General features: G+C 43.3%; 1 protein-coding gene across 2 annotated transcripts; it reads right to left on the bottom strand.

The window, feature by feature from the left end:
* Positions 1-17,245: 17,245 nt before the first annotated feature.
* Positions 17,246-50,502, bottom strand: MEAF6 (MYST/Esa1 associated factor 6). Of its 2 annotated transcripts, XM_088461798.1 has the most exons (8): positions 50,362-50,502; positions 37,811-37,926; positions 28,950-29,037; positions 28,372-28,417; positions 27,935-28,127; positions 22,057-22,086; positions 19,885-19,918; positions 17,246-18,818 (listed from the first exon to the last, which is right to left on the bottom strand). In XM_088461798.1, exons 1-8 carry the CDS (start codon positions 50,449-50,451, stop codon positions 18,810-18,812), a joined length of 606 nt encoding a protein of 201 aa, XP_088317924.1. In that variant the 5' UTR covers positions 50,452-50,502; the 3' UTR covers positions 17,246-18,809. The 2 variants fall into 2 exon arrangements, with proteins under 2 accessions (XP_088317924.1, XP_088317990.1); XM_088461864.1 differs by lacking the exon at positions 22,057-22,086 and having other exon boundaries at positions 50,362-50,501.
* Positions 50,503-52,903: the final 2,401 nt, after the last annotated feature.

The raw sequence follows: 52,903 nt of genomic DNA, 5'->3' as shown, positions 1-52,903 counted from the left end.
CAGGTGACGAATGGAAAACTGCATTCAACACAAGGGACTATAATTTTGAATACTTGGTTATGCAGTTCGGACTGTGTAACGGACCTGCTGGTTTTTCAAGGATTTGTCAACAAGATTATTAGGGATCTCTTGTATGTCTCAGTTGTCGTCTATTTAGATGACATTTTGATTTTTTTCATCTTCTCCTGAGGAACACCATAATCATGTCAAAGAAGTCTTGTCTCATCTGAGGAAGAACCAACTGTTTTGTAAATTGGAGAAATGTGTGTTTGGTGTACTAAGTATTCCATTTCTTGGATATATCATTTCAGGATCGGGTTTAGAAATGGACCCCAAAAAAGTCCAAGCAATACTGGATTGGTCCCGTCCCATATCTTTTGAAAGCCATCCAGAGACTTCTTGGCTTCTCCAATTACTATCAGCATTTTATCAAGAGATTCTCCTCTTTGATGGCTCCCATCACAGCCCTAACTCGTAAAGGTGCCAACCCTGCCCTGTGGCCTCCTGAAGCAGAGACCACTCTTCAACTTCACAAACAAGCCTTTATAACAGCTCCAGTTTTGAGACAATCGGATACCAATAGGCCCTTTTTACTGGAATTGGATGATTCATCTGAGCCAGTAGGATCGGTCTTGCCCCAGTGTTTTGAGGATAACCGGATTCACCCGTGTGGATTCTACTCAAAGAAATTCTCCCCTGCCGAGAGAAATTATGCCATAGGCGAACAGGAGCTATTAGCTGTCAAACTGGCCTTAGAGGAATGGCAGTACCTCCTAGAGGGCGCTAAGTTTCCTTTTACCGTTTTTACAGACCACAGGAATCTTCTTCTTTTTCTGAAAAAAATTAAATGTGTAAGTCCTCGTCTGGCCCGATAGGCAATATTTTTGCCCGTTTTCATTTTACCCTGTCGTAGCGCTCTGGGGCTCTCAATCAGAAGGCCAACGCCTTGTCACGGTCACTGTCCACTGATAGTGGTCCAGAAAAACTGTGGAATACACCCATGCTGGAGTCAAAGGTGTTTGCCACTATACAACTGCAACCACCTGTTGGGAAGACCTTTGTGGCCCCGGAGTTGAAGAAACAGTTGCTGACGTGGGCCCACTCATCTTGTTTTGCTGGTCATTCAGGCATTCGTAAGACCTTGGAGTTCCTGAAGAGATCCTACTGGTGGCCATCGATGAAAACCGAGGTAAGAGTTTCTCATCTTGTACCCAGTGTGCCCAGCATAAGTTTCCTCGACAGTCTCGAGCCGGTGAATTGGTGCCTCTTCCCATGCCATCTCGTCCATGGACACATCTGTCCATTGATTTTGTGACAGACCTGCCAAATTCTAATGGATATACCACCATCTGGGTTGTAGTGGATTGTTTCTCCAAGATGGTCCATTACATTCCGTTAGAGAAGTTACCCTCGGCACCTGATTTTGCTCTATTGTTTGTCCACCATATATTTCGCCTTCATGGACTCCCTTCAGAAATAGTCTCAGACCGATGTGTCCAATTCGTGGCAAAATTCTGGAGCGCTCTCTATGTCCTGCAACTGAAACTTAACTTTTCCACGGTCTATCACCCTCAAAGTAATGGGTCCACCGAGAAGGTGAACCTGGACCTCGAGACTTTCATGAGAATCTTTATGTCCTCATCCCAGGACAACTGGTCTGAGTCCCTTCCCTGGGCCGAATTTGCACACAATGCATCATACCATTCTTCTACGAACCAAACTTCTTTCTTCATTGTGTATGGTCTTTATCCTAGGGTCCCTGAGTTCCGAAGTTTACCCGCCTTTGATATACCAGCTGTGGATGCCACTGTACGGAACTTTGCTTAAGTTTGGGCTCAGGTGCAAGCTGCTCTTGTGAAAACCTCTACAAGGACCAGGCTGATAGGAAACAAAGAAAAGTTCCTCAGATGCGGGTTGGGGATCAAGTATGGCTTTCTACCTGCAATCATCGCCCCAGGGTACTATCTATGAAGTTGGCCCCCCGGTTAATTGGTCCATACTCCATGATAGAGACTATCAATCCAGTCTCCTATTGTCTTCAGCTCTCATCTTATTTGAAATTACCTAACTCATTTCATATATCGCTCCTCAAGCCATTAGTTTTTAATACATTTCCCAGCATTCTCCCTGTTCCCCCCCCCCCTCCCCCCCAGGAAACAAACTGAAAAAAGGGTGGAATTTGAGATTTGTCAGATTCTGTATTCTCGTATCTGTCATGGTCATTTGCAATACCTGCTTGATTGGAGGGGATATGGTCCAGAAGAGTGTTGTTGTTGGACCAGAGCTGACGACGTCCACGCTCCCAAACTCATCAGCAAATTCCCCTCTGCTCATCCTGAAAAGTGTCCTGAGGCCACGCGTGAGGAGGGGGGGGTACTGTCACGACCAGGATTTTACGGCGTGGAGGTTTGCGGTCCTTACCAGTGAGGGCGCTGTGGTGTGGTCCTTCTGTCAGGGGAGCTGGCGTGTGGAGACTGGCATTGGATGTACGCAGAGGTCTGCCAGCATTGGGCCATCCTGGCAAGGGTAAGTCTAATGGCATCTCTGCGTCACAGGTGTCTGGGCGCCACCATCTTGTCTTTGGTCATGTGACATAGCAGACCAATCGTCTGTAGGTCACCTGCTCTCTGGCCTATCACATTCCGCTACTGGGTACTTAAGGGTGTTTGAAGCTCCCTGTAGTTGCCAGTGCAACGTGTTCACAGCGTAGCTGTGACAGAGTTCTCTACACTCCTGAAACCTAGATTTGTGCTTTGGTGCTTGCCCCAGTACCTTGTCGGCCTCTGGCTCCCTGCATAGCCTGCACCGCTCTGCCTTGCCTTGCTCTCCGCTGAGATCAGCCCTGCACCTTCCACCAGACCCACTCCTACCTGAACCTGTCTCCTCATTTAACCCATTCCTGTGCAACCATCATCACTGGATATCCCCTTCATCCACTATTCAGTAAACCAGCATATCCACTTCACTCTCAGCCTATCTGGATTAATCTCTGTCACTGATCTGGACATTCGTTTACTCCCATTCACTACAGCTACCTTCAGCCACATATATCAGTTTGTTTATTACTGGACTTTAGTTTATCCTAATATTTATGTCTACGAACAGTCACATTAAAACACCCACCTTTCAGTTTAAACCTGTTCCGGTGTCTGCTCCTGTTTCCACCCAGGGTCCACAACAAACAGACTGACACCTTCTGACTGACAAGATACACCTCTTTGTCTAAATTATTCTGAGTTGCTTATATTTCCTAAAGGCCATCTTTTTTTACTTTCACACTGTGATACTTCTTTTGCAAACCATAGGCTTAGTTTCCTTGTGCTAACCCTTATGATACAAAAGTATGTTGCTTTTAATATTGCACTTTTTAATTTTTACTCCTTCCATGTTCTTCCACTCTGTCAAAGAATAACTTTCAGATCTCCCCATCTCTGCAAAGTCATCCTTCTTAAAGTCGAACACCTTTGTTATTGTGTGGCATGAGTCGGTCTCTGTCTTTATACTAATTCAATACAGCTTGATGGTCACTGGATCCTAGGTTCTCGCCCACATTTACATCAGATATTCTGTCACCATTTGCAAGTATTAAATCTAATATTGTGTTTTTTTGAGATGGCTCCCTCACCAATTGCTTGAAGGAAGCTCCCTGCAGCGTATTTAGTCCCCACTTCTAGGGGAACTTGCAAAAGACTTTTCCCAATTTACATCAGGTAGATTAGTTTCCCATGATTATTTCTTCTCCTTTTAATGCCATTTTAGTAATGTCCTGCAATAGGTTCAATGAGTGACTAATATCTGTACTGACATTATTCAATCCTTCAAACGGGCTCTCAAGACCTGCTAATTCATCAATGCCTTCCAGCTCTCATCCTAACTTGCTGCTACATATTCCTTCCTCCCTGCCTACCCCATCTGTGTCACACAGGTTTGTCTGTCCCTCCCCCTTAGAATGTAAACTCCTATGAGTAGGGCCTTTACCCTCTTGTGCTTCTCCTTACTCTACCTTCATCTACTTCTTACTCTCTACCAGGGCACCTAACACTTGGTTGCTTTACATTGTTGCTTATCTGGGTGTTATGGTCGCAAATGTAGCAATGTATATTATCCATGTCCTGTATTGTACTGTTCTGTAAGTCACTGTAAATCAACCTGTTTGTTTATGTACTGTGTAAGGTGCTGCGGAACACTTGTGGCGCCATATATATATATATATATATATATATATATATATATATATAATAATTTTCTTATAAAGAATACATAAATAAAAAGGGATTTATCTAGTGCCTCCAAGTCATCTGGACATTAACATAGCAGGTAGTTCCATTTTCTGAATAATCCCTCTGTCAGACAGCTACTACTCCCCATCTCATGTCCTACCCATCTTCTGTTATTCAGCCCCCTTTTCTTCTTCAGGGTCCACAGGGCAACATTGGGGTGTAAGTGGGACCTGGAGGAACGGACACCAACAGCAAAGCTTTTCAATCCCAGGATGCTCCAATCCTTACTCCTATACCACGCCCACAGCCTGAGGGCACTCCAGTTTCATTGGTGTCTGGCAAGGAGCTGGACAGGGGACTGCCTTTTGCAGGAAATGGGAGGGGCTGGGCTGCACATCCTAATATTAAACATGATAATTGGTGCTACCATGCTGAGACCAGTAGTTCTACAGCAAAATCATGTTTAATATTAGGATGTGCAGCCCAGCCCCTCCCATTTCCTGTGTGTGTGTATTTAAGGTACATTCTGAAGGTGAGACCCCTTCTTTGGGCTAGCACTCTTCCTGCCTGCCCCAGGTGATTTTAACTGGTACGGGTCCTTGCATTGCAGTACACACATCTAATGGGCTCTATGATAGGTAAGACCTAGGTTCACCGTGACGTGGTAGGTGGGCAAACATCTTTGGCCAAACATGTACTGAGAAACCTTACATTTAAAACCATGTTAATTATTGCAATCTATTATAGATATTTTGATCATTTGTATTCTTAGTGCATATAGTGTGCACCTGCTCCTAGGCCCCCGCCCCCACCCCCCATTCCTTTTTGCTGTAGGACTGCCTTATGCAGCCCAAGATTTTATATTCATTTATTACATTTTTATTTCTACCAGACGGGAGAGCAGCACCAGACTGTGCTCCAGACGTCTGTGCTGCAACCCCATCACCCCTGCGTGGTGCCGTGACTCCAAACCTGTGCTAGGTACTCCCGGCGGGGCTCCGAGGGGGACTAGCTAGCAAGCTCCCCGGACCTCCAGACTGCAGCCCGGAATCCAGGGGACAGGTAAGGCGGAACCCCGTTCGCAGGGACCCGCATAATAGTGCAGTCTTGCCTCAGGTCTCCGGAGACAGACCAGAGGCGCTGATGTGGACCATTCCACTAGACCACCGGAGCATTCACATACTGGCCCAGAGGCATAATAAAGGCCAGGGTAAAAAGGTGCTCTCCCTGCAGCCCCGCTCCCAGCTCAGAGGGCAAGGTCCACAGCGGTCCTGGTGTTTCCTTCCTCCTTTGCCCTCTCAGAGACACACAGCAGCCATTTTAGGCAAGCAGGTCTCTGGGTCCAGTCTCCCTGTATACCTGTCCCAAGTGCCAGGTCATACAGCGCTATTTCCTACCAGCCACTGTTCTCTGTGTAGTTTATATTAGTGCCCATTGCAGAAAATTTGTACAGTCATACTAAGGTATAGAGGGTCATTGTACCATTTGTGAGGGCTATCACATACTTGAAACCGCGTTGCACACTACATGGTGCCAGATCTAATGGGGTTGCACGTTCCCTAGTATCAGATGTAGCACTTTTGAAACTAATTTGTGCCTTATAAAGCGCTGTCACTCCAGGGGGGCTACCAACAGTGCAATTGCACACTACCTTGTGCCATATATAGCGTTGTTGCATACTACATGCTGTAATTTTTAACGCTGTTGCATACTACATCGGGCCATATATAGCGGTTTCATATGATATTGGGCCATATATAGCGCATTTGCACACTACATTGTGCCATATTTCACATACTTCACTGTGTTTACTGCATTGTTTCATTACTATGGCGGGCAGAGGAAAGAATAATAAACAGCCTCAGGATCCTGCCCCTATTCAGTTGTCCTGTAAAGCCTGCTCAGTGGCTTTGGCCTCAGGGGACATTATTCAGGATGGGCTTTGCACTAATTGCTACACAGCCCCTGGTCGCTTAGCCCCGGTGTCTCTCCCTCAGGACCCTCCCTGGGCTGCCTTTTCACAAATGCTGGCAAAAATTGCGGAATAGAGAGCGGTCCCCGTAGTGGCTCCTCCTGTGGGATGGCCACAGCAGGTCCTCCCTGCAAATCCTTGCCTCCCCCATGGTTAGACCTACCAAACCCTCTAAACAGGCTCTGTTTTCCTCCCAGTCCAGTTATCTGATGCTAACATATCATCTGGGGAGGCGGAAGATGCACACCTCTCACCCTGACTCCGTCTCCGGAGAAGAGGAGCCACCCTCTAAGCTAGACCAGCTATCTGATCACTTGAGTGAAACATGGATCATGCCTGGTAAAAGGTTTCAAATCCCAAAACGATTCAGTTCCTTTTACCCTCTACCAGCTATTGATTGCACTAAATGGGAAGTTCCCCCAGCGGTGGATTCTCATGTAACTCGTCTGGTTAAAAATGCCATGTTACCCATTCACACTGCTACCTTCTTGAAGGAAACTACAGATAGACCTATAGAAGCTTGTCATAAATCTATTTACTCTCAAAGTGCGTACACATGGGTCAATTTTTTTTTGAATGACTGAACGATAACGTTATCATTCAGTCGTCCAAAAAATTGTCCAGTTTCAGCCCCGCAACGATGAACGATAACTACCAATGTGCCCTCCCCTTTGGAGTTGGTAGTTGCCGTTCATCGCCCGAACCTCCTGTCCAACCTGACGATATTGTCAGGTTGAACATGTTCGGGGATGAGGGAGGGAGCCCAACACTGAACAAAATCTTTCTTGATTTCGTTCAGTGTTTGTGCTCAGTGTCGTTAACAACACTGAGCGCACCCCTGCCGGGGACACACAGGACGATTTCCTTCGGGGAGAAAATCGTCCAGTGTGTGTGTGCACCTTTACAGGAGCTATTACTCGTCCTGCTAGGGCTATGGCCTGGGTAGCAAAAGCCATTGAGAGTTGGGAAGAAGCCGTAGAAGAACACTTCCCTCTGATGCTTCACGGGAACAAGTCTCCTATGTATCTCACATTAGGGATGCAGCTATGGATATGGCTCTTTTGACCTCCAGGATATCTGCCCGTCGTATCGTTTGGCTTCGTTCCTGGATTCAGATTCAAAACGGGATCTTGAGTCTCTTCTCTATTCGGGGGACATCCTATTTGGTCCAGAGCTAGATAAACCTTTCTACACATGCGCAGTTGGCTGATCAACTGGAAGTTCTCGCCCACTGCTTTGGGACATCCCCAATGTCTCCCTGTGGAGCCCTATGGACCCTGAAGAAAATGAGTTATGGTAAAACTTAAATTTGTTAACGTTCTTCGAAGTCCATAGGGTCCACAGGGCACCCGCCCTGACGCACCTGGCTTCTGTGGGTTTCTTCTATTGGTCACTTGTGTCACGTTCGGGCTATGGTGGACCCAGGTTGAGAAAGGAATGAGGAGAGGGGCCTGGATATATCCACAAGTACTGGATGTTGGCTAGACCTGACCAAATGCGCGGAGTCTAACTTACTGAGAGGTGTTCACCAGTGACCCCTACAAGCGGGATTTGGACTTAAGCTGCACCCAGCAAGCAGGTTGCAGCCCTTTGGTCAGATATCCGGTGCAAGTGGGAAATGGAAGAACACTATCATAGGGAAAGCACAGGAGAATGATACTGGAAGTTTTGCACTTGGGTGAGTTACTGGGTACACACCCTGTTGATCCAGACGTAGGGCTTTTACAGGAGAATGGCACTAGGAGTTTGTACTTGGATGATGTACGAAGTAAACACGCTGTAGTTCCAGACGCAGAACTGGCACAGGATGATGACACTTCGTAGATAGTACTCGGATGATGTACTGAGTACACACACGGTAACACTAGGAAAGAATCACTGGAAGAAAGGAGCTTGGAACCTGGAACGCAACAGCAAGTATACACTGGAAGTAACGATGTTGTACAGGCAACTTCCTGTTGCCTGGAGCCCAGCTAAATACCTTAAGGTAGTAGTCCATTGGAGGATAGTGTCAGCTGACAGCAATCAATACTACCTTTGGGTAAAGGGCTAATCAGGTGATTTAGACTGACATGGCTGCATCCATGATGGTAACCACAGGAACCAAATCACGAAGCAAGCACATGGATGTCCTAGCAGACCCCAGGTATAATCCTCAGTGAATCGCTCACCACCGCACCTGGTGTCTGACCGCTCGAGAGATCAGGGGAAGTCGGTGCTGAGGTGAGTAATGGCTGATCCTAGGCCGCAATCTCACAACTTGTTTCCTTCTCTGTGCGAGTGTGAGATTCTTCAGTGTACCAGTCTTCCTTCTCTGCTGTCCTGCTCCTGCCTTGGGCTTGTTAACAAAACTGAAGGGCCCTCAGGCTGTGGGCAGGTTATAGAGGGAAGGACTGGAGCAAAGAAGAGTTAACAAAGGTAAGTTTTACCATAACTCTCATTTTCACTTATACCCCTTTCACACTGCCAGCAATAACTCAGTGTGAAAGGGCAGCGTTGAAATAAGCAGTTGTTGAGCAGCACGGTATTTCAACCCTGGCAACGAGCAGGGTTGAATACGGGTTCAAACTGGGTCATGATGCAGTGTGAACCGGGGGACCCAGGTCCTGTTCACAGCATAGGAAGAACCAGCTCAGCACGTGATGGCAGTGATATCATTGACCCGCCAATAAGCCTTGTCAGGCAGCCAGTCTGAAAATGGTCTCAGCCGGGTCGCACCGGTGCTACCTGGCATTGCAATGTGAAAGGGGTATTTCAGTAAACAAACAGAGGGAGCTGTGGTTAGAATTCTTTGGTGGGTCTAGAGTGGACTATGAAGGAAAGGAGGGGGGGGGGGGGGGGTTTACTCAGCAGAGCCTGGCTTTCCTCTATGCAGTTGCTTTTGCAGCCACGCTCTTTATATTCTTGTCTGGGAAGCAAGGAGATGATGCTGTCCGGCTGCTCTGATACGTTTATAACAATCAGAGTGGAATGTTAGGTACCTCCCTGTGATTAGACACATCCATGAAGTGTGCGGACTAATGCAGGCCCTCTTCCCATGATTTTGCACTCCTAGAAGAACTGCAGGCCCTCACACTGCCTTCTCCTCTTGTCACCGCTGCTCTTGCACAGAAAGTAAAAGAGCTGTAGTCCTTGTACAGTACATGACCATTTGATGCAGCGGCTCCAAGTCACTGATGGGCTGCAAACAAGTATGGGTCAGTATGCACTGTACACTCTGCATCCAATATGGATATGCTACTTGTGCACTCTATTCCAGAAAAGATCAAAGATTTAAAAAGGGATTCTTACAAACACAGGGTAATACAATTTTTTTTCAAGTTAACTAGACCAGTGGTTCTCAAACTCAGACCTCAAAGCACCCTAAAAGTTGCCTACACACTAGACGATGTGCTTACAATGCGATATCGTGAGCAATTTCCCTTGAAATGCCCCCGGCTCTCCAGGACACGATATGGTGCTAAAAAGTATCCAATCTGATTAAAATCTATCTTGCACAAAATAGTGTATGCAATTGGCAAGTCTTACCTGCAGCACGCGCGATGTACGCGTATCAGCATAGTGAGTGGACACTCATGTTTTGGACATATTTTACACGATTTGTCTTTCCGATGCATTGAAATCGGGCGAATTGTGTCAAATATCATCTAGTGTGTAGACACCTTAAGAGTCCAGGTTTTAAGGATATCCATGGATTGGAAAAGCCTAGACAAATCTTCCCAAAACATTGTCCTATGCTTCAAAATGGCAGTATACAGTAGCACATGAAGAACTAGAAATCACTTGATTTACAGGTTTCCCCAGAGGCCACTTCAAGTTTGAATGAAATACTATAACAAAAAAAATCCCACTTTCAATAGTATCAGGCACATTATAAAATATTTCAATATCCACTCCAAGCACAACTATGACTAATGTGTAGGAGACTGACAAATCAGTGATCAAAGGATGAATTATTAGTTTTGCATAACAACAAATCTAGGGACTCCTTGAATCGCTTCAGGAAGGGCTATGGAGTCAGTATATGACATCCACTCCTTCATAAATTGCAAATGTATATTTTTACATACATTCTATTTAGACTGAAATTTGAACTATAATGTAATCAAATCTTGCAATACATAATTTCAATAAGGTTAAAATAGTAGTTTAGGTCACGAGATCGTAGAATACATGAAAACTGATAGAATGATGGGTTAATTTTATATGTAATTATAGCAGGGTACTGGCAGCTTGGGGTACTTATTGCAGTCTAGATGTGGGTGACGGCATCAGCATGGGGTGATTATAATGGCATGTTATTTTGCCATACTCCTCCTTTGGATAGAAATAGTCCTTAAACTGTTAGGAGAGGAATAATTTAATTCCTCCAAAAAATGTAGTGACCACTTCGCTAGTAATTGATTAATAGTTACTGTAAAGTATATGACAGTAAAGAAATCAAATAAATGCAATAGATCAGGGTTCCCAAATTCATTCCTTAAGCCGCATACACACTAGACTATTTTTTTTGGACGATAACGATATAGTACAACGATAGATCATTCACTGTGTATGCAGTGAATGACCAACCATGCGCACTCCTGTGGGACGTTAACTAGGTTTGCTGTCGTGCAAGCATACAGGCCAATCTGACGACATTGTCAGAAAGAGATGTGGCAGGATGACGTCACTGAACAATATCATTAACTATATTGTTCAGTGTATACACCTAATATCTTTCACCACATCGTCTAGTGCACCAGTTCTCAAACTCGGTCCTCAGGACCCCAAACAGTGCATATTTTCCAGGTCTCCTCACAGAATCACAAATGAAATAATTAGCTCCACCTGAGGAACTTTTAAAATGCGTCCGTGAGTAATGAATACACCTGTGCGCCTGCTGAGTGACCAGGAAAATGTGACCTGTGTGGGGTCCTGAGGACCAAGTTTGATAACCTCTAGTCTAGTGTGTATGCCCCTTTAGGGAGCACTAAAAATGCACAGTTTCCATTTTTCCTAGTTGCTCCACAGGAGTATTCATTACTGGCTAACACATTTTAAAAGATCCACAGGTGGAGCTAATTTTCACTTGTGATTCTGCAAGACCTGGAAAACATGCACTGTTAGTGCTCCCTGAGGAATGAGTTTGGGAAACACTGCAATATATGCAATTTATAAGGCTCAATAATAAATAAATGCACTCTCTAAATGGAAAACAAACAGTGATATTAGCTCTATATAGGAGCACACCATTTCACAGTAGATGCATACAAATAAATAAAATGCAGAGAGAAATTATTAAAAAAAAAAAAAAAAAAAGTCCAATATGGCACCTGTACCAGAAAGAAGTGTAGGTTAGGCGATGGAATGCACACAAAGCAGTGTTTGGATTCTGCCTTGTGTGTCTAACAATACAACTCACTCCATCTGGTACTGGATGTCCATGCGGCGACTTCCTGTGTCTTTCGTTGGTAGCTTGCAGTAGGTAATATTTTATTATTTAGCCTAATAAGTTGCATATTTTTCACACCTTACCATGTGTTCTCTAAACTGTTACACTATATATGTTTATATGCATTCATTTACATGTTCAAAATCCACCCATTACTAACAAGAGAGACCAACTTGACATAAGGAAAGTACTTCTCTTTCTAATATATAATATAATTTTCTATCCATCACCTGTGTCCGTTTCCCCTCCACGAGAAGTGCCAAGGGATTTGTACTATATATTTTTCTACCACATTTCTCTAGCAGATTTAGGGTTCCCCTAAGTATCTGAACCCCAGGCTGCCTCTTTGGATGCGCTAGAGTGATTTGTTTTTAGTATCTTGGTCTGATAGAATGCCTACAAAATAATGAATGATGTGTCAGACACCTGATCTTTACATAATAAATCTTTATTTTGATGGTAGAGTCAAAGTACAGTAGGTACTTTTCTACTGACTAACACCAAGGGGTAAATGTCATTGGGTGCCAAGTTCTGACATTGGCAAGTCTCGCACGAGAATGCCCAATGTTTTAAAGTAGTAGTCATTTAACAGGCAAAACCAGGTTGATTTTGCCTTTTACTTAACTGCTACTTTCAAACATCGGGCAGTCTCGCACGGGACATGCCGATGTCAGAACTCCGCTCCCTATTACATTTACGCCCCAGACTGATTCCATAGCCCTGCTTATCAAAGAGAGGAAAACTAATTTCTATGCAATGAAAAAAAAAAATAATAATAATCTGAAAAAGGACACTGGTAGCTTAGAAGAGCTTTTAAGACAAAAGTAATAAAGCAGACACACTGAAAAAAATAAATAAATAAATCAAAGCTAACATTGAGATATTTTGCAAACAAACAAGCAATAAACTGTCATGACCCTAAAAATTTAAACAATAGATTTAAGAGGGAATCCAATTCCACTGCTAAATTACCTGCAGCCGGCAATTAAATTAGCCTGGTTAACCCCACGCATCATTTCCCCTTGGTGAAATGAGAAAGGCTCCATCAGAGGTTTAACGCTTGGAGAAATCCCATGGTAGCCGCAGTTTACTTGAAATCAGTGAGTTTCCATGTGGGATTCCATCTACTAACAGACATGAAAACGACTGCACGATTACGACATTGTAATCAGTCATTTGTCAGTCTGCTCGTTCAGTGCAGGCTCATCAATCATCTGCAAACATGCTCAACCTGACATTGTCAGGTTGTCCAGCATGTTTGCACAATGATAGAAGTTTAAACGACCAGCGGGCACGCACATCGCTGGTCGTTTTAGACATTTCTGCAAACGAAATATGATTCAATCGCTCAACTTAATCATCTAGTGGATGGGCACCTGTAGACTAGTTTTACAAAACTATCATCCGCCATCAGGAAAAAATGCTTTAATAAATGTGATGTGGGTAATAAACCAAAGACTAAGAATGATATCTCTACCCAAGCCATTAGCCCCTCTTTTTTTTTTTTTTTTACTCTCTCACTCTGCCCCCTGCGCACTGTGCCCCAGCTTTTAAGGCTCTCTGGAGATGTATGAAGGGGCAATATGGGGAAAAAGTAGCATCAGCGCACGTTATGTGCGCTGATACCACTTCTCTATGTATTATTGAGGAGTCTGGCATTATCAACGATGTGCAGGGCAATGTGGTACTGACCATTCTGAAAGCTATCGATATCGACAGCTGCAGTTGCCCTACCACCACAGCAGGGACAGCATTGTCCACTGGAGTCAGCCCAGAAAGAAAGAAGGACCGCTCATCAGCACGAGGCTGATGCGCTGTGTGCTCAGGCAGGGATCACCGGAGGGGGGAGTTTTCACTCCCCCACTCCGGCAGATGTTCATACATCTCGTTGGTAGTGTTTCCTGCTTCGCCTTGGTGATAAGGCGAAGCAGCAAGAGCAATAGCGGCACGGATCGTCCTCCCCTCTATCCTTTTTTCTTCTTCTCCCTCTGTTACGCCCACACAGACAGTAGCACAATAATCTGCCACCTTCACTGGTCATCCTCCAATACTCACTAACCAGGTCACACATGCTGCAGCTTCACTCTGGAATACTAAGATACTACCATAGTAAGGCATGTCCACACTAGTGTAAAAAGTGGTGGGGACACAGCTTTAGAACACAACTCTGACTGGACCATCGACCTACTACATGCTTTTTGCTTTGATATCCTCCAAAAAAAAATGTGTTATGTGTGGGACAGTAGGAAGCAGTGTCAGGTTTCTTGTTTTGTTTCATATTGTCTGGGTACTGTCAGAACTAAACTAAGTATTAAATTGGGTGCTTTTTTGAAAATGATGGCTGGTTTTGAAGGATTGGTTGTAGAATCGGATCTTGTTGTAGTATATGCCAATGTCAGTTGAAGACTTGTTTAGCTTCTTCAGATTGCCGAATTCGGTGATGATGGGTAGAATCGGTTTCGTTGAGGGTTTGTCATCTTTCCTTTTAAGGAGTTCTACTTGTTTTATAGACTCCTATTCCTTATTGTACTTATCCAGTAGATCTGGGAGGATATCCACGGTCTTCAAACTGTTTAGTGAGGAACTGTGCTTGTATATTTAACATCTTTTGTAGTTTTTCCTTATCCTACAAAATTGTCCTTTGGGTATGTTTCAAATCCAGGTAGGGTTGCGGCGGTAAGAGGGTAGCACAGTTATTGACATCCTTGTGTACAGCTTTCACTTACCCACTGCTTTCCAAGAACCCCATATATATTTATTTTATCCACTCTCCTTATTCCTCATAAACTCAAGTATTATTCATCCATCATTCTATCCTCCAACTCAACTTTCACATTAAAACTTGCAGAGTTCTTTGTTCCATTTAAACTTCATCATATGAACACTCTCTGGGATCTACTCCGTCTTTCTCAATTATCTCTTATGGTGGGTACACACTATACAGATATATCTGCAGATCGAGTGATCTGCAGATGATGGTCGTTCATACACACTGAACGACCGTCATCTGTGTCTGCCTGCAGGTCCCGCAGCACTCCCTGCGGCTGCGTGTGTACGGGCGGTCTACAGACCATCCGTACACACTTGCCGATAGACCGATATGTCTGCAGACATATCTGTCCGCGATTTGTCGGTGAACGACGATGTTCACCGACATATCGTGGGTACACACTGGCCGACGGCCAGCAGATACATTGGCCGATCAATTGATCGGCCAATATATCTGTCAGTGTGTACCCAGCCTTACCTATGTAAACCCAGAGTTTCCCAGATTCACTCTTTGACTACCTGATGAAGCGGACTGGTGCCGTGAAACATGTAGCCGATTTTAGTGTGACTCTTTGCTGCGATTTTGATTTTATGCTTTATCTTTTGCATTTTATTAAAAGTTAATTTTACTATTACTGTGATCTTATTTGCATTGTTGAAATATTTTTTTTTTTATAACTGTTTAGATGTTATGTATTGTCTGAAATAGCAAAAAAAAAAAAAAGCGTATATTGCGATATTTGTACACTTATCGCCATGACAATTTGCTACTTAAAAAAAGAGACAGGTATAACGGCTTGACTAATTATAAAGAAACTGTTGTTTCAACTTTTAACCCTTGTTTGGACATTCCTGGTTTATATAGATCACTTTATAAGATGTTTGTCCTTTTGAGTACTACATTCATAGATACCAGGGATCACAAAATACATTTACAGCGTCATAGACACTATCTCTAGTGGATCTTTTGTTTAAAAGAAAATTAGAGAGACTATAGACAATATCTATATTACAGAGTCACAGAAAATATTTCTAGTGAATTTTTTTAAATACATTTTATGAATGTTCCTATCAGGAACAGAGTACTTTTACACGCTACCTATAAGGTCTTGTTGGGAGACATTTTCTCCTTAGGCCTCAGATTCCTGATACCGATCCCATTTCTATCTTGCTAAACATGTCACAAATGACACTTGCACATATTGTCTCAGATAGTATTTTTATTGGGAACCAGTAGGCTCTTAAAATTAATTTTCAAATTGTGTGTATGATGATTACATATTTTTAACAGAAATATGTAATACATTTCAAACCACACATCTATAAAGTGGATTAAGTAGTAAGAGCTGTAGGATAGAGAGAGAGTTAATGGCAGTCAGCAAGACCAATACACTTATCTAGCTAACAGATAATTCAGTCTGTTTAGATTTATTCTTATTGCTTGCCATCTAACCAAAATAAACCAATTGCTATTTTAACTATAAAATATTTTGGCTGAAAGTCTGGAACTTGCATATTGGTATTAGCAGGCAAATCGTCCAAACTTTTGTCGTGCTTGTAACTGTAAATCAGGTGCTTTTTTCAATATCAATACACCATGAAAGCAGGGCTTCATGATCCTTCTGACTTTTTGTGTTTTAAGCAGGCGGTGTCAGGACTTTTTTTTTCTCTCTCAACTATTACTACCACCTTCTATTTAGTGACCTTATGTCCAATAGTTCTTTAGGACGAAAAGTTTTACTTTAACTTCAAAATTATTTTAATCCCTGGGTAGCATTGTGAGGTTACCGGCTACAAACAATGAGATTCTGTAACAGACAAGCAGTTTTCATTCTAAATTGATGTATAAATAGGGCAATATCCTATCAGACGCAAAAACTACGTTTTTGCATGTTTAGTTTAGCGCACTGTTTGCCTGAGTATGTGACTTTTTGCACATATGCGCATCCCCATTATTTGCGCAGTTCTATTGCAAAAGATGTAATGCTGCATTCGCTCAAAAAGTCTTCATGGTGTTACATGCGAAAAGCACAGCTGAAATTGGGGAAATCAGCCTGTACCCCCAAAGAAGACAAACTAAGGGTAATCGTGTAGAAGTTATTAGTGATCATAATCAAAAGGGTTTTGGGTTCTTAAATTGTGGCAAGTGGCTGTTATATGCATTTTCTCTAACAGTGAAAAAATTATAAACATTTTTGCCCAAAATGCTGTATTAAAATTGGTGGTACATAAAAATGTGCGAAAGCATATTTGTGTTTCATAAAAGTGCATATTTAAAAATACACCTGTCATTTGCAATCCTAAAAACACATGTCCAGTGCATACAGTCCCCCCAAAATACCTATCCCAGTTCTGTAAACCTATTTCCCAACACATTTTTTTTTTTTTACCCCAAAGATGACGTCATTATTGGCCAAATTAAAAAAATCTTTTTGCCTAAATAGTCATTAAGGGGGGTGTCCAAGGGGTTCTGAACCAAGTCCCAAAATGTTTAGCCAAAAATGGGGATTTTGCACAACTTTTCACCTGCTCTATGATGGTGAAAACATTTTGCCGCTTTAGTTTGTGGAGAATTTGCACGTACAAAAACCGCGGCAAATAGGATAGTCAGATAAGTATTTTTTCACATGATAAGCAGATTTTTTTTTTTTGTTTGTTTTAACGAAAAGTGGCTTATCACGGCTAATATGTTATGGCCCTTAATATATTTTGTCTTTTTAGGGGTTTAATAAATCGTCTGGATATACTACACTATTGGTAATTAACACGCATGTTGGAAAGTCCATAAAGCAAATTCACAGCTAAGCCTATACTAATGTACATATAAATAAACTTGAGAAGAATAAAAAGTTAGTAAATAGTGTGCTGTTTATTTTGCACATCCACAGTGAATTGAAGTAAGTATTTGAGCTTATGCTGACTGAATTAAACAACATACAATGACAAGATATTGTTGGTTCAAAACTTTAAATGTAAACTTTTTTTTACCGGGTGTCGGAACCCTCAAATCCTGACAACCCAGGTCATCAAATTACATGTAAAATAAATCTAAGAGTAAAAAAAAAAAAAGTTTTACAGATAAAGGGTAAGCTCTAATAAAGAGACAACCTTTTTGTCAAGTTCAAATGTTACAATTTTTAAAACTAAATAAAATAGGTATCCTGTTTAAATCAAACATTGCTCCCTCCACACCAGAAGTTCAAAAGCTAACAAAACAGTTTTTACATTAAAAATAGGATGGCAAAATTTGAACAATGCAATATTTCACCTTCCTTACATCATTTGCCAATGTCAGTATTACAAAATGAAACATAGATGATAGTAATAGGTGATGACCGAGGAAGAGTTGGCAAAAAATGATGGTGAAAAAGGTGTTGCTTTTTTTATACATATATTTTAAAAAGTTTGCTGCTAGAAAAGGTCTATTTATGAAATGTAGTAAACTGAAAGAAGTCAGCTTTCATGCTTTTTAAAATTGCCTCAAAAGATTGTAAGACCAAAACTGCATGACTATTTACTGGTAAGCATCTATTTCAGTGTAAGTATTTCACTGCGGCATTGTACTATATAAGAAAATTACATTTTGATGTATTTTCATGAAGTGGGCAGCATAACCACCAGAAAACGTGCTCATGGGCTGAAGATAATTTAAAACAACGTACACCCAACATAGTATATGAAACTTTGGTGAGACAGTTGATGGTCACCAAAAAGCTGATGACCTGCTAGTTGAAAAGCCTTGGTTTATATGAACAAATACAAAAAATATAAGAGTATAAAGATACAGTATGTACACATATTCACAATAAAAAAAAAGCTTTACTGCATGTACTATAACAATGAACCAACCAAGTACAATTGTAATATGTAAAGTACCAGTCTCACTTTGGAGCATCACATAAAAGCCCCAACAGATGAAAATTACATTTTGAAATTACTATTTGTAACAAGAAATTAATAAAAAAAATTAATGTAGAAATGAAAGACTGCACGGAAAAAAGTCTTTGATATATTTGACGTTAAAATGGGACTGACCACAGATAAGCAGTATACAAACATCCAGTAAAGGTTCACTGCTTGCTTTGGCAAACTAAGCCTCCATCTCTGACCTCACTGCTAGGTAAACTGTAATTGATGGACTAACAGCAGGTGTACAATTGTGCTTAACTGTTGCTTTTTATCCCAGGCTGCAGAGATAAAGTTTTAAATCCCAATACAAGCAATGCACCTCTACTGAATTAATCATGCCTCTGTCTTAGAGTAGTGTGAGCATCTTGTGTAGATCCGCTCAATATCATGTAGACTGAGTTTATGCAGGAAACAGATGTCATTGGCTTGGATAAAAACATTGAATCTCCTGGAAGAAATTAATTTTTCAGTGGAAGTCTTGGTTGCTGATGAAGATGGAACCACATTAATAATCCTGCGAGAGAAAGTGAAAAATTAAGAATGCTTGAACATACAATATTTGCTATTTACACAATTTGCCCAGTTTCTATGGTGTTCACTTTTTTTACTTTATAACAGCGTCCCAACTGGAAACATATTAAGAGTATTCAGACAGCCATACTCTCTCCAGTGTATTTTCAAAAAATGAGACAAATACTTTTTTGGGGGTATGGGGTACAAAATTGGGGTGGGGGGGGGGTGTGTGGAACAGTCCAAGAATGGTGACCTCAATTAAATATGATACAAAGAAATCTTGAAGAACTTAACTGCAAGAAACAGTGATGAGGTATATATTTAATGAGTCACCTGTCATTCAATGCAAGCAACATGTGCATTACAATTATAAAGCTACAATTAAAAAAAAAAATCCTGTTATCTATTTTAGGCCTTGTAGGATAGCAGTAGATGATGCAGGACCAGGAGTCCTTGAACGCAGCAATTTTCTCCCCAGACATAAAAGCATGGTGTTCTGAAGCTACTGTGATGGCGCGCAGTAATAAAAGGAAAGCCATTTTGTTGTCACATGGTCAGTAATACAATTAGTGTACCATTAAAAAATTAAAGGTTATTTTGGCCAGTGTGACAAATTATTCTTTCCTTCAGAGCAGTGGGAAAATTGCTACACTTTTGAATGACTCTGGGACCATGACTACATTACTAGCTGCAGTATTGAAAGCTCTTCACTTATCAGTATAAAACATCCTGGTTGCCCATCGAGTGTTGCACTTTTCTAGTTCAAAACACTATTTTGCAGATTCTGACACTAGCCTAAAAAAATAGAAGTCACTCTGTTCCATATCGAAAAGATCATCTCAGTGAAGGCAAATATTCTTCAAATATTTGCCAATTGGCGAAATAGACATGTTAATGCCTATTTCACTAGCCAAAGTCTGTTACACAAGTAGTAGAAATTCAATTTGTACAGGAGTATTTTGTAGCACAAGTTCGATTGTAGGAGGAATTTAATATTGTATTTACAATGTCAGACTTGACTACCTCAAGTCAATCCAGACAAAAATTTAAAAAAGCATTATACTTACCGATCTAGGCTTTTTGTTCAGTTTGAGATCAATCCTTAAAAGATTGGGTGGGAGAAAAAAAAAAAAAAGGATTCAATTAATAATAAAAACGAGTGTGCTGACAAGTATCCCTTATAAGGTTGCATTGACAGATGTCAATTCAGTTGTTTATGCAATTTATTCTTCCCACCCCCACAATTCAAATATTTACAAAAGAAGGACTATACTAAGAGGACAGTTACAAAAACATAACTTTAGTCAAGATGCTCAGTATAAGCTGACAATTATATGTTCTGTTAAACCTTACTAATGGAGACCCTAAACATGAGCAAGGGTGCCCTCAGAAGTCATTCTGGGATGGACCAGAAATATTGAAACTGAAAACATTTTTTATTTAATAAAAATACGTATTGCTTAAAAAGAAAGCTACTTATAGAATGGGGAAAAAAAGAGTATACTTTAAGTAAATGTTTTGTGACATTGTCCCATTTTACATTCTCCTAGCATAGCAAAAAACTGCAGCTTAAGCAAATCATGTAGCCCAACTTCTAGGAAACGCCACAATACCCCTTTCACACATAAACCCCGGCTTTAACCTGGCTCGTACCAGGGTTTCAGCAATTACCACCTTTTCGTTCTTGGGTGAGGGATCTTGGTTATTCCCAGGTCCTCACCCTACACACCGGACATGGATCTTCCAGTGACCCAGGTCTTTCGTCTAACCATGGACGCTTGGAGATTAGGTCATCTACAATCGCTACTGTGCCCGCCAATCAACTCCTTTTAGGCATGACCTGGGTCACACTGTTTACACTACAGGCGACCCACGTCGGTCCCGGGAATAACCCTGGTACCGAGCAGGGTCGGGGACCTGGGACATAGACCCGAGTTGTTTCTGTTCACACAAGCCGTGTGTGTGTGTGTGTGTGTGTGTGTGTGTGTGTGTGTGTGTGTGTGTGTGTGTGTAAGGGGTATTACTGATCTTTTGGGTGATTAAACTCATATCAAAGGAGACCACCACTTTATAATGAAAAGATTATTCAGACAATGGGTTATGTGTTTTATATGTATTGCCACTATAAACAAAATTAACATAGAAACTCCTGTAAACACTTTTTACCTTTTTTTTTTTTTTTTTAATAACTTCTCACCTATCCGATGGCCTGAGGCAAAAACCGTGCTAACTTTTAAATTGAGTACCAATAAACTATCAAATGGTACAACAGAGTACAAGGCCAATATATGTTTTCACTGTAATACTTTCTAGTGCAGATTACAACATTTGTAAACTACTATGAACTGCAACAACAATTAAACAAAAATACTTTTTACAAGGGTGAATATTGGAACAGTATTTCCCTGAGCTATGGAGTAGAAATGTGTTGTGCATTATCCGCAAGACTAGGGGGCCAATTCAATAAGCACAAGATCAAGTTATAGTCTCTGCACACATTTTCATTAATTCCAGTTTATGAAAAACAATTTGCAAAAATGGACAATATTTATTTCCATAAACATCCCATAATGTTAATGTTAATCACATAGAAACACACTCCGAAAGGCTACAACAGGACCTCACTTGAATTGGCCCATAAGTCTTATGCAGACCATAGACTGAGATAAAACTCTCCTTCAGACAGAGACCAATTAATCTGACGTTGCCATCAGCTCTCAAATAATTGGTCTCTCTGTCCAATGGAGAGTATATCCACTATCAGATCTATACACCAATTATTGAATTATTTTGATATGCTGAAAGATTTTTCATGCCTGACTGAGCAATAATTGGTGCTCGGTCACGTCCATACACTGTGCATTTTTCGGCCTAAATCAACCAGTAATCGGTCCGATAATTGTACAGTGTATGGCCACCTTTAGATTAATTCCTTAGAGCAGTTTGAAGCCTCTGTTTAAAGACTCTCAGTACATAAGGAAGACAAGGTCATAACGCTACAACTTGTTAAACAATGTGCATGTTGAGGTCAACAAAAGAAACCCAAGACCCTTAGACAAGTGCATTGAGCAAGGGGGTAAAATTTTGTACTGGTAAATTCATAATAGGTGATCTGCAATTTTTTTTTAACCAAACCATTACAGCACATGTTCCTTACAAATCTTTTGTAAATTCAGTGCATAACCAAATTTGCATTATCTAAATAGAAGCATTTGTACAGACCAAAGAATCACACTTACTCGAAGTCATAATCATACATGCCAGATGGACTGGGGGAAGCATTAAAGAGAAAAGAAAGCAATAGGAATTAATGCACCGATTAGTATAATTGGGTGATTAGCGAAAAACAAGAAGCTAATCTGGAAAAAAAAATAATATGAATCATGGTCAAATGCGGTCAAGTAGACGGAAGCAAAGCAAAAGTAGAATGCATAATTGTTGGGGGAAAGAAAGCAAAAACAAATGTAACAATTTTAACACAATTCAGCAAAAATAGTAAAACATCTCTAATGACCGTATACATCATTGAAATAATTGAAACTATACCTACCATTTGCAGATACAAATCTCTATATGATTTTTCCGAAATGTGCACTTTTGTACAGCATTGTAAAAAGTCCTTGCTAAATGGACATTGTTTACTAACTGATAACAATAATGTAGTAATACTCAAAATGCTAAGGTGTCAAGAGTCAGACAAAAACAGGTAAAGGATGAAAAGGAAATGAAGGTTATAGGGTAAAAGGCATATGAGAAATAGCAAGTTAAAAGCATAACACTCCACGACCCCTTTAGATAGCAAAATTGCATAAGCCCCTTCCGCAGAACCCAGGCGAAGTTCCTAGAGAAGAGTCACAGTATAGCTTAGGTTGGCAGTAGGTAGCATTTGCTGGACAGTATAAGGACACTGAAGTCCTCAGTAAGCCCAGGATTTTTTTTACACAAGTTATTTTTATTTAAGTTTGCTGTTGCAATGCATCAAATGGCTAGGGTAGGATACTCGGCGGTCCATACTATTTTGCGGCTAGTACAGCATCCACTAAGCCTTGAAGGTTCACTAGAAGTGCAACACATTGCAGCATGTCCAGCAGATCATGTCCACAGCTTGAATGTTTATTAAAATAGAGATATTGCACACTGATTAATGATTAACAATACTTCATTTAGTTTTAGCAAACATTACAAAGATCACCAGTACAGTCCGCCACATTCATTCTGAAAAATGGTGTAAGCGTACACACTAGACGATTCGCTCGAGCACACACACTAAGATATCATGAACAATATCATTCAGTGCCAGGCACCGTACCTCATCCCCGAACATGCAACAACCTGACAATATCGCTGGTAGTTATCGTTTTAGCGAATTCGAAGTGAAAATAGCAACTCGCACCTCTCTATCCGCAGCTAATTGGATTGACCCCTAGGTCTCATCAATCTGGCAAGCTTGAACAACAGATATGTTCACTGCCTGCAAGGGGTGGTGGGGAGCAAGGTAATGACGCTGCAGGACTCTGTGGAATTTCGCAATTCCGTTAGAATGTGAATGCCATTATATCACTGCAGAAGACCACAAATAGGGGAACTGCAGAACCAACACATTGCTGGGTTTCTCCTGAAAACTCTCTAATATGTTGCACAGCCTGGGGAATGAAAGAACTGAAAAAATTGTTTTTAAGCAAAGTTATCCTATTTCCGATATTAATGAAGTAATTCCAGCTGCTTAAATCGTGTTTTTATTCTTCAACTTCGGGAAGTGTAAAGTGAAACAAAAATGATTCCTCTAAAAATTGGAAAGTAGTAGGATAAAAACTATGCACGTTATCACAAAAAAATATTACCTATCAGAACTGGACTGCTGGAAACAATGTACCACTTCTATATTGCATACCAAAATAAATGTATTTTCCAGTTTGTCTTCCAAAGATAAATGCTGTACGCTACACTTCAAAATTAATTTGATAGATATATTTAAAATTATTGGTGTTGATTAAAAATTTAGTTTAAGGTGACGGGAAGGGAGGAAAAATTGGATGAGTCATTCCCAGAAACAGCTGGTGTCCTCCATGGCTGCAATTGGCAGGCCAGTGTTACCTCTTCAGGACCTCCATGGTATCTAGCAAAGTTAAACATCCAAGGAAAATCAGTTTTCTCGCTCAATTCAGTGCACATATTTTTTCTCTTACATTTTCGTTACTTTTTTGCTGATTAACAAAAAAAATTAATCTCTAGTACATTTCATCATCCCTTTGCTTATACAGGTTGAGTCTCCCATATCCAAAATGCTTGGGACCAGGGGTATTTTGGATATTGGAATATTCTGTATTTTGGAATAATTGCATACCATAATGAAATATCTTAGGAATAGGGACCAAATCTAAACACACAATGCATTTATGATTCATATACACCTTATACACACAGCCTAAAAGGTAATTTTATACAATATTTTCAATAATTTTGTGGCTCAAACAAAGATTGTGTAGATACATGAAATTCATTTATATGTCACATACTTCTTATACACACAGCCTATAGGTCATTTTATAACTTTAGGTTTCATAATTTTGTGCCTTAAAGTTTGTGTACATTGATCCATCAAAAATCAAAGGTTTCACTATCTTGGTCATGCTAAAAATATTCCGTATTTCGGAATATTTGGATATGGGAGACTCAACCTGTATAGCATTACGGACTCATTCATAACTACTTCACTGAAACAGGCCAAATGTCCAAACAAACTTAAAAAAAAAATAGTCATCCAGACTGTAACCCATAGGACTCAATTAAACCAATTTTTTTTTTGCAATTTCACATAGAAAGCATGAAAAATGCATTAGAATAGATCAAATAAGAGTCAATAGTGCAGTTCTCAGTAGTGTTCTAAAAATTTTTTCTTATGCTTAAAACATTACAATGCGGAACAAATAGTTTCTCATGATTTAACACAAACTACCAGCAAAACAGATTGTATTGGTAAGTGCAATTTATGTACATCACACACAAATATAACTTAAAATTCATAACTAAAAACTTGTCTAAAACAAATTAGTTTTCATGCGGTTAATACAAATTTCATCAGAGCATTTGTGTGAGCAAACAAATTAACTGCTGTGTTTGTGTAATAATGAGGTTTATGTATCAAGCAGTGAAAAGCGTGGAGAAGTGGACCAGTGGATAAGTTGCGCATAGCATCAATCACCTCCTACCTATTATTATTTTATAGTCTGTACTTGAACAATGCTACTTCAAAGCAGATTGGTTGCTATGGGCATTTTCTCCCCGCTTAATACATAAGCCCCAATGTTATACAGAAATGCATTAACAGTTTTCTTCTGTAGTGCCTCAGCAGTACTGCTTAGGGAAAAGAATGCCCGTGGCAGTGCAAGAAAGGGGGTGTTGCTTTGGATTTTTAATAGTTACTTTAGGCATAATCCTCCAAATAATGGGAAAAAACAGCTTTACCTAGAAGTATCAAGGGGTAAATTTACAATGCAGCGCTCAAAACCGCAGCGGTTTCATCTACTGGATTTAAAGGGGCAATAATATTTCATACAAAAAAAAAAAAAAAAAGCACGCCATATTAAAATTTACCCCCAAGTCTCAAATGTAATTTTAATTGATCAAATACCTGCATATACAGTGGTTCCTTTTTCCTTTATTTATTTTAAAATTTAAACCACTAATACTTAGTTTTCCCTTCGAGTTTTCAGGATTTCAGATAATCGGTCCCATACAAGACCTCAGAAGTTCAGGACATTTCACAAATGAGGGCGTGAAGTCATTATATATCTTCAGTTCTGTTATGGATTAGGATCTTAGGGCCTGATTCAGACCCACTCGCGAGCGGCTGTACGCTCGCAAGTGGGTCGATGGTCTGCACTGAGCATGCGCACGACGGAGGGAGCTCCGTCGTGCGCATGCGCCAGACACGACGAGCGAAGGACTTTCCTTCGCTCGTTGTGTCCGATCAAAGGGGGCGTGCTGTCAATGTTGATTGACAGCACGCCCCCTTTGGTGGGCGTGCCGGGGGCGTGCCTCCCTGACGGGGGCGTTCCCACGGGAACGCCTCCCGTCAGAAGCCGGCCCACTGACATCACTAGTGATGTCAGTGGGAGTGATTTTGGCTCTGATAGAGCCAAAATCACTCCGGAGCTTGCGGTTGAAAACCTCAACCGCAGGCTCCGGCTCGCAATTTCGATGGTCGCGATGGTCACGACCATCGCGGCCATCAAAATGCACGCTCATATAGCCTGTGGGTGGTGACCCACAGCTATACGAGCGTCCAGGAGGACGCTCCATGAAAAAGGAGCCCGGCCCTCATGCAGAGCGTGCGCTCTGCTCAGAGCGTACGGCTCTGAATGAGGGCCTTAATGCGAATATCACAAGATTCTATTTCATATGGAACTTGGATATTAGAAAGAAATAATCAAATTTAGGTTAGCTGGCGACCAATGAAACTGCAGTACAGACAGAGGGCCAGATTCAGAGTTGTACACAACAATCAAAATCGTTTTGCGCACTGTGCATGTGTCCGATTTGAATATATGCAACCTTGAGCAACTACGGACAATTCAGAATTATACACATCTCGGCCATGTCTCCACTTGCAAATGCCCAATTAAACCCATTCAGCTGCATGTAGGCCAAGTGTTCCGAGAACGTGTAGGCAGAGATCCACCCTATTTCAGACTAATCTCTTGCACCAGGTGTAAGCCTATAGAAATGAGCGCTGATAGTGATGACTGTTTTTACAAGCCGATGGACAGGGAGGTGTGGCCAACTTCAAATCCAGGTGAAAATCATTTATTTATTTACTAGCACATAATGCGGCCAGCTGACTTGCATGTAATTCTGAATCAGGAATTTAAAAACAGCATTTCCAACTTTGTGGGTTTTATTTTTTCCTACAGTGTAATGCAATAAATCCATACAATTGTTTTTATTATGACACAATTTATATTAAACAAAAATGTCAGCTGCTCAATCAATCTAGAAGTACTAATCAGGTGCATGAAAGGGAGGGGTCATACTAAGTAGAAAAAGGAGGGGGGGTTTAACCCCCTATTGTTCCTCAGCACACTGAATAATACTTGCAACAATATATGAAGACTATATGGTCATAGAAATTCAGATACATTGGTTGCATGCATTTGCAAATACATGGGAAGCTGCTAGGCCACGTCACGGCTTCCAAGGAACCCCCCCAGGGCATCACACTCTTTTTCCATTTTTCGTGTGATGCCCTGGGGGGGTCCTGGGCTGGACGTTTTTCGGGGTGCACTGCACCCCGGACGTGAACCCCTTAGTGTTAGGGACTGCTAGTGACAGAGAAGCCATGACGTGGCCTAGCAGCTTCCCATGTATTTGCAAATGCATGCAACTAATATCTCTGAATTTCTATGACCATATAGTCTTCATATATTGTTGCAAGTATTATTCAGTGTGCTGAGGAACAATAGGGGCTTAAACCCCCCCTCCTTTTTCTATATAATTTATATTTACTGTCATTTAAATACATGCTAGATAATCCAAGATTAACTGAGCATCGCTAAAATCCTTCTTCTGGGTTGGGTACGGGATCCCGGCACACAGAATACCGGCACTGAGAATCCAGACGCCGTAATCCCGAATGGGTAACAATGCCGACAGATCTTTGCAAGTACCCTACCCTTCCCCCAACCTAAACCTATCCCTTCCCCACAGCCTAATTCCCACCCCCCATCCCCATAGCCTATCCCTAAACCTCCCCCAGTGCCTAACATTTACCGTTGGGATGTCAGCAGTCGGTATGCTAGTGCAGAGATACTAAATGCTGTCGGAATTGCAGTGTCGACATGCCGACTACATGACCTTCTTTTGGCTATTTTGCTGTACACTGAAAGTAGAAAATTAATTCTCTGGACTTTAGCAAGTTTTAATTCTAGGACAAATTGCTTTTTAACTGTACAACTGGAGTGTGCTAAATACACTTTGCTTGGGTAGCATCCAAGCAACAGTTGTTAAGTAATCATGTTCATTACATTCAATAATTTTTTTTTTTTTTTTAAAGTTTCCACACGGGAGCTTATGACTGTCAAGAAAAGGAGCACACTACAAAATAATGCTTTGGCCAACCTGTGCCGGTTTTTATTCTTGCGTTTCTTGTGACTGCTGTGGTGCCCTCCAGAGTTTGCTGATGACGCGGCTTTCTGAGGCTTTACACCTGACAGAGAACCATCTAGATCTTCTGCATCATCCTGGCTCGGTTCATTCTCTTGATTTTGAAAGTCTGGAGAGTTGTCACTCTCTGTGCCGCTGCCCGGCTCTCCTAATTACAGCAAATGAGAAAGACTCTAGAAGATTGCCAATTCATTTATGTTTAGATAAATAGTAAAGCTTTACATTCACTACCCAGTTAGAATTATATATATATTTTTTTTATTTTATTTCGAGAGTTCAGAAAAAAAGCCAATCTACTTACATATTAATTGAAAAGTGGATACAGAGATAAGGAGAGAGGAAAAGAAAAAACTTCTAAAGTGGCCCATGAAACTTGCTAAATATAAACTCACGTTTATCAATTATTTGATCTTGCACTCCAGCCAATGCACTGACTGCCTAAAAAGCAAAAAAAAATAATGGAGGTCAAGACTAACTTGAACCCTTTTTTTTCTTCTAAAAGGACAGCACAAACTATAAATAGAACATTGTCTGGCAAGGCAAAAAAAACAAAAGAAATTAAATAGAAAGACAAAAGAACATTATGTCCATCAGTTTTTCTTTGCACATAATGTAGAAGACACCATTCTGAAACTGCTGGCATATTAGCAAGTTAACAGTTGAGACGAGAATCACTCAAAACAAAAGACATAAAAGAAAAAGCTTAATTTCTAAATAAAATAATCTAGCGAAAAAAATCTTTATAATGACCAAATTAACACTAACAAATAGGTCCTCTTTTATCCCATCCAAACCACCATGACACACACACAAAAAAGATATGATAAGTATATCCGCACACTATAGTACATATGCAGACTAAACAAAATGTATCACATTATCTGAGCATACACCTTGGACATCATTTCTATGTTTGGCATACAATGTAATGAAACTCCTTAGAAATAGACATACTTAGGTACACACTCACAGCTGCAGAAGTGACTGATGATTTGCTGAAAAGTCGCTCTGCTTCTTTGAACTTTCTATTTCGTCTATCATTCTTGCTGTTTGAGTTCCTGAAATTAACAAAACAAAACATTTAAATATCAAGACATGTTTACTCAATTCTCATTTATTTTGAAATATGAGAATAAACATTAAAATAAAAAAGTGGTGGGGGGTGGGATCAGGTCGGGGGTACATATAGGAGCTATCCAATAGGTGTGCTGGGTTTACCCATAATGTCCAGTGCAAACTTCAACTTTTACCAACTAACCAGAATTGTATTAAAACGCAGCAAACCCTGATGAGTACAGAAGTGAAAAAAAACTGTTTTCCACGAACGAAGCAGACTGACTGTTAGATTGTTAATTTCTTCTAGCAACGATCAGAGATTTCATAGCTTCAGCCTTCTCCGATCTCTAGTTTACAATATCGCCTGCCAAATCCCAATGCATATATCAACATGAGGATCTTTGATATCTCATAGCTCACTACAGAATGAGATTGTGTTCATTCTAGCACCTTGAACCTGCCACAACCTCTGCAGTCCCTCTTTCCTGCCTGGGGTTTCGCTCTCTGGGCCAGATTCAGAGCCGCTCGCAAGCGGCCGCTCCGAGCGATGTTCGCACATCTGCGCATGCGTATGGGTCGTAATGCGCATGCGCCAACCAGTCATTGCGGTCGGAAATCGTGCGCTCGCAAAACAGCGAGGGCCTGCTAATTTGAGTGACAGAAAGAGGCGTTTGTGGGTGGTAACAGGGGAAGGTGCTTGAAAACGGGGAGTGGAGATCCGAACGCAGGCGTGCCAAACGGTCAAAACGGGCGTTTAATGGGTGTGCATAATTAACAAAGCAGCGTCATCGACCACGTCACTTAGTTGTCTTTTAGCATGAACTGCTCGCAGTGATTGCGGGAAGTAAAACCTACCACAAGCACTGCGAGTAGTTCAGACGCCTTTCGATGTACTTGGTTAATCTAATAAATAGCGGAGATGACGTATGATGCGAACGGCCAGGGGGCGTCTTTACAAAATAGCGAGCACATGTTTCGTTCGCTCGCTCAGACAGAGGCGTCAACAGACCGCAAAGAGCGAGTGCTCCATTTAAATAGCCGGCCCCTTTTTCTGAACGACCATTCGCAAATAGCGTCCGGCTCTGAATCAGGCCCTCTGTTCTGTTGCTTGTAGCACACTTAGCTGATGCAACAAACTGTGGAGATAAATACAACCCTTCTTTGCCACGAGGACTCTCAGTGGTATGGGTGTTTACTGGGACACTGGGGGCATAAGAGGACACCATGCTTGCGAAGTTTGCTACATAGGAGTTGATACTTGAAATGAGCAGTTATATTGTGTAGTGCTTCTTTATGTGCCAATACAAAACAAAAGTAACAAGATTATTAGCAGTTTTAGTTGCATAAGAGTTTAATATTACAATGCGCAAGATACAAGCTGTGACATATGAAATGGACTATGCTGATAATGGAGGCAAAGAGTAAAGACTGATTAAAGGGGGCACGTGTCCCAGGTCCCAATCCGAACGCATGGACCAATTACTACGGTCAGGAACACTATCAGTTAAGTCATCATGCCTGCTGGGTGATCTGCAGGAACCAATATAATCAGGCGTTCATGCCACACATCTGCAACACGGGATCGGTATGTATTACCGCCAGCCGCAAATCCTGACAGTGTATGCCAGGCAGGGGTGAAGATCCCAACTGCTGCTGAAGGTAAGTAACCCTAATCTCCCCCCCCAACCCTAATTTAGGGGTGCCTAACCTCCCCCCAGTGCCTAACCCTAATCCCCCCTTCCTAAACCTAAGTCTCCCGGGGGGGATGGCTAACCCCAACCCCCCCCCCTTCCCTTGCTGGGGGGAGGGGGGGGTTCCTAAGCCTAAATCCCCCCGGGAGCCCTAAACCTAACCCTCCCCGTCCGTGCCCGGCTTACCTTTGATCGTGATGCCGGGCGTCTGGCTTCGGCGTAGGTAAGATTACAGCCGTTGGGATCTCGACGCCTGTCATTTGTACCTTGCCGGGATTAGACAGTCGGGAAGCCGGCGGTCGCTATTGCGTCCGTCGGCTTCCCAACTGCTTCCCCTGCAACACACCCTCCTCCCTCATTAAGAAAACTTTCCAGTCCGCTCAGAGCAGCTGGATACACACTATCAAGCCTATCTGGACTGACTGCTTATATTGCTGGGATAGTAGAAGTTAATTTATGTGGGTACATACCGGACCTGACGTCACTGTTTTGCACCAGTTTATTGCTGTGAATATTTGAAGGTTTGCTCATTTGCTTTTTATTATTGACCTTTTATGTGGAACATTTTTATTGCTCTTTATTTAATAAACTTTGAATTCTTAATCTTATCAGACGTACCAATATATTTACTGAATATCTATATATTTTTATTGCTAAATATCCATTTTATCGTTAACACTACTAGTTAACCCTTAATAGGGCTGTATCCTTATCTACTATACTATTTATCTTATAGGAGGTTGACACCCTCCAATACAACTGCTTTGGGTTTACTAGGCAGAGCCAGTGTGGATCACTTTCTTATGTTGCTTTACTGGGCATAACCTTGAGTTAGTGGGGTCAGTGTAGGAATAGTCTTTATAGGTTGCCTCAGCTGAATTTAATAGAGTATAATGCAGCTTTGGATCCCGATATGTTTTCCCCATGTGGGAGCAGGTGCATTTTATGCTGTATGCCACAGGCTACACAACGCAGTGTTAAATTGCAAAAAAAAAAATATATATACAGTCAGGTTCAAAAATATTGGGACATTGACAGAATTTTCAGATTTTGGCCTCTATTCACCACCACAATGGCTTTGAAATGAAACAAACAAGATGTGCTTTAACTGCAGACTTTCAGATTTAAGTTGAGGGTAATTACATCCAAATCAGGTGAACGGTGTAGTAATTACAACGGTTTCTATATGTGCCTCCCACTTTTTAAGGGGCCAAAAGTAATGGGACAAACTAAACAATCTTAAATCGAACTTTCACTTTTTAATACTTTGTTGCAAATCCTTTGCAGGCACTTACAGCCTGAAGTCTGGAATGCATAGACATCATCAGATGCTAGGTTTCATCCCTGGTGATGCTCTGCCAGGCCTCTACTGCAAATGTCTTCAGTTCCTGCTTGTTCTTGGGGCATTTTCCCTTCAGTTTTGTCTTCATCAAGTGAAATGCACGCTCAATCGGATTCAGGTCAGGGGATTGACTTAGCCATTGCATAACATTCCACTTTTTAGCCTTAATAAACTCTTTGGTTGGTTTTGCAGTATGCTTCGGGTCATTGTCCATCTGCACTGTGAAGCGCCGTCCAATGAGTTCTGAAGCATTTGACTGAATATGAGCATATAATATTGCCCGAAACACTTCAGAATTCATTCTGCTGCTTTTGTCAGCAGTCACATCATCTATAAATACAAGGGAACCAGTTCCATTGGCAGCCATACATGTCCACACCATGACACTACCACCACCATGCTTCACTGATGAGGTGGTATGTTTTGGATCATGAGCAGTTCCTTTCCTTCTCTTCTCTTCCCATCACTCTGGTACAAGTTGATCTTTGTCTCATCTGTCCATAGGATGTTGTTCCAGAACTGTAATGGCTTTTTTAGATGTTGTTTGGCAAACTCTAATCTGGTCTTCCTGTTTTTGTGGCTCACCAATGGTTTGCATCTTGTGGTGAACCCTCTATATTCACTTTTGTGAAGTCTTCTCTTGATTGTTGACTTTGAAACATATACACCTACCTCCTGGAGAGTGTTCTTGATTTGGCCAACTGTTGTGAAGGGGTTTTTCTTCACCAGGGAAATAATTCTTTTGTCATCCACCACAGTTGTTTTCCGTGGTCTTCCGGGTCTTTTGGTGTTGCTGAGCTCTCCGGTGCGTTCTTTCTTTTTAAGAATGTTCCAAACAGTTCATTTGGCCACACGTAATGTTTTTGCTATCTCTCTGATGGGTTTGTTTTGATTTTTCAGCCTAATGATGGCTTGCTTCACTGATAGTGACAGCTCTTTGGATCTCATATTGAGAGTTGACAGCAACTGATTCCAAATGCAAATGTCACACCTAGAATCAACTCCAGACCTTTTACCTGCTTAATTGATAATGAAATAATGAGGGAATAGCCCACACCTGTCCATGAAATAGCTTTTGAGATGATAGTCCCATTACTTTTGGCCCCTTAAAAAGTGGGAGGCATATATTGAAACTGTTGTAATTCCTACACCGTTCACCCGATTTGGATGTAATTACCCTCAAATTAAATCTGAAAGTCTGCAGTTAAAGTACATCTTGTTTGTTTCATTTCAAAACCATTGTGGTGGTGAATAGAGGCCAAAATTTGAAAATTCTGTCAATGTCCCAATATTTATGGACCTGACTGTATATATATCTCCACAGAAAACACCCAGGCAGTCAACGATGTGTTCTGGCCGCTCTTCTGTCTGCTGTGCGCAGCTGCCACATGCTCCACACACCCGACAGTGACTGGGCCACAGGCATACACACCCGACAGTGACTGGGCCACAGGCATACACACCCGACAGTGACTGGGCCACAGGCATACACACCCGACAGTGACTGGGCCACAGGCATACACACCCGACAGTGACTGGGCCACAGGCATACACACCCGACAGTGACTGGGACACAGGCATACACACCCGACAGTGACTGGGACACAGGCATACACACCCGACAGTGACTGGGACACAGGCATACACACCCGACAGTGACTGGGACACAGGCATACACACCCGACAGTGACTGGGACACAGGCATACACACCCGACAGTGACTGGGACACAGGCATACCCACCCGACAGTGACTGGGACACAGGCATACCCACCCGACAGTGACTGGGACACAGGCATACACACCCGACAGTGACTGGGACACAGGCATACACACCCGACAGTGACTGGGACACAGGCATACACACCCGACAGTGACTGGGACACACGCATACACACCAGACAGTGACTGGGACACACGCATACACACCAGACAGTGACTGGGACACACGCATACACACCAGACAGTGACTGGGACACACGCATACACACCAGACAGTGACTGGGACACACGCATACACACCAGACAGTGACTGGGACACACGCATACACACCAGACAGTGACTGGGACACACGCATACACACCAGACAGTGACTGGGACACACGCATACACACCAGACAGTGACTGGGACACACGCATACACACCAGACAGTGACTGGGACACACGCATACACACCAGACAGTGACTGGGACACACGCATACACACCAGACAGTGACTGGGACACACGCATACACACCAGACAGTGACTGGGACACACGCATACACACCAGACAGTGACTGGGACACACGCATACACACCAGACAGTGACTGGGACACACGCATACACACCAGACAGTGACTGGGACACACGCATACACACCAGACAGTGACTGGGACACACGCATACACACCAGACAGTGACTGGGACACACGCATACACACCAGACAGTGACTGGGACACACGCATACACACCAGACAGTGACTGGGACACACGCATACACACCAGACAGTGACTGGGACACACGCATACACACCAGACAGTGACTGGGACACACGCATACACACCTGACAGGTTTCACACACTTTGCTTACCCATGTGGTTTCACACACCCTAGAGGTCACACACACTGACATGGGGTCACACACAACAGGGATCTCACAAACACGCTACGAAAGAGGACGAGGAAGACTTCCAGCATGTCAGGGAAGCAGCAGAGGTTGAAGACAGCGCTTCTTAAAGTAATTATGGACGAATTAAGCTAAATTAGAAACTTCCAAATTGCTTAATAAGTCATTAGAGGGGTCGTCTTAGGGGTCCCGACAATTCTTCCACACAATAACAATTTTAGGGGAAAAAAAAAAATTGGACTTGCTCTGAAGGTGCTCAAAACTAAATAAAAAAAAAAATTGGCCACCCCCCCCCCCAAAAAAAAATAAAATAAAAAAACCCTACCCGATTGAATACCAAAAATCTCGTAGCTGCAGGAAAACCCCGCTACACAACATTTTTGGTAAATTCCAGTGGCGTAACCAGGGTGGTGCGTGTGAGGCACCTTGCCCTGGGCGCCATCTGACAGAGGGGGGTTCCGCTGGCACCGCTGGGATTAAGTATTGATTCCAGCGACGGAGGTCCTGCAATCCGGCGAGATGGGTCCACGGCGGGACAAATCTCAATTGACTGACATTTGGCACTGGCTGTGGGCTGGGTGCAGCTTGTGGCCATTCGAATTTGGCGCCGGTCGTAAGCCAATTACGGCTTGCGGACCAGCAGCCAATAGAAAGCAGCCGCGGCAAGCCTGAGAGAGAGAGAGAAGGGGGGGTAGTCATTTATTCCCTTACCCTGGGCGCCAAAACCTCAAATTACGCCACTGATAAATTTGTAACCAAATGAATATGCCCCTATAATCTTACATTTTATACCATAGGTGGAGGGACATTGCCTTAAATGCCCCAGGAATGCATTTAGGACACACAGCAAAACATCTCCCCCCACCTTTCCTTAGGCTACAAGAGATACTCTCCCACTATGCAATAGGTATAGGCTGAAAATTAACAAAATATATTACCATATGAATTGTACCATTTGTATTACTGTATAGGTTTTCTAATGGTGGCTATGTGTCTGTATTTAAATACAATTATATGTTGCAATCATAGAAACACACTGGCTTTATGTACTAGGAGGACAATATGGCGAGGTATTAATATAGTTTGTATGGTGATAATTGAAGTAACAGTGGTCCCGTCAGTGTGGTGTTTGATATGCCTATATTAACTCAACAGTGATATTACATCATTGTGATTTATTTGATTTGTATTAATGTTGCAAAACATTGGAGTTGTAATGAAATCGGAGATATAAAAGCACCCACTGTGCGTCCTCCTTTTGCTCAAACATACTTAATTAATAATCTAGAATATGTACAAGTTTAATTCAGATATCTTTGAATAACAGACCTTTGAATAACAAACAGGACAACACAAAGAATAATGGAATCTTTAGGTCACATAGGTTCTCAGTTGAATTTATAACATTTTTGTTGTTTATTTTAGAATAATCACCTTGTTGCAGATAGGGGCTGAGGATTGGTGCACATAGTTTATCTTTTGAGAATTAAGTGGCTACAAGTGACACTGGTTTCTATTTGTTGCTTTGTCATACATACTATATATATATATACATATATACACATATATATATATATATATATATATATATATATATATACACACACACACACACACACACACACACACACACATATACACACACACAAACACATTGTGTTTCATCATGGAGTAGGTCATGTTTAATCCAGAGCTTTATATTATGTGTAAAGTTTATTGGGGGTGATTCAATACAACGTGATGCTGAATAGCCCAGGGAAGGAGTCTCCAGAGCTATTCAATTGTCCGCGCTGTTAAGTCCAACTAAAGCCACTTAAGTCAGAGAAAGCCGGTTACTGAGTTTTAAGCTGGGTGTTTAGTTGCGCTAACCAGCATTTTCCGACTAAAGTGCAGGCCGCGAGGCTGTTAGCGCCATGCTAAGCTGGAAAACAGTACAGCGGACGGCACTTAAGTAGAATTTCTGCTCGCAGCCTCCTCTAGTTGGACTAAACGCGGTCAATTGAATTGAGAAAAAAATAGCAGTGCAGGTCTCCGGGGACATGGTGCCCATGCTATATTCCTGGCGACATCTATACTGCGCATGCAGGTGTGTCTTGCCGTTTAAACACCGTTACATTGGCGTGAATAAATTAGCAATTGCTATTTCCTACGCAGCATGAGAGCCCTCCGAGTGTCTGGAGAGGCGCTTTATTAGAGACAGGTCAGAACTTCCATAAGGGCTGCATAGCTGGTCATTGCTACCAATATTTACGCTGGTACGCAATGTCGGATGCAGATGAGAAGGCAGCAGTGGACGACCCTATGCTCGGGTAAGCTTTGGAACTGTCAGCATGGCAATTGCATTAGTGTATTATCTCTGTATCAGGCCTTATCACCGTTCCAATATGAGCACATTCACATTGTCTAAACTGGGTCCACACAATTGTTAAGCCCACTGATAGTATAGGTTAAGGTGGGTACACACCTAAGCGATATCTGCAGATCGAGTGATCTGCAGATGATGGTCATTCATACACACTGAACAATCATAATCTACATGCTGCAGCGGGTCCCAGAGGCAGGTCGGGGGCGTGTCCCAGTGGGCAGGGGGCGTGTCCCTCCCCTCTCACCACGGATGCCACTGTGTGTGTACGGGTGGTGTGCAGACTGCCCGTACACACCTGCCGATAGACAGATATGTCTGCAGACATATCTGTCAATCGGCTGTGCAGTGCAGCCATTGTGATATGTCTTGACGCCGCCATTCACAGACATATCACTGGTACACAATGGCTGACAAGCAGCAGATATATTGGCCAATATATCGGTCAGTGTGTAACCAGCAATAGTCTTCAAAGTTAATGCACCAATGTCCACTGGTGGTGAAAAATTATTGTAATGCTAATGAATTCCCACTGTTGAAAGCTGCATGAGTAAGAAAGAAAAGTATGTGTTCATAAAATAACATAATTTGAACTGTGAGCAGTTTGCTCTCACCCACTCCATACTAGGAGACTTGTTTAGCTGTCCAGATTGGCGAGTCCCAGCGTGTCCTACAGCACCGCACACCCTGCACCCATTATAGATACTCAAATGAGCATGCCCCATTTTAATTCCCATATTGCTTTACTAGATAACTGACAAAAACTTACTTTTGGTTTGTTAAATAACGGTCCCATCCTCTGATAATATTTCCATACATCTGTGTATCTTCCAAGTAACTTCCTTCAAATGCGTAGATCTGACGTTCTAAATTTGCTAGCGTTTCCTAGAAAAATAGGATCAATGACATTTAAGATATTTAAAACCTATGGCAATGTTCATGGTCATAATGTCTTGAAATAGAATGCATTAGGTACCAAAAAAATAACAAAACACACAGATCTGCAAGACTTGGTGCCAGATTCAAATACAGGTGAGCTGCTGTTTTGTGACCAGTTACGATAAGCTTTATGGGCTGGAAGTAGAAAAAGCCTTCTGACACGTAACGTGCGAAACCCCTGGATGGCTTCTGCACTTTAGAGAATTTGTAGTTGGGTGCCAATCTGTAACCAGATTGATGCGGCCTTAACTTACTGAATGTTGTCCCTTTGGGATATGAAAGACACAAAAAATGTGTGCCAAAAAGAGTCAATAGGCTGCATTCTTATTACCACCAGTCAGGAAAAGCACGTATTCACTCATTTTATACATAATCCAATTAGATTTTTTGGTCTGGTGTATTATTGATCAATATACAGCTTATTACTTAAATATAATAAAACAGCATAATGAAATAGGCATATTCATCCACTGTTTTAAAGCAGAAGCACCTTTAGTTGTAATTACAGCAATCTAATAGGATATATTTTAATTAGCTTCACATATCATCAATATGGAGATTTCCTATCCTTGTTGAAAGAGAACCATCTGTAAACAAACATAACGCCCCCTTTTTGTAGGCGTAACGAGTCCAGGGTCTTCAAACGCAGATTTCATGGCCCCGGCAGAAGAGTTTCAGCGCCCATTCTGAATAAGCTTAGGCTTACTCAGATGGTTGATGGCTGTGACCATCACAATGTGATCCCATGCTAAATCTTCGGGCTCAGCACTAGGACGTGCGATGCCAGCGGGAAGAGTCTTTTTCTTTAGACAACTCCTGTGGCATTGCCATATTTTCGCAATGCTGCGTCCAAAGACACAGCAGTGATGCGATCAGCATTTAACTCTGAATCACCCCCTAAAACGCAAGATTGTGGAAAAAGTAACATGAAACAGTAGCGAAAATTGTGGGAAAAGTACACAGCACGGGAATCACCCCAGGCTTCTCGCACCACATGGCAGAAAAGGGATAGACAGGTGTAGGTTGACCCATCAGTATAATAAGCGCATTAAAGCATAAACTAGTACCATCCAAAACCATGTAACTCTTATTTTACAAACCCTTCCCTTGTAATGTTTTTTTGCCCTATACAGCAAAATGCTCCCTTAACCCATGTCAAAAATGTTTCTGTTTTGATACAGCCACAGTTTTCATAGAAGTTTGGAAATAGTCTTTCTACTCTATATTCTACCAACTTTTCTTAGGTCTCTGAATATACATTAGAGTTTGTGGGGTCTATATGTCCAACTTAAAATACAGCATTGTTTTCTATCTGGATACTACATTTTGGAGTCATATTACATTGTAACAAATTAAGTCAAACTCAATTAGACTAGACAAATTAAAGGTGCCCATACACTGTGCGATAGGCACCTTGCGCTGCAACGGTCGATCCGATGGCCCACATATCGGGCGGTCCCCACACACGGAGCAATACGGTCTGGCAGATGTCATGCCCACACACTGTACGATATAGCAGCGATATCGTACCAATCCGTCGGATCGGCTACTATATCGCACAGTCTATGGGCAGCTTAAGAGTTATGGTAGACTTACCTTTGTTAACTCGGTTTCTTTTGAAGTCCATAGGATCCACAAGGATGCCATGGGGGTGGGGGGTTGAAGTGATCCGGGCACCAAACGGTTATGCATTAGCTCCCAGGATGCCTTGGTCCTACTCCACTTATACCCCAGCCATAGGCAGTTTTGTAAACAAGCCCAAGGCAGGAGCAGGAGAGAAGAGAAGGAACAACATTACTCTCAAGAAACACTTTCCCATAAGAAGAGTGAATCAGTGATAAAATATCCATTGAAGCCAGATTGTCAGGGTGGGCGCCCTGTGGATCCTATGGACTCCAAAGAAAGAGTTACCAAGGAGGTAAGTCTACCATAACTTAATTACTTCTGGGTCCATAGGGGATCCACATGAATACCATGGGGATGTCCCATAGCAGTTTCCCTAAGGGTGGGGACGCTCCTGAGCAGAAAGGACTATCCGACGCCCAAAGGAAGTATCCTGAGAGACAAAGGTATCAAAAGGTGTAAAACCTGAGAAAGGTGTGGATGGAAGACCACGTGGCCGTCCTCCACAATTCTTCAGACGCTTCGAACCAACCACGACGCCCACGGACAGAGTTGAATGTGCTGTAACCCTGTTTGGAACAGGAAGATCACCTTGTGTGTAGGCCTGAGATATTGTCATGTGGAGCCATTGAGCCAGAGTCAGTTAGCTGGCTAGCCTTGCTTGTGAAAGCCATACAGCACAAAAAGAGAATCAGATTTCCTCAAGGAATTTGTATGATCCACGTAGATCCGAAAAGCACGAATCACATCCAAGGAAGCTTCACCTGCAGAAAGATCCAAGGACTGGAAGGCCAGAACCACAATCTCTTAATTTAAATGGGACCAGAATACCATTTTAGGGAGGTGCCCAGCCCCAGTACAGATGACAGCTCTGTCCGGATGAAAAAGCAAAAATGGGGAGCGACAGGAGAACGCTGCCATATCAGATACCCTGCGGGCAGACGAGATGGCGAGGAGAAACAGCATCTTCGGTTGTCAGCCACTTTAGGTATACAGAGTCCAGAGGTTAAAACTGGGAAACCTGTAGAGCCCTGAGAAACAAGGACAAATCCCACGGACCAACCAGAGGGACAAAAAGGAGGTTGAAGACGGAGAACCCCTTCAAAGAAGGTCCTAACATCAGGCAGGAGAGCAATAATTCGCTGGAAACAGATTAACGGAGCAGAAACCTGAACTCTAAGGGAGGCCCGGTGGAGACCAAGGTATAATCCAGCCTGGAGAAAGGCAAGCTCCCGGGACACCATTGAAAATAAGAGTGCCAAACTCTATTAGATGCGGGCTGAGGCAGGCTTAAGCGCCCCGAGCATCGTCTGGACCACAGACTGAGAGAAACCCTCCGCTCTTAAGAGGGAAGACTCAAGAGCCACGCTGTCAAACACAGAAGAGGTAGGTTCAGGTGTAGGCAAGGACCCTGTGTTAGTAGATCCTGCCATAGAAAAAAAAAGTGGAAAGGGAGTGTCTATGGAGAAAATCTGTAGGTTGGTGAACTAATGTCGCCTGGGCCAGACCGGGGCTGTTAGAATCACCTTGCCGCTTTCTTGCTTGAACTTTCGAAGCAAGCTCAGGAAGAGGGAAATTGGAGGAAAGAGGTATGCAAGATTGAAGTCCCACCTCACTGCCAGAGCTTCCACGAAGGTGGCTGAGGGGTCTCTGGTCCTGGACCCGTACCTGGGGTCCTTGTGGTTGTCTCATGAGGCCATGAGGTTTACGTCTGGCAGGCCCAATTTGTCTACCAGGAATTGAAAGCCATACGAGTGAAGAGCCCACTCTCTGGAATGTATGTCCTGATGGCTTAGGAAGTCTGCTTCCCAGTTGAGGATTCCTGGAATGAACACTGCCGAGATTGCTGGGAGATGACCTTCAGCCCAGACTTTGCGTGCCTCTCTGATGGTTGAGATAGGCTACCGCAGTCGCGTTGTCGGACTGGATCTGGATCGGCCTGCCCTGGAGGAGATCCCGCGCCTAAGTGAGTGCTCTGTACACTGCTCAAAACTCCAGAATGTTTATGTCCACCATCCCTCAAAAGGAATGATGACCGATTACTGTGCCCCACCCGCGAAGGCTGGAAGTCATGAGAAGTTTCCAATCTGGATCCAGAAGGGGCGACCCTTGTCCAGGTGGGAGTTCTGTAGCCACCATGAGAGGGAAAGCTGAACCTCCGGAGAGAGGAGGATCATCTGGGACTGTATCAGATGATACCGAACGTTCCACTGGGAGAGAATCAGTTGTTGAAGGGGCCTAGAGTAGAACTGGGCGTACTCCACCATGTCGAAGGTGGACACCATGAACCTGTATTGCTGAGTGAATGGAAACCCTCCACTTGTGGAGCAAGCTGCACACCCACAAGTGTAGTGTTAAAATCTTGTCTGCTGGCAGAAAGATCCTCTGTATTCAAGAATCTAAAAGTGCCCCCAGATGTATCATCCACTGTATCGGAGATAGGGAGGACTTTTTCCAATTGATGATCCAGCCATGTGTATGCAATCAGTGAGTCTGGCAAGATTAAGAGGTCAGGATTCTGATTCCCTGGCGTCAGAGGTGTGCCACCATAACCACCATTATTTTGGTACAAACCCGAGGAGCTGTTTACAGACCAAAGGGCAGTGCCCGAAACTGGTAATGTTGCTGCAGAACAGCAAACCATAGGAACCGCTGGTGGGTTGGAATAATATGTACCTGCAGGTATGCATCCTGAATGTCCAGAGAATCCATGAAATCCCCAGGCTCCATTGCCAGGACAATTGATCATAAAGTTTCCATGCAGAACTTGGGCACTCTGATAACCCTGTTGAGGGATCTGAGATTCAGAATAGGCTGATGAGACACATTCAGCTTCTGAATCAAAAAGAGTAATAAAAAAAACAAAAAAAACAGTTCCTCTCTGAGCCGAAGGAACCGGTATTATCACCCATGAACACAGCAGGGAGTGAATGGCCTCCTGGTGGGCCAGGGCATTGGTAGGGACTGATGGGGGATCTATACAAAAAAATCTGGGAAGGACACCTCAGGAAGGTGAGGGCATACCCCTGAGAGACCACTTCTCGGACCCAGGCATCTGTTGTTTGATGCCAAGAGTCAGAAGATTGAAGAAGTCGGATCCCCCAGAGAGGAGGCCTGCCCCATTGGGCAAAGGGTTTGTTGTCAGGCTTGGAAGCTAGATGCCTGGCAGACCAGGACTGCTTGGATCGCGGCTTGGTGGTCTTGAGCGAACTAGGCTGCTTGTCCTCTTGCCTTACCCTTGGAGCAAAAGGACACATAAGAGGACAGCCTAGGCTTAGGGGCAGCTGCTGATGGCAGAGGCACAGATTTAGAGACTGCCACAGTAGCCGCAATCTTGTCCAACTCTGCACCGAACAGCCCGTCTCCAGAGAAGGGCAAGGATTTGAGTGCCTTTTTGGATCCCACGTCCACCTTCCAGGACCGTAGCCAAATGACCCGCCGTGCGACTACCAAGGTCGCAGATGCCATAGAGCAGTGGTGGAGAACTCTGGCACTCCAGCTGCTGTGGGACTACATATCCCAGCATGCCCTGCCAGTTTTAGCATTCCCTAATGCAAAACTCTGGCAGTGCATGCTGGGATATGTAGTCCCACAACAGCTGGAGTGCCAGAGTTTGCCACCACTGCCTTAGAGGAAAGGAGTCCAGTATCTAACACAGCTTCTCACAAATAAGAGGCCTCTTCCTGAATATGGGAGATGTATGCCAGTTGTTCCCTGGTAGCCTCTGATGGCAAGCTCTCTTCCAGTGCCCCTGCCCATCCATCGAAAGCTTTAGCCACCCAGGCCGCAGCCATAGCTGGCCTATTGATAGCGCCAGAAAGCGAGTAAACTGACTTGAGGCAAGTTTCCAGCTTTCTATTCATGGCATCCTTAAGGGAAGATGTAGACCGTAAAGGCAGCGTAGAACTTCTAAGCGTGCCACATGCGCATCCACAGTGGGAGGGACTTCCCACTTAGTACACTCCTTAGTAGGGAGACGGTGAAACGGTATTTTTGGGACCTGGAACGGTTTTACCCCAAGATTTTCCCATGAGCTCAGTGAGTTGTTCTGATTGAGAGAATTCAGCCTTAACCACCTTTTGATGTTTAAACATCGGGGTTTAATGTTTAGGGGCCAGTTCATCATCTTCTATATTCAGGATTGATTTAACCGCCCTCACTAAAGCAGGAACATCTACTGTTGATTGACGGTGCTCCTCACCAGAGTGCAACTCGGAGAGAGAACATAGTGCATCATCTACCTCCTCAGATGATGTGTCAGAATTCAAAAGCTGGGTAGACAGAGGATGATACCATCCCGCCTATGTGCTTTGGTGGCTAATGGTCTGTCCCCATGTAACCTTTGCTGAGAGGCGGCAGATGTTTGAGCCATATTCTGAACTGAGTGGGCATAAAAATCCATCCAAGGAGAATGCAAAGGGGGGTACCGACATAGTAGGCTGTAATAGCTGTGGGTACCTCGTGGTGGGAGGTAGCATGGGAGTTGATACACGATCCGCTAGCTGAGTCATAACCATGGATAAGGAGGACACCCAAGGTGGCTCAAGGACAGGAACTGGTAAGTTGGACTGGCGAGTAAATTTATAACAATTAGTACACAGACCATCCTGCATGCAATCCTGAGAGAGCAGGCCCGCAAAACAGGATTTGCATGTAACCAGCACAGAGGCCCCAGCCTCCTGCTTATCTCTGCCTTTAGAAGACATAGAAATAGCCAGCAAGTAGCACACAAGTGTCTAGCTAATAATGCATTGTGATACCATTCCCAAATACAAGTAAATGTGAAGTACTACTGAACCTCTACATACCTGGTAGTGGAGGGTTTGAGAAAGAGCAGCAGGGATAGATATAACGGACAGTCAGAAATTTTAAGACAGTATACACAACAGCAGCGTTAGCAGAAGTCACATACAATGTACATAAATATACTTATAATGGGCACCAAATCAACTATTCAAGCCTCCAAGGGCTGGTAGGATTTGTGCGCTGTATAACCTGGCCCCAGGGAGAGGTATACAGGGAGACTGGACCCGAATCTCCTGAGACCTGTAGCTTAGGAAAAGCCCTGTTAATGGCTACTGAGCATCTCATATAGGAGGGCGAGTAAGAGGAGCCCAGAAGCAGGAAAACTCTACTGAGGGATCGCACTCTGGGCTGGGGCTGCAGGGGGAGAGCCTACCTCCCCACTACTGCATCAACTGCCAGGTGCCACTGGCCTCTACCTGGTCCCCGACGCCGGCTTTTAAACGCCCCAGTAGTCTAGAGGGGAAGCAGATGAACCAGTCGCCCAACTACGGCATCTTTTGACGGGTCTCCTCAACACGCGATTCACTGCAAGCGGGGAAACGCCTTACCTGTTCTTCTTAGTTTGCCCGGCTGCAGCCCTGCGTCCCCAGTGGAGCAGCTAGCAAAGGCCCGCTGGCGCCCACCAAAATCACCAGACCACTTACTGGTGTTGTGGCGCCAGCGGAGTTAGTTGGAGCAGTGGCACAGGCGCCCATTAGGACGCCTTGCTGCTTGTTCAGATGAACAGAAAAATAAAATAATAAAATTTTTAAAAAAAGACTGCTAAAGCAGTCCTCCATTTATAAAAAGGTGCGACTGATCCTGTCCGGCACCAAATGAAAAACGGTCTGCCTGTGGCTGGGGGCGGACTATATGTGGAGGACGACCAGGGCATCCTGGAAGCTAAAGTTTAACTGCTTGGTGCCCAGATCACTCCAACCACACACACCCCATGGTATCCCTGTGGATCCCCTATGGACCTTGAAGAAGAAAAACAAATGTTATTGGATGTATTAGGCGCCTTAACTAATAGGCGCCCGACGGAGCAATTCAATGGTTGCTCCGTTCGGGCACCCATAGCCACAGGCATGAAGTCGGCACTTTGGGCGCCCAAAGCAGTACTCTGGAGGAGTTTAAGACACCAGATAGAAAAAAAGGAATTGCCCCCACTGAGCTGAAACTTGGCATGGCCCGAAGTACCATTGCTGCATCCCCCATGTCCTGTCATTCCATTCTGCACCCCCATGTCCTATTGTCAATGTACAGTAGCACACAATGTCCTGCCATCATTGTGTTGCACAGGATGTAGTCAAAAGGTTAAGAATTACAATGTCAACATGGTCAAAAGGTCAATGGCAATGTGGTGACATGCTCACAATGTCAACATTAAGGTTAGACTAAAGAGGGAGGTTAGGCACTAGAGGGAGGGTTAGGAATAGCAGAAAAATAAATGAATGCTGGAGGATAGGAGGTCTGACATAGAAGTGACTGTCACATGACCACCAGAAGCCGCTTGGAGCAGGCAAGTGAACATTGGGTTACTGAAAAGAACTGCGCAATGGAACCAGAATACTTGTTAAACACAGTAAATTACAACTGATAAAACATATCATCCAAAATATAAAACAATGTATCTCTAGAAAAATAAACATGAAATAAAAGAATAGAATAAGTAGCTCACGGAAAAGCACACTAAGAATCAATATAAATATCCCACATACATACAAGCCAGGGATCTGAGTGAGGTTAACCCGGACATCAAGCGCAACTTCCCGAGTTACATCCAGTGAACAGTGGAGCTCAGCAGGAACCCGAGGACACTCGGATAAACGGCATGCTAATGACCAGCCACGCTGCTGCCAACATACAGAGACAGTGAGTTATAACTATATTCAACTGTGACTTTGTAAGATCTCTCTATATCCTAAGTGCACTTTTTTCTATTGAATGGAACAGCATTACTCACCTGTGATTCGGGACATCATTACTGTCTGTTCCTATTTTGAATTGTGCAACACTCCAATCCCAACAGGATTATAGTGTGGAATATTTATATTGATTCTTAGTGTGCCTTTTCGTGAGCTACTTATTCCTTTCTTTTATTTCATGTTTATTTTTCAAGAGATAAAATGTATCATTCAAAACATAAAACAATGTAGCAGTTATAAGAAATTGTAATTTATTGTGTATAACAAGTAATTCTGGTTCCACTGTGCAGTTCTTTTCAGCAATCCATTTGTATTGATTTTTTTTTTTAATCCTCACCAGTAGGTTAAATTGAACTGCAGCAGTTGATCAAGCTTTTGCACAAGCTTTGCTGCTCAAAGTCAACACTGGGCCATCAGGTACGATATGTCGGCATTCTAATATGTCCATTCCACATGTTCAATCATCATATATATGATCCAGTTATACCTGCCCTGCACCCCTATATCCCAATACCACTGGTGTGATCTCTCAACTTTTCAGCAGTGCCTCACATTGTTTTGTCATCAATGCCTTGCACACCCATAAGCAGTCTTCACTGCCAGGTTGGGTACGGTATCCCGCCACATGGAATCCCGCCTCCAGCATCCCGATTGGGTTACATTGCCGATACCTATCGGTAAGTAGGCTAACCCTAAACCTAACCCTTCCCATAGTGCAGGGGTCTTCAACCTTGGTCCTCCAGCTGCTGTGGAACTACACATCCCAGCATGCACTGCCATAGTTTTAGCATGCTGTTATATCAAAAAGGTGGCAGTGCATGCTGGGATGTGTAGTTCCACAGCAGCTGGAGGGCCAAGGTTGAAGACCCCGCCCTAGTGCCCAACTCTAACCCCAATACTTTCCATCGGAAAGTCAGCGGTCGGGATTCCGGCATCGGCATCATAACTACATCCCTCACTGCCATGTACCCCATAAAATTAAAGAAAAGTTTATGGGCAAAGGATGATTTGTGAGTGAAAAGTAGGAGGATAGAAGTTGGGGTGTTAGGGAAAAGCAGGAGGGTTACACTTTCTGAATTTGTTACAGTTGCAACTCTAATCAAAAGATTATTTTTAATCTGCAGCAGGTCTGTGTTATATAAGATATATTCTATTCTTGAAGTTTGCATTCATTTTTATGATACACATTTGCATTTGATTAGTGTGGTTATTTGTTTATGACTCATTCTATTTTATAAAATACTCTTTATTATATCTGCAATATCAGATGTGGGGTTTTGATTTTTAAAAGCAGTTCCTTAACATGTATTATTTTGTAATATTCAGAAGCAGACTTAGTGTTACCAACTGGCATTTAATGCATTAATAATACATTAAAGTTCTAGAGGAATACAAGTATATTGGCCCTGCCATTCACTATGTTAAGAGGTCCCTTCTCCCTCCACTTACAGCAGCCGCACTTTCCTGCAGTACCTTTGTGCCATCTGCCCCCCACAGTGGGAGCGGTTACTCCACCACTGTGCATAGGACATGCCATAAACGATTGTTATAGAGTTAATCCCTAGAATTACTTTTCTTTTCATCGTTACAATTGTACTTTTTGGGACACCCTCACTTTTTCTACTCTGTGTGTAGCCTGCGCATTCTTTGTGTGCCTTTTCCTTTCTTCTATACAGTTATACATTTTTGGCTGTAGATAATGTGATGTTATTTGTTGATTTACAAGAGTATCAGTGTTAATTTACCACTGTCTATGATGGGGCAAGAGGTACAGTGCAGATTGCCAGCAATGGCGACCCAGATAAACTTTTCCCTACCGGAATGAAGCATTTTGCACATGTGCAAGCGCATTTGTCAATAACCCTACACAGGCTGCCTAACAGAGTAGAGCAGAGGTTCCCAAACAAGGTCCTCACGACTCCCCAACAGTTCAGGTTTTAGAGATATCCATGGTTGAGCACAGGTGGGTAAATCAAATTGACTGAGGTACTAATTAAGTCACCTGTGCTCAACCATGAATCTCTCTAAAAGCTGAACTGTTGGGGAGCCTTGAGGACCGCGTTTGGGAACCTCTGTAGTAGAGGATGACGAGATGGAGTGAGACACCGCTGGACAGGTAAGTTATTTTAAATACTGGCAGAAAAAAGTATCACTATATATGTTGCACTTGCAGACCCTCCAACATGACCCGTTCCATTAGGTACAAAATGCTCTGCTCCTGGACTTCCTTCTTAATTGATGATTGCAGCCACCTGTGTTGAAACACCTGTCTCATCTATTAACTAGCTCAACACAGGTGACTGCAATCATCAATTAGGTGGTAAGTCCAAGAGCAGAGCATTTTGTACCTGATGGGAGGGGTCATGTTGGAGGGTAGGCACTTGTAGCGCTAATTCTGGGGACCAACATCCCCACTAACTCAAAATAGGGTTGGCTATCTATTTCTGGCGAATTGCCACCATCGCAACATGCCTTGCATTGGTTTAACCATAGATATTTACTTTGGTGCAGATGTGTAGTAGGGTCCCATAAGTTGCACATTCACAGTTGATACCTGCCAATCAATACTTGGCTGAAATCACCGCTTCCAGATGCCTGCGGAATTCAGCCATCCAATGGTTGGCAACCTTTATAATCCCATCATTGAATGGAAAAATCCATTCCATCGAGCTGGGAAAACCAATGGTTGCTAACCATAAGCTTCTGATGTCCATCCCGAACACAAGAACCAAACCTCTGAAATGACAGATAGCTGGGGTGCATGTCAGAGCTGCCCTTACATTTCAACTGATGCCAATGTAATTAAAAAGTATTATTGTAACAATGTACAGCACCAAATGGAGGGGAATACACCTGTAAAAGGCAGAGTGAGCGTTATGCAGAGATGTACACTATTCCAATTGTTACTCAGTGTAACGATTATCGGTTAACTGTGCATGCATCAAGGTACATTACTGTAGTCTCTTGCAGAAACTTTTTAATCGCACTGACTATCATGGAGCGTTTGAAGGAGGTAAAGCGAGCAGTAGCAAAAAATGCAGTCATGACGCGAACATTTCCGGGCCTCGTCACTGCCTGCGTCTGTGATCCAGTATGCAGATAAACTAGGCTTCTGTGTCTCAGTACATACGGCCATTCAGCGTTACCCTCGAGGGTAATCAGAGAAGGTTGATTATCAAAAGATCTGTGACCGATGCTGTATCTCATGTACATGCCCTTGGATTTGTGACACCGGCGGGCACCTGAATACATATTCCAGCGGCAGCTGCATATTTTCACACAGTAGTGATGGCATTAGCGTACATCTCTGTATTATGCCCTATGTTTTTATGTACCACTTGAAATACAAAATGTATAATTTTACAAACACAAAAACACGTGATCAGAAGATATGACATGAGCAATACAGTGCATTGTAACCAGGGAGGGGGTGACCATAGGTTTTCAATTGCTGCCTATTAACATTTTAATGGAACAAATAACATAACTCTGTATAAACGTTATTCATACTCTTTAATAAAATTATCAGTACAAGAAATAAAATTAAACCGTGTTGAACAGCAGGCTGGTAACCCTGTGGAGATTTAGCGTCCCACATACAGAGAATATTACTGAGGCACCATCCTTTCCTGTACGGCTGTGCCCGGTACCGCACACGCTGCTTCTCCTTCCCGCCATGACATACATGCATTTTCACAGTAACTAACCATTGAGGTCTCTGAGGCCAAGCAAGTACAGATACAGTAACGTGCTACAAAGAAAGAAAACGTAACCATTTTTCTGCTTTCCAAAAGGTGGCGTAGCGCCAACTGCGTAGCACCGGACATACGTAGTTAGCATACGCCAATTACGTAATAATAGGGCAATTCACGTACTTCAGATACGACGATCAATTAATGGAATTCGTAGGCTGACCACCAGGGTTGCCCTGTTTGCGTAACGGATGTAGGAGCGGAACACAAAGCGAAGCACGGGTACGGTACAATACGTGACACAGAAACGCCAACATTGTACTATTTTAGAAAGAAAAGAAAAATCGTTTTACCGCGAGCTCCTGCTTCCGTTTCACTAGTTCCGCCAGCTCCCGCCGTGTGTCTGGGATCTGAGGTGCTACGGCCTTGTTATGCATCGCCATGATGGAGTGTGAGGAAGGAGGGAGGGACAGAGAGGAGGGGGGCGGGAGGGGAGAGAGGGAGAACTATATAAGCCGAGCCCACTTCTCTACTCGTACAGCCTCGGTCACCACCGATTTTGTTTCTGTCTCAGTGTCACACAGTGATGGCTGTGCTGTGTGCGGGATACGTGCAGCCATTGCTTTGTTAGGGATAGATCTGTAATGTAAGAGGTTTCGTGGTAGGTGTTAGCAGTTGGGCATCATCACTGTGTGATCTGTAACGCGAGTGTAACGTGCCGGCCAGGTGGTAGAGACTAGTGCTATTCCTGCTATCCGTCATGTATACATAGTAACACCAACAGGGTGGCAACTTTTAGCCTGGGGGGCAAATGCATGCAGGCGGCCCTGGCAGAGGAGTAGCGTGTAGCCAGGGTGCCCGAAAGAACGTGCGTGCTACGGCGCCCCCCCCCCACCCTCAGGAGAGGATACCCTTATGCTGGCCTCGAGTAGTGATCCCCCCCTATGCAGTGCCCCTTGTGCCCCCAGTAGTGGTAACCCTTATGCAGTGCCCCTTAAATAGTTGCCCCAGTTGTAGTCTTCCCCCTATGCAGTACCCCCACTATTGCCTTTTATCCTATAGATTGTAAGCTTGCGAGCAGGGCCTTCCTACCTATATATCTGTTTGTTATTACCCAGTTTTGTTCTGTTAATGTTCCAATTGTAAAGCGCAACGGAATATGCTGCACTATATAAGAAACTTAATAAATAAAAAATAAATCTAGAGCCCCCAGCAGTGGTCCCTCGATGCAGTGCCCCCAGTGGTAATACCCTCCCCCCTATGTAGTGCCCCTAGTAGTAGTCCCCGCCCCCCTATACAATGCCCCTTGTAGTTCCCCTAGTAGTAGTCCCCCCTTGTAGTGCCCCCAGTAGTAGTAGTCCCCCCCTTGTGCCCCCAGTAGTAGTAGTCCCCCCCCCTTGTAGTGCCCCCAGTAGTAGTAGTCCCCCCTTGTAGCGCCCCCAGTAGTAGTAGTCCCCCCCTTTGTAGTGCCCCCAGTAGTGGTCTCCTCCTTTATAGTGCCAGACCCCCCGCAGGAGACACAATATAAAAAAAACACCTGACACCCGCTCCTGGTCCCGCCGCCGAGATCAGCTCCTCCGTCCGCCGCTTTGCATTATGGGAATGACGCGTCACTCCCATTACCCACTGCGGGAGCCGGAAGATATCTGGCAGTGGGAGCAGCAGCCGATGAGAGTCTGTCAGACTCTCATTGGTTGCTGATCACAACAAACACACAGCTGCCGGAGCCGGCGGCTGTGTGTTTGTCACTTGTGTAGCGCTGACCGAACTCCGTCCGGTCAGCGTTACACACGCGGTGCAGTCTGTGTCACATGGCACCCTGCCCCCCGGCCCAGCCCGCCACTGAACACCAACATATTGTATACAGCAGTACGACTTTTTTGAACCATGGCACCCCAGTGTATCAGCATTGTTTTCATGGCACCATAAGCCAAATGTTTGTTATTGAGATATTCTGAAAAAAATGTAGTGAAGTAGTACAGTGAAGTAAATTGTGCTTATCTGTCATCCTTAGGTTTAGTTATGTGGTGGTTGACAGGTTTGTGCTTCTGTTTGTCCACATATTTACATTATATTGACCATAAATAATTTGATTTGGTGCTGGACCACCGACATGTGGCACCCCTGAAAGTGTCCCGAGGCACCCCAGGGTGCCGTGGCGCACAGTTTGGTAACCACTGGGTTAGGCACCCCTTAGAGGGGGGAGAGGGGAGGGTTAGATTACTATTACCTGCCGCTGTCGGTATTTCCTCCCTTTGGGCAGAACAGCCGCCGGCATTTCAATCCCATTCCCTTGACATATACATCACACTTACCAATTGTTAAATAGGTCGGCCAAGTCTGTACCTAGCTTATACTACTGTACACGTGTACCCAGCACTACATCGCCGGCGATGGGACCCTGTATTTGGCAAGTGCATACACACAGCGGGGGTAGCTATGTGTCATGCTGCATTCTGCAGTATGGCATCGTTGGCAACATACCTCGTTGGCCCTGCAGCAGGGCCGACAAGCTATGTTACCAGCGTCCTGCGGGAGCGTGCATATCATGGGTACATTACGATGTAGCTGATGTGTCACTGCGATCTATGAGATCGGACGACATATGGTCTAGTGCAGGCCTGGCCAACCTGTGGCTCTCCAGCTGTTGTGAAACTACAAGTCCCAGCATGCCCTGCAAAAGTTTTGCTATTAGGGAATGCTAAAACTGGCAGGGCATGCTGGGATGTGTAGTTTCACAACAGCTGGAGAGCCACAGGTTGGCCAGGCCACTTCTAGTGTGTACCCAGCATTAGATTAGGTTGAAGATTATGCACTGGTAAAGGGGTCTATTCGGCAATAATCACGATATTGGCTTGAATATTTTTGAACCAATATCGACGTGATTATTATAAT

Source organism: Taudactylus pleione, unplaced genomic scaffold (genome assembly GCF_031769625.1).
Source record: "Taudactylus pleione unplaced genomic scaffold, aTauple2 ptg000007l, whole genome shotgun sequence".
Classification (NCBI taxonomy): domain Eukaryota; kingdom Metazoa; phylum Chordata; class Amphibia; order Anura; family Myobatrachidae; genus Taudactylus; species Taudactylus pleione.
The sequence above is the reverse complement of the archived record's forward strand: the minus strand, read 5'-3'. Positions and strand labels throughout refer to the sequence as shown.

Excerpts from the sequence above, each read along its gene's own strand:
- MEAF6 (XM_088461798.1), bottom strand. The coding sequence starts at position 50,451 with ATGGCGATGCATAACAAGGCCGTAGCACCTCAGATCCCAGACACACGG. Across the intron at positions 28,128-28,371 it reads AGATCAAATAATTGATAAAC|GAGAGCCGGGCAGCGGCACA; the intron begins GTGAGTTTATAT and ends TGCTGTAATTAG. Across the intron at positions 22,087-27,934 it reads AAGAATAAAAACCGGCACAG|TCCATCTGGCATGTATGATT; the intron begins GTTGGCCAAAGC and ends TGCTTCCCCCAG.